This window comes from Gavia stellata, chromosome 24 (genome assembly GCF_030936135.1).
Source record: "Gavia stellata isolate bGavSte3 chromosome 24, bGavSte3.hap2, whole genome shotgun sequence".
Lineage (NCBI taxonomy): Eukaryota > Metazoa > Chordata > Aves > Gaviiformes > Gaviidae > Gavia > Gavia stellata.
Genome location: NC_082617.1, coordinates 10591308 through 10663184, shown reverse-complemented (window position 1 = coordinate 10663184; position 71877 = coordinate 10591308). Strand labels below are relative to the sequence as shown.

Genomic DNA, 71877 nt, shown 5'->3' with positions numbered 1-71877 from the left:
CTTTGGACCAGAACTGTTGTTGCTGCTTTCTCTACTGCTTTCTCCTTTGCTGCATGTCTTGGCTTTGAAACTGCCCAGAGTACTAGCCACTGGCCACACGCTTTAAATTTTGAAGCGTTGAAGGGACATTTTGCTAGCACAAAAATTGTAGGGTGATGAGAGATGAAGGCTTCCTAGGCTTTTAAGAGGAACACACAAAAAATCTATCTCAAATACAAAGAAATAAGCTTTGCTTTTCCAAACTGCAGGACTTCAGCTCTGCTTCATCCAACAATGCCTAGTACTACTGAAAAACTAGGCCCACCTTCCCTCTAAGGCAGCCATCTGGGCTATTTTGTTACACTGGTTATATAATGGAATGGAGGGAGAGGCAATTAATTATGTGGGATAAAGAAAAGTTCTTTTTAATGTCACCTGTAGCTTTGTGGCATCTCTGTATTGATTACACCAAAGGGAAAAATAGTAGATTACAAGCCAAGTCAGAAGGCACCGTCAATACATTTAATTGGAAATGAAAAGACAAGTTTACTAGTTAATTAAGAACCATATCAAAAGAAGGCTAAAATTACATGGAAAGGAAAACTTAAAATTTCTCTGGCCCCAGGGTGACCTCTACTCCTGCCTGCAGCTCGCTTTGTATTCGGTATAGCCAAATCTCTTTGTGTTCTTTGCCTGGAGAAATAGGAATGTAGCCAATAGTGCCAGTAAGCAAAGTAACTGTGTTCATTTTTTATGCCAACAGCTTATAACTCCTTAGCATGGAGAGGGTTTAAATAATCATTGTTCAATAATTTTATTTCCTTATGCAAGAATCAGTGGGTTATGTAAGAGGATTGCACTGCTGATACTGCTAGAATGAAGCAGCATCTTCAGACAGTTTCAGCATGGTAAAAGTTGGTGAGTGCTGAGCATTAGGGTTTTAATTATTGGACACACACAAATCGTTTATTAGACATTGATTTGTTTAAGAATGTTCTGGTAGTGTGAAAATAGCTGGTAATTAACCTATGATTAGATAGATTTACCTCCCTTAGCAAAGCAGGGGAATCTCTGAAGGCTTACATTCATCAACCATTTCACTGTTAATCCTAAAAACAAGTCAAAAGCTCATATGGCCTTGCTGGGGACACCAAATCGTTCATTTGGAAAGTCATAAAAAACTGTCAGAATTCTCACTGTCCAGAAGAACCAAGAATAAGCATTCCAGATTCATAAGATTTAGGATCATGCCTGTGATTATTAGATTCCTAAGCTGTATCCAAAGGAACAGACAGCTAATTGGATATTAGGTGTTCATTAGTTGTTCAGAAAAGCAGTATTGATAGAAAATAGCTGAATCCTAGGAACAGCAGGAGTGTTGGTTTGATAGGGTTTGCATAATTATCACAACATCAGGCTCTAAATTCTCCAGCAGTCCCGAGCCCAGCAGCTGCTGGTATTCAGCATTTCTGTGGAAAATGCAATTTATCAAATGTGTGAGCTCAGGGAGAGAAGAAAAGACATAGTAAACATCAAGCAGTACCTTTATTCATCCAAAAATGGAATGCTTTTTCCATTAGATGGTTACTACTGGTACCCATTTCAGCTACAGTTTTCCCTGTGGTAAAGCCCAGTGTTCTCTAAGAGAGTGTTTCATTGTTCTGGATGGGAGTATCTGGGGGGAAATCTGAGTGGAGTGACAACAGTGCCGTCTGTGAGTTCACTCTCTGAAGTTGGAGGTGTGAGGTGGCAGCCTCTAAATTTGTGCATTCAAATCATCCCAGAAGAATTATTATTTCCATTTCCCTAACAGCTTTCAGCCAAGGATTTCAAATCACCTACTAGCCACAGATGAATTAAACTTCCACCTGGCAGGTACAGAAATATTATTATCCATCACTTTAGAAAAGGGAGGTTTTGAGGCAGTGCACAGCTAGGAGACAGAACCCACACTTTCCAGCTCTCTGTCCTCTGCTTCATTCCCAAGATCACCCTTCTGGGGAGCAGGTTCAAAATTAGGCATTTTGGGTAAAATCCCAGGGTCACTGAAAACAAGGGCCAGACATCTGCTGGCTCCTGTGGGGTCAGGGTTTCACCCAAAGGCTTGAAAACTTGTCAGCTGATAAGTTATTATATTTACTGCACTTTTACAATGGAGCTCTTAAAGAGACTTTCCTCTGAAAAACAAACAAGAAGGAACGGAAATAAACCGCTTCATAACCAGACAAGTCAGTGCAGCAAAGGAGACTGGCTGGCTCGAATTTCTCGTTCGGATGCTATTCAATACCACTGTTATTTCTGAGCACGATGGTGCAGCCAAGTCTGGAAATGGAGGGATTTGAAAAACAACAGGAAGAAATTCCATATCCCCTACCTGTCCTCTGAAATGTTACAAGAGACCCGGGATAATTATTACAGGGCTGTACCAATTGCAATCTGGGTCTGCACCAGGTGACAAAGGGTTAAGCCTGAGTTATTCTGAACAATAGATTTCACTTTATTTTCCTGTGTTTCCTACTTTGCAGACTTACATTTGAGGCTTTACTAAATCCCCACTGTAGTAATAAAATTTTTTAATCCTGTGTTTAAAATATGAGATTTACTTGTCAAAATCTGGATATACAGCAGGAATTATAATCGCTGTTCAGCAAAAGCAATTCCCCTCAAGTTCAGGCTGGTGTTTGGAAGAGTTTGTCAGGTGCTTTGTGTTAGCGCTGGAGATATGCAGGTTGCAGAGGTCAGAAGCTGTCCCTTGGCACTGGGGACACAATAAGTTCACAAGCATTTCAGAGGTACCAGCTCAGGTTGCCCATTTTTCTCTTTTTTTTTTTAATCCATCCATTCTTTCTGTGGTGTTAACAGTAACATCGGCTATCGCAGCCAGCACCTGCCAGGCAGTTAGAGCCTGGCAACTACTGGGTAAAGTCTTTGGCCAGAACTGAAACACAGAGCAGGTTTGCCATGTCAGCATCTCACAGCCACAGCTGGGCAGCACTTAGCTAAGGCCTTTTGCACAGGACTTTAGTCAGGGATTTTTAAGTAGCGGCATGAAGTGGGACCTGGAGAGATCCCAGGAGAGCGCTGCAAGCCTTAGCAGGGATCGCTGACCTGCACTGAACACACTAAGCAGACACAGGATGACCAGATCTCCTCAGCATGGGTGCTGCTTCAATGGGTCAAGGCTAAACTTTAATTCAGGAGAAGTATACATGCTGATAAGGAACAGATGTGGGATCAAATACAGATTAACATCCAATTGACAGTACTGCCCTTCTGGGAGGGCAAATTCCAGGCTGGAGGATAGACATGACCTGGCCACTTTAATAGTAAACTTGAAATATATTCCTCACTTAACAGAATTTATTTTCTTCACCCAATATTTATTCAGAGCAGATTTGGAATGTGCCAGCCACACCTACCAATCTTTTGTTGTAGTAATATGACAGAAAAGATTGAACTCCTTTATGTTTATGTGTGGTAAAATTAATGCCAATATCCCTGAGCTGTTTAGTGAATTCTTAAACAGCTGTAAGTTCTCATACATGTATCTGTATCTTGTATACAGATATTGGCATAATTGTTTCCAACAAATGCACCTCCAGGAAAAAGGTTAAGTGCCAATTTATCAGCAGTTATATCTGATTTTCTTATGTTTGGTTGGTTTTGAGACCAATAAGCTGGGAATGTTGTATTTGTCACAATGTCACCTTACCCAATGTTGATCTTATCCCAGGGTCCTTGGGGTTGATCTTATCCCTGGGGTCTAATTCCCAGTTGAGGAAAAAAAAAGTCACTGCTTGGATTATTTTGTTTCCTTTAAACACAAAAACCTGCCACTTCAGTAACAGCACTATTTCCTTTGCATTTTTGCAGCTCATCTTGCCTATTGATTCAAAAATTTGACGCTTGGAAAGGAAAGTAACATACTACTGTGAGCTAACCTGCATTGTGGCAGGGGAGGCTAGTTATTCTCGGGTTAGTTGTTGCAGAATAGCTGGTTATTTCTGCATTGCTTTGAGATTATTTCTAAACGAGCCACTATTTCAACAGAACAGCCCTTTGTCTTGTTCAATGGCAAGAACATTTTTCCTTTCTGGCTAAAAGAAGGTTTAAATTGAGATGAGGAAGAAAAAGCTAGGAATAGTGATTATTTTTTCTTAATGGAAAAATAGAAGCAACTATCAACTAAATCATCCTTCATGCTAGACATGACATACTTCAGCACTTTGAAATGATTTGTTTTTAAACAATATTATGATTCCATGGTTGAAACAGTAATACTTTTTGCTTCACCAAACCCTGCATATCAACCCATTCCTTATCCAGTGGAAACACCATTAAGTATCAATTGGGGACACTTATCACTAGCAATGGAGATAAAATTACGTGGTTTTATTAGTATAACGCCCATGTGCTTGCCAGGCCAGGCCACGTGTACCACACTGGGCTGGCTTTACCCAGCAGACAGTTCTGCCCTGCCTTTTTCTTCTCCCCTGCCCCAAACTGGTGGCATCTCTCTGGTCAGGCAGTGGGGCACAGCTGCTGGCTGTCCCACCCACATCACATCTGCATCCAGCCCCAGCTTTCTCCCTGCTGGTTAAGCTTCATCCAGGCAAAAAAGCTCCAAGGAACACATCAAAAGCCTTTAAAATGCAATTAGCCCTCAGCTGAAAATCATCTCACTCTGTTATCCTGCCTTGAAAACTTGTGCCTCAGAATCAGCTGTGGGTTCCAGCTCCAGTAACTTGATAAAAATGAAGATATTCTCCCTGCCTCATTGGACCCAGCACAAACTCGCTTCCCGGCACATCCAGATGCATCTTTGTCCAAATACTGTGACCTAAACTGCAACAAACATAGCCAACCTTTCCATCAAGAAAGGCTTAATTTATTGTGAGCAAAGAACAACAAATCATAGGCTTTCAGATTTATAGCCCCCAGGATCTGAATCGACCATACAGCAAAGCAGCCTTCCCAGCACTCTATTCATTGCTTTAATAAAGTTGAAAATGTAAAATATGCATGCATGCAGAGCCACCCGATCTGAATTTTATGTAAAGTGCACAATAAGTTTATGGATGGTAGTAACATATGACTCCTTGTAATTTCATTATGTAAAAAGACACAGTTGGGATCTCTTAGGCCCCTATTTAAACATTTATGAATTAAATAATAGAATGTATGCGAGACTGGGATTGGAGAACAACATTTTCCAGCAGGCAGAATTGATGGGGAAGGGGGTTCAGTGTTTTAAGAGGCTGTAACAATCTCTTTGGTGCCCAATTAGGAGAGAGAATCTGACAGGGTGTGAGGAAAAAAACAAAGGAAAGTAGAAATCTGTCAAGATAGGGAGAAAGCAAAACTTAGTGCAAATTTAGGACCCTGGAACAAACCCACCCAGTTCTAGGGTCAGATCTGGGTGCAAACTTTAAGACTTGCATCTGTCACCCTAACAGCAGCAGAACAGGTTCCTGCTTTCGCTGGACTCTGTTATTAGCATGGCACCAAAGCCTCAGGGCAGGCACCAGACCCCTGTCTGAGCGCTAATAAAAGAGGCATCACCAGAGAGCTGAAAACCAATGAAGAGTCCGCCAATGAAGTGCAAGGACTTACTTGGTGGGCCATGCTTAGACAGCACACAGCAGTGAACACAGCACGAACAGAGGAGTGCAGAGAAGGCAGTGCGAATCAGCCTTCCTAAACTGTAGTGGTAAAACCTCCCCATCCTTTGGCTCTCCCTCTGATCCCCCTCCCTCAATCTACACACAAGCAGATGATACAAATTCATCATCCTGGAAAGTCGCTGTGTAAGCTCTTCCATGGCCCTTTCCAGAGGAAGTTTAAGGATACCATCAGGCACATCCAGCTATCTCCACTCAAACTGCAACCTGTGTACAGGATCCCCCGGGACTGGTCGTGGTACCCAATAGCCACAGATGGACCCTTGTGGTTCCAGTCTGTGACTTCAGCACCCCTAATACTACAGCAGCTGTATATGTGTACTATGGATAAGCCTTTGCTATCTCCTGTCAGACTGAAAAAAATTGTGTTCATGCCCTGGGTCTGTTCCTCCCCTCACCCCCACTGCCCCCTCAAAGTTCTTGTGTTTAATTTCATGAAGCACCTGTCACAAGTTCCTTTGTAAAAATACTTTGGTCACAGTAGAACCAAGGAAGGAAAAAGGATTAAGTAAATTTTGGTTTTATGATGGTATGCATGGGACATTTCATGCCCCAAGTTAAGTAAACTCTAACCTGTTTGGGCAATACCTTTTGGTCAATAGAAATGCCATTATTTAGACTATCACAATCAATAAATTGGATTTTGCTTTTGCAAGTGAAAGGGCTGTTATTTTTCATACAGTTTGTCAATAGGCTCTAGGTTATGAGATATATGAAAGATATTCTACACAGGCCAGAGAGTTATGAGCTCTCAGGCAGATGAATTATTTAAGTTCTTGTCACTTCTGTAAAAAAAATAAATACAGAGATGGCCAAAAGAGATGCCATAAATTGTGTTTTTGATGTAGGATTTCCATCTTTTCCTGTCTGTTCTCAAAAGCCTGGGTTCTTTGTACTGAAAATCCTTTTACTGTTTGCATCCATGCAGGGAAAGACATTATTATGCACTGAAATAGTGTCCCACGAACTGGACTTGCAGGTGAAGACTTACTACACATGAGAACTGAGAAGGAAAAGTGTGCAGTTCCAGCTGGAAGCTGGATGGAAAGATGTAGTCTTCCCAGGTTGAAACCTTTTCTCATCCAGTAAGGGTGGCTTGCAAACCAACGTGGGTTAGCTGCTCTCTACAGAGAAGCTAAAAGCACCATCTCGTAACAAAGAGCTCTGGCAGCCACCCTCCAGGACATCGCACTGGAGGATCAGGAGCGATGCTGCTTCCCAGGACACTTCTGGCACCTGATGTGTAGCCCAAGGAAGGGCTCCAGCTCACCAGCACCAGCCTGGCCTAAGCTGTTGGGTCATCCAGGGAACTGCAGCAGCTGAGGACATTTCATTCCCTCCCCCTTGCTCTCTCCAGACTCACAGCTCCAGTCCCCAGTGTATCACAGGCAAGGAGAAGGCAAAAGGGCAGAGTTTACCTTCCATTTTCTCCTGACAGCTCCCCCCTGTCATTCCTGCCTCTCTGCCAGAGTCTGGAGATTACCTGTCCCCATGAGCTATTGTAAAGAAACCTCAGCAAAGGAAACTAATTCATTGCAAATAGAAATGAGTTATTTGAGAATACAATAAAACCTGTGTAATCTGGACAGAGAGCTCTTATGTTCCCATGGTTTGAAATCTGTCTTCCAGCCTGCCCCTTCTCTTTGGCTTCAGTAATTCTCTCTAGCCCTCACACACTGGTTCAGCAGAGTTTTCTGCCCTACAACTCCACTCTGACATGATCCATTATTTAATCTTAATGTGCTCCATATACCTCATCAGCACGTTCAATATATTTTTTTTCATTTACAAGTGTGCTCAGAAGAGCCAGGGCAGAGAACGGGGCCTCTTTGTTGCCAGATGCTGCAGGGATGTTTAAGCAAAAGGGGAGTTCTTACGTCCAATCTCATGTATTAGGATATTGCTTCCTTCTCCCCACCAGCATGCACTCAAAGCACTCTAAGACAGCCTGCTCTGCCCTTGCCATTTCCTTACCCAATCCACTCTAGTTAAATACCTTTTCATAAGGAGTTTTAAATTATAAGTCTAAATGAGGCCAATAAATTATACTTCATAAAATCCCATGCACATCATTTTCTCACAGAAAAGGCTCCAAAGAAATATTTTCCATGCCACCACCTATGTTCCCATCCCTTTGCAATATAACATTTATTCTAATATTAAAATGGCAGCTGCTCTATAAATTGTGAATCATTAGCACTCTTCATTGATTTTTTCCTTGCAGCCTGCAACCCTGGGCAGCAACCGCGTGTGAATATCAGTCTATTGGATTGAGATTCATATCCTATTTGAGGGTCAAAGACCGAGACCTCATGAGCTTGAACTTCTATCAGCCTAAAGCTGATCAATACTTGGAGATATATTTGATCCTGGCTGCTAGCACAGATTAAGTGGCCATAAATACAATCAAAAACGTGAGGCTGCTGGGGTAAGTGGCTGGGGAATGGGAGCACAACCACGCACATGCCAGCTCCAGTGGGCTTTCTGGGAGCAGGGACGAGCCTGCAAGTGCTTCCTCAGCCCAGGGCTGGGTCCTGCCCTTTTGGGGAGGGGGCTGGAGGCTCAGCCCAGCACGCAGCACCGCTGGTGGAGGAAGAAAGGAGAATTTGTGACTTCAAGGACCTCAGAGACAGGATGACACATTGTTTTCCAAGATTGGTGTTCAGGCTTGGACATGGGACCCCGTCAAGGTCCCATGCAGTCCGCACCCAGGATATGCCAGGGGGCGAGCAGGACTGCTCCTGGCGTGTACCACTGCCAGCTGCACAACCACCACTGCACACAGCTTGGCTTAGGCACCATGGGTGGGCACACTGTGAGGATTAGTTGGAAAACATCAAACAGATAAAATAAATTCCTCTTTTTCTGTTTCCCTTCTCGCCCTCCTCCTCCATCTCCAAGTGAAACTTTAAATATATGATTAAAACAGCCTATTAAAGAGGAGAGACTCATTCCATTTGAGTATATTAATGGTGATTCTGTGCTGGCTGAGGAAGAAAAAGAATCCATAATCATAAGCCTTATTAAAGAACAATATCCTTCGAGGGCTTTTTGTTTTCCCCTTTAGATAATGTGAAGCCTTGAAAAATAGACATAGAAACAGAAAGAAATAGAGACATCATGTTGCACTGCTACAGAGACCACGGCACTCAGGGAGATTACTTTCCTATTTTTAGGCATGTTGTAAACATGCCTATCTGCAGTATTACCTTTGATCCTAAACTCCAATTTAAATGATTCTTTAAAATGCTTGGGAGATCCAGAATGGAAATAATTAGAAGTGGCATGAAGTCAGTGAGACTCTGAAAAAGCAAGGGACTAACTCTCTGCATAAAGTGGTTGTAAGAGGGGATGTAGGACATAACGTGTCTAGACAAGCAGCAAAGGGCATAAGCCATCCCTCGCCATGTGTGGGGAGGGACCCACTGCACCATTGGGGCATCTGCAGGATGCAGCCTCCTACACCAGCATCTCTCCAGCAGACTTCAGGGGAGAAGCCGCTGTCTATCTACAGTCAAATGGAAGCTGGTGTTTAAGTTTACATGGCTTCATGTCCTTGTGGTGTCCTTGTGAGAAGAAACTTCATTATCATAAAGAATATGTTTTTATTCCACTACATAAGTACTACTTATTATAGTCTCATATATTTTCTGACACAACCAAGGGGTCTTTATTGTTGTACATCAAGGTCACTGACAAGTAATATATTCAATCTATTAAGTTATTAGGGAGATAAATAATTTGGATGCAAGCTGAACTCTGAACTTTTACCTTTTCCCCTGACAGACGGGTAGTTTCTTGGCGTTCATACTAATCTCGCCTGTGCTTGAATAGTAATTCCATTAGGGTTATGACTGCAGCTGTACATATGCAATGACCTCAAATACAATTTCTTTATGGAGATGGGCAATAGGAATATTAAAATTTTAAGCCAAAGAGGATGTAATGTAACTTTACATTATTTATTGTAGACACAAATCCTTTATAATATTAAAGGATAAAGAATTAATAAAAGAAAGATCCCATAAACAATCCATAAAGTCAATGTAGATCTTGATTTAATGCAATTGCTTTTTAGTGTCTTCTGGTTACAGACTTGCACCTCATTAAAAAAAATCTAGTCAAGACTCAAGAGCATCCTGACTAACTCAATGGTCCCTGGGTGTTTTTGAAAGTAGCTTTTCAACCCTCTGGTTCTGCTCCTCCCCAGAGATATCCGCTCCTCAGCATGTTTGTGACTAATCTTAATCCAGAGGTTATTACAGTTAATTAGTCCCTGAAACTGGTACCTCTGCACCTGCTAAGCAAGGTACCGCTCTCTGCAGGACCTCAGAGCAGGTCCATGCAAGTCAGGTCTTTGCCCCGTCAGGAGACCTTGAGGTAGGCTTTAACCTGGCAGTTTCCCACACCCCCCCCGGCAATATTCTACCGAACAGTTTTCATTCCTGATAAACTTAGCTGCAGAAACTGCGTGCCTTTAAAATTGTAATATGAGAATATCATGTGCTGAATTCTGGGAAAGAAAGTGTTTGGAGCATCATCCCTGAACACTGTAGGAAGGAGGCTGCTTCCACATCCGCACAAAACCCCTTCTCCAGGATGCAAAAGGAGAAACCAGTCACCCTTCCAATACACCCCAACTCAACCATGGGCATTGCAAAAGACAGATGAGAACACATAGTGCCAGATGCCCTTTCCTAGAAAAAACACACAGCCAAAATTGCCACCACAAAGTAAACCCATGCCAGGCTGAGTCCACCACGGTGCTGAGCTGCTGGGATGGGGCTGGTGAGGACGCGTGCAGGCAGCTGGTGCCAGGGGAGCACAGAGCACGGCTGTGCAGCCCGGGGGGAGCTGAGGGGTGCAGGAGCTGCAGGGCACACAGCTGCAGCAGGAGAAGTCGCCCTGCCCCGGCTCAGTCCCCGCCGTTCTCCTGCATGCCTTGGTCTGAAACAGGGGGGCCCTGCCAGCTGCCTGGCCAGGCTGTGGGCACCAGTTGCACTCTACAGTTTTAAACTGGGATTTCAGTCTCTCTAGGGTACAAGCACTCTCATGACTCTAAGATCTTTCTCTGGGCTGATGTCGTATTGCATGAGATTGCGATCCTGGTATCAAGAATGTTCACTATGCCAAAATCACATCATATATTTAATAGGTGTTGACAACCAATGTGTTAAAGCTGTTTTCATGTCAATTCTCTTTCTAATTTAGACTTATGATGCCAAGAGAATGTTTTCAGCAAGGTTTACATCGGTAGTCTAAATAATTAACTAAACTTTGGAACGAGCTTTTCTCTAATGAGAACAGAATGAAAGTGGGGAAAAAAGCAGTAAGACTTTCCTACCATGACTATCAATTTTCCTATTGCAAATACCAGTGTATTCAAATACCTCCTTATTTTAACTAACAGAATACTTAGTTTAATGAAGAAAGGAATTTGAATAATGAAAGTTACCTCATTAAATTCTAAACCCCCAGATGCTGTCAGCAACTGTCACCTTTTTCTGGAAGTCCCCAAAATCCTATTACAAAAATAATTAAATAAAAATTTTCCATCCATGTTTAAGAAAGCAAGCTTGCCACTCCTTACATTCCTACAGCAGTTTTCATCTGCCTCACTCGCTTTTTGGGGGAGAAAGCAGAAACCTTTACCTGCCTGAAAGGTGCAGAACAACCCAACTGGCAAACAGTAGCATTACAATTTTATCCCCAGATGTTCCTCAGGCCCCAGTCTACTCAGTGCCAAAGCACACGTGTATCTGAGCCACAGGCTGCAGGACCACGAGGCAGGTAAAAACTCTGCAATCTCTCCCTCGTGTCCCCAAGATGCTCATGGGAACATGGGTCAGCATAGCAATCAAGCTGGTCAGTTTTACCCCTTCCAAAACGCCCTCCTCCATCAGGGAATTGGGGAATGGGGTAAAGCATCTTGAGTACTGTTCAGAGGGAGCTTTGGGTGCAGCTGAGAGGTCAGGTGGACCACTGGTGAGGAAGAAGCCCTTCCAACCATGAGCAGGGACAGTAAAACACACACTCTTCTTTCAGGATACTTTCACAGCACTTCAACCTGGCTGCAAAAGGAAATTTCCAGGCATAAGAACAGCAGACGGTTTTACTTGGACCCTAACACCTCTGTGGGACTTCCAGCAAGGGGAAATCCTGGGAAAAGGAGCAGTTTCCTTTTTTTAATGTGGGGAATCACACCCTGGGCATGGCCCAGCTGGCAGACACCAGATGGTGGTGACTGGGGGTGGCTCTGTCACCCCACACCAGAGCAGAGCCTTCCCCAGCCTGGGCACACAGGCACAAACCAGCAAAAGCCACAAATCTGAGAGACTCCAGAGCCAGCGAGGATCCCAGCTGCAGTCTCATTCATGTAATCCTTAGCATCATTACTAGATAGTCGCATGCTGAGAGGATTCATGTACTTGGTGCTGTAACATGTGACAAGAAAATAGCTATGATTATTACTTTTTATTCTGCACTTTGGTATTAGAGTTTCGTATTTACATATGAGAAAGGCTGTTCTAATTACCTCCCGGGCATTTTAGAACTATCATTGTTAACTCACCTGTTTTATTTTTCTCTCCCGAGAACTAGCAGTACTGATCCTGCCTTTAATTGTGAAGGGTGATGTTTTATTCCTGCTGCTGAATACAGAAGTCAAACCCATCTGTGGCGTAATGCTACTGCAGTCAGAGTTCAAGCACTTCTTTTCACATTCTCCATTCTTGCTTCTTTTTTTCCTCCTCCCTCATTTATCATCCCCTGCCCACACCCTTTCACCGCTCCTCAGTGTCTTCTTCTGACTAGGGAATTGCTCAGGGGCTCAGAGCAAGTTGCTCCCCGGGCGCCTGCACCCCCCAGCCCGGCTGTCCCTGGGGAGCCTGGGTGTGAAACGGCCCCCCCAGTGCCCGGCTCATACAGACTTGCACAAAGGCCTCCCTCAGCCCCAGGGAAGTGTGGCCCATAGACAATGCTTGTGAAAGTTTTCAGACTACTATGGGCCAATAATTAGCTTGATTCAGATTTGAGGTTTTTCCTGAGTTCTTCTTTTTCTGGCAGTGCCTGTTGGGCATTTGGGCTGGTCCAGCTCTGCTGCTCCGTTACAAACGGTAGCTTTTGTATTGCAATAAATGATGAGCAAAATTCACTTAACATTACCACTTTCAAATCAAATGTCCCACATGCACTATTAATTTAGATTTAATCAGAACTATTGCTGATGAAGTAATTATCCATTGATTATAAGGGACATTTATTGAAGGTGAATCATACCTGGTGCATTACATGGCTTTTAATCCTCCTCTGGCATGCCTTAAATAGTTAATTGGTGATTATGAACTTGCAAAAGGAGTCATTAAGTAGTTAGACTGCAGTGAAGCTGTTCTGTTCAGTATTGCTCAGAAAGCTGCTGGGCCCATTCTTGAGAGTGGGCACAAAGTCAAGCAGAGCAAAGAGCTTTGGGACTCTCCCCCAGCAGCTGGTCCCTAACCCAAGTCTGCTGTTCAATAAAGCCACATCCCATCGTTGATGGATGGGTCTGTCAGGTGGACACAAGCTCTAAATAACACCACTGAATTCTGTGGACTAGCTGTTTGGATACTCCTCATGTCATCAGGACAGTCTTAGGTCCTTTTAAATGAGCAGTCCTGCCCAAGGAATGGGTCTCCTCCAGCCAAGGGGGGCTGGGTTATTGCTGCAGCACGCTGGGGAGAGCAAACCCTCATTCTGTTAAGGAGGGAGGGACACATGAGGGTTTAGCTTTGCTGTTGCAAATCAAAAGAATGACACGGATTTGTGGCCTATCATCTTTGACAGCCTCCTTTAAACTGCTTATTTTAAAACAGGATAAACAGGGGATTAATAACCTTGCAGAACACAGCGAGCCTGGTTCCTCCCAGGGCAAAGGGAAGAGGGAAGCCTCTGCAGCATCCCTCCCTGCCAGTGGGTGAGGATCTCACCACCTCCTGCCCCTGCCCTGCAGCTAGAAACTGTGTCCCCAGAAGAAGTGAGTGTGTGTGTCCCTCAGTCCGCATAAAAATTATTCTGCAGGCTCAGAATATGCCCCTGATTCAGTTATAGAAATAAGGTAATACTGAAACTTGACTTTCCTCTGCACTGCTTGAATTAGAGGGGGAGAGGTCTGTGTGGTAAATCTGAATATTTTCTTAATCATCAAAATAAAATAATTTCAAGGTCAAGTCATGTTTTCAACACTGAGGAATAGAGTCTTTCTTCCTCCCACCCCCCATTCAAGTTGGATAGAAATGCTCATTCAGAACACACTTGCAAGTTAAAGCTGTTAAAAATACACAGTTTCCCCCACGAAACACAAACACACATGTGTTTACTAGTGAGTAGCTACGCTGGACAGCATAGGGGGGTTATTTCATCCCAGTCAGTCATGTCAGGGTAGATTTTCCATCCAGCACTGCTGGACAGCCCCACAGAGCCTGCGGGGTGGAAGGGTAAGTGAGTAGGGAAGAGCAAGAAGGTCCCTTTCACACTTCTGCAAGACCTTGCTGACTTGAAAATGCCACATTTTCAGCAAAGCAGCAACACATCTAATAAATCACATCTGTACACTGCTTTATTCAAAGGCACTGACAGTTTAGGATTGACGACACCCAGGGCAACCTAGTGTCAAGCACTCCTAATGAAAACTATCCCATTTTGCTCCAGTAGTAGCAGCTGCCAACAGACATAATCTACTGGCATATGGAGAAGGCCATGCTAATCCCTGCAAGGTCATTAACAAGAGGGTGAAAATTACATGCAAAGCACCAGCTGTGGCATCCCCTGCTCCCTCACACTTGATGTAGCAGGGGCAACAGAGGTGAAAAATGCAAGTACATCTCAGCAGGCCAAGCATTTCTATTAAGAGCACAGCTATTTTTTCCCCTTCCCCAAACCAAGGTTCAGTGCTGTTGAAATTCTTCCTGTGCAGAAAAGCAGAAAGCCTTTCAGAAGTGTCCCCTGTTTTCACAGTCAGAAATTACTTAAGGGGGGTTTAGCTTCAAGTCAGCATTGCTGCAGGACAGCTGGAGCAGACAAGCTAATGAGAAGGCCTTGGCCCATCTTGTTGCATGGGCTGTGCTCTGACACTGCAAGAGGCAGGTAGCCACGTCCAGTCTTCCCTGACAGCCTGTCATGGCTGGCACTATCGCCCTTTGTGCAACAAATGTGGGGCTTTCCCTCATCAGATGCAAAGAGCATCTTTACACCCTTCTCTCCAAGCAGTTCTTATTTAAACCACACAGACAAGCCTGAACCTTAATTTTTAACACCCAATCCTTATTTCCAAGGTCCCTGCTGGCCCACCCTCCTCAGATCAGGGACCTCATCTTCTGTGTCCATGCAGCGTTCTGCACTTGCATTGATGCTTGGCAGGTAATAGGTACCAGAAATCCACAACAAGTCATTCGCGTCCTACCTGACTGGGACACCAGACACATCTGAGCTCCAGCTTTGCACTGCCCCTTTGGACTGGGTCTTTGCTGAGTGCGTTAGCAAGTAGAGATTTTCTGCTGCGCTGCCAGGTTCACAGAGCACAAAGGGCCCTCGCAGCAGTGAGGAGCAGCACTATACGGGACTAAGGGGAAATTAAGTCTCCAACCTATCTTCCCTCCAACCCTTAATATGCAAATAAGGACCCTGTCCGTACAGGCTCACCTGAGATTTATATACTTTGGCATTTATATGCACACACAAGCCCTGCTTCCATAACCCCAAACTCAGTCCCAAAGAATATTCTATCCTCATATTTGCATGGGAACTCAGAACCTGGTTTTGTCTTTTCATTAAATCATGCAAACATTTTTATAAGCAATAAATCAAAAAGTCTGTTAAAACCGCCCAGCAACAGCTACCTAAAACAAATCTTTTCCAATTTAAATCCCAGCCTGCCTAATGATCAATCCCATAAACCCCATGATTGTTAACATTACTTTGGGTAATGTTTAAAAACATTAATTTCAAAAAATGTAATAGGAAAAAGGCTTTTTAAATTGGCAAAAAGATAAATGGTCTCCAGCAGCATGACCTTTTTCCATACCACAGTGACATTGAATCATTTTAAAGTTATTTACATTTTCATTCTTCCTTGGAAAAATGTTGACAAGGCTTTCACAGGCCGTAATGGATACTCAGCAACATCTATGGAAAGTGTAACTGCATCAAGAGCCCTTCCTCAATTCCTCTTCACTGCTTCACACCAAACAGCTTTAATTAATGGAGGAGAGGTGACTTCAGAGCGAGCCTTCTCATTAGCGCGACTGGCTGATCTGCGGGAAGTGACACAGCTCCCCAAAACACAGCTAATGCAACCTGCGGGGTTAGGGGCTTTTTTTTTTTAACCACAAGTGTCTTTCTGCCTCGAGCATATGTGCCTTCAATTCCACTTTTCAAAGACGAATTTGACCTCCAGGCTTGTAATTGCCATCAGGCCGCAGGTTGGTCTGTGACAGCTGAGAAATACCAGAGATAAGTCTTGGCTTTACTTTTCCATCTGTAACAGGAGCATCCACCCACTGCCAGCTCACTGGTGAGAGGCAGTGTCGTAGCGTACACACAACACATGGTGCCCAAGGCACATAGCGTACATGTTACATATAACGCACTTGTAGGCACATACAGAGCTATATCTATGCAGCTGATAGAGCTATCAGTAGAGAAATCTTTCAAAGACACTTGCACACAAGTGTGATGGGGCACACCTCACACCCAACACACGCACGGAGTCTGGAGAGTACGTGATAACTGTGGCGCTGCCCTAAGGAGTGCTGGTGCAGAGAGACCTGTTACTTTATGAAGTCACTCCCTGGGGTAGGCTAAGGTTTGACACTTTCCCTGCCCTAACTCACAGCAGGAGCAGGCATGGCCTTAAAAAAAATAGAGGACTCTGGTTTCCCCTTCCTCCATACTCTGCTGAGGATTTGGGTCTTTATGCCGAGACTAGCAGAAAGTAAAACATCTGCCACGCTGGAAGCAGGAGGGGACTCCCGAGTGACTCCTGTCCCCACAGACACAGCAGCCAGGGTGATGGGGCCGGAGTCAGTCCTGGCTCACAATTCTTCAACAGACTTCCATTATATTCCTTATCCCAGCTCCACCCCAGGTAGCCCAGCCCTCTCCCCCCAGCCTGTTGGGCACGGCAGGGAACGCACAACTCTATCAAGGCTCCATGCACTGCAACTCGATCTCTGCTTGGCTTGATATAATATTAATGACAAGTAATGTGTCAACTCACAGAGCCACAAAAGCGATCATATTCCAGCTGTGCTACACCTGAAGGAGAAACACAGGCTCACCTTGACTCCAGGGCCCAAAAACCCAAAGAGGCACCTTGCACCGCTGCCCCCCTGCCCCTGCAGCACCAAGCATGCTGGTGCTGTAAGGAGAGGCACAGACAGCTCGGGTGGTGCAGGGGGACCTCACCCAGCCACCCCCAAGCACTGAGGAGCTTCCTACCCTCAGGGCAGGCTTTGGGGCACAAGGACGTGTCTAATGGCTGCACACCACAGCCAGGCCTGACACCAGACACCAGCCTGCAAAAATCTGAGCCGAGTGCTCAGTTATCGCAGTGACAGCTTCTGTGAATGCTGCTCGCTGTGGGGTTGCTCAGGAGCCCACTGCATCATGCTGCGCTTGGTCTGAACGTTTAAACTTGCACGTAGGACATAACCCCCTGCCCTTTATATTGAAATGGGAAAGAAATATCCCATCTGATCAAAGCATGTCCAATTAGTGTTCTTCTAAATTAATGAGATGCTTCAACTAACACAAGGGAATTTATTTCTGAAAATGATGATTTTCCTGTTGGCAAACCTAGTGACAAAAACCTGCACAAATTTGTATTTCAATGGATTTGGGCTACAGCTATCTCTCCAGACTGACTCGGTGTGGTTCTGCTGCCCCTGTTGCTGCAGCATGGCCAATATCGGCATCCCACAATTAGCATGCAGCATATTAATCCGTGTGAATAAATGAGCCTGGTCCTCTAGTCCAGAAAAACACTTGGGGGACCAATTCTTTATTTCTGAGTGTATGATTAGTACAAATTAAAACCAGAATAAGTTTTAATTTTGCCACATCAGGCAGGTTCATCAAAACACCCTTATCCCCCAGAGCCAAGTCCCAATAAGAGCATAACAAGGGGATGTTTCAACTAGAATGATTAGGATAGTCCAGGAAAATTAATTTTGAAGTTCATGGCAGCCTCCTGTCAGAAACAGGCCACAGCGAGGAGGATATGTTCAGAAAATTAAAATGAAAAGGCTGTGTTAAGTACTGCTGGTGGCAAGGAACAGAAGCAGGATCTGGCTCTGCTCCTTTTCAATCGCTCTCATAAAAGCCCCATTTAATATGAAGCCAATTCAGCATGATAAACTCAGCAACTGGAGCCCAGTTCCCAGACAGGCAGGTCTGCTGTCCAAATCCTCCCTCATTTAGCTAAAGGCTCCCTGCGGCTCTGGGTTAGGGCTGCTCAGAGCCATCAGAGCAGTTGCTGCTAGAAGAGGGGGGCTGCGTGCTGACTGGCACAAGCAGGGTACTGAGGACCATGCTGGATATTTAACTGAACTTTCCAAAGAGCATAGTTACAACAAATATCTTTTTAACACACACACCCCCCTCTTCTGCCACCTTCGTCTGCTCAGCGCACACAGCCTTGCTTTGCTCCATCATCCTCAGTCAAGTCCATCAGGCACCGTCTGGGCTGTAGGACCTCCATCCCACTGCACCTGAGAAATCAATGGTTCTGGTGCCACGATACACAGCGTTTAGCCCTTCCTTAGCCAGAAGGTAATCACTATCCCTCCTCTTCTGCACACACGGACACAGCTTGGTTCATCCCTCATTTGCCAGGACCTCCCATCCCCAGCACACAGAGACCCCCCAGAGCCAGGGCAGCAGCAGACCCAGGGCAGGATTGCCTCCAGGAGCAGGCAAGCAGGAATTTCAGCATCCAGCCTCCAGAAATTTTTCTGCCTTTCAAAGTGTGATTCACATTTGAGAAAACAGAGCAAATCCCAATAAATCCTAGTCCAACTTGCAGCATGCAGAAGGAAGAGCAGCCACAGCTCAGCATGGCATGGCCTCACAAAAAGGAACCAGCAAACTTCAACCCCTCAAACCCAGGCTGTGTTAAAAGTAAAGGCTTGTTGCACATGAAGCTGAGATCGTCTGAGGTTTGTTTTGGAGTTTTTTAGTTGAGAGAAGAATCACACTTTGGGAACCAACTTCCCTATGGATATAAAGAAACACACGCTGCTTAGTCCATGGCCCACACAAATGCCAGGCCGGATCCTGGGGAAACACCAAGCACCATGTTCTGGTTCCAGCCCCACAGCCCATGAATTTGCAACACTCCCCCAAAACCAGCCCCACAGCCCACACAACTGACCTTCAGCACAGAGGGGAGGCTCAATCCCAGGTCTCAAATGGTCAATGCAGGGTGACCCCATGGTGCGTGAGGGAGGCCAGGAATCAGCAAGGACACAGCCCTAGAAAAGGGGCAGCCAGGAGCCATTAAATAACTTCCCTCTGGCCTCACCTGCAGAGCCCAGGGGGAGCTTGTTGAGGCTGATCCCTCTTTACAGGCAGGTTTGAGTAAAACAGCTGTTTCAAGTGGAAATAAACCTTCCACCCCAAATCCTGCCCAGCCCCGTGCGGGGTGTCTGTGCAGGGACACAGCCCTGGGGCCCCTGTTTCACTCTGCTGCTTTGCACTTCTGTTAAATGCCCCCTGATTTACACCAGTATAAGAGAGGGGAGCCTGGTGTCGCACCCCCCATGCCTGCCGTTAATAAGTATTCTCCTGATGTGCTATTTCCATAGATTGAGAACAACATCCTCCCTCGGAAAAACAGAAGTGATTCCTGAATTAATTTAGATTTCCCGCTGCCTTGTTAGACCAGCTGGATATGGCACGCTTCATCTTCTCTGCAAACAGTGCCACGGTCCCTCTGGGACACTCAGCACTTTATAAACCTGTCAAGCCCTTAAAGCCAGTGACCATGAGGCTTCACAACAAAACGCATTGAGGTTTATGGCCACACACACACCAGCCAGCCCTGGAGAGGGGAACCAGCATAGATGGTTTTGGAAGTGAGGAGATGTTGTTTTGTGCTACGGTTTCATTTAAAAGCAAGAAAAAAAATGCACTGCATGATTTATTTTAAAACATCCAAGCTGCTGCAAACTGCAATGCTTTGAGAGCATATGTATGTACATGGGAAACAGGAGATTGTCTCCAACATCATTTGCATTTGTCCCCTCCCTCCCTCCCTCATGCAGTGAGTGTTTTTAAAAGGACTTATCCTGGAGACGGCTGGAATACCTGCAACTTCTGTGGAAATCGGAGACTTCTGGGTGCAGAGCACTCAATCAAGCCAGTTTTCAGTTACAAAACGTATTTTTCTGCCAGTTCCCCCCCCCCGCCCAGCACCTCCAACGCTGATTTATTTTCTCTACTCTCCCGACAAGCTTCAGAAGATTTCTTTTTTACACAAAAAACATTGATTCAACATCTCTGTGACCTGCCTCAGGACAAGGGCTCACCGCGACCCTCGACGTGCAGCTCCTGGCAGAGCGGCACGGGCAATGCGTGACCAACGTGCCCTCGCACCCCTTGGGCTGCTCCTTCTGTTTAGACCGATGCCCATCCCCAGAGCACAAGGCCACATGGTTTTGGGCTCAGAGCCGCAGGTTGGTCCCTGCGAGCCGCGCTCAGCTGGCCGACGCTGGCTGTCTCCCAGCTGGAGGGGGCGGCCGGCTCCCGGCCGCTCCGCTTTCCTCCCACATGGCAGTTTGCTCAGCCTAACAACTCAGCATCTGATGAAGTCTCTGCCGTTTGGGTCCCTCAGGGATTATAATGTGACTGCAGCAGGTCCCAGCTATTCTCTGCAGCCCAGCATGTTGTTGCTTCATTAAACGCCAAATTGTTACATTAATTCTAACTGCCCTGTAGAGATGTAGCTGTCAGGAATGATTTACTCGCCTCCAGCTGACTCGGAGACTTTTTACAGGCTCCTGCATAGGAGCTGGAAGAGGCCAGTGCCCGAGTGGGAGCGGGACACAGGACGTGTGTCCAGCCAGACTCTGGCAGCAAGTGGCTCTGCCCTCCCTGGAGAGACAGGGATGCTCTTCAGACCACAGTGGTAAAATAACCAGGGAGCTAAAAAAAGGTGTGGAGTTTGCTTTTATCTGAACTGGAGGCTGCTGGTGACCAAAGTTGCCTGTTGAAATGCAGCATCTTTGCTGGAATATTTACTGAGTCCAAATCTCTAGGATCTCTCCTTCACCCTAGCAGGCAGCTCTGCCGCCACTGCGGGAGGAAGGTCCGGGTCATATCTAAGAGTCAAAAAACATCTCTGTTGAGTCAGGACTGAGCCATTTGTGAGCTTTCCTCTGTGTTTTCCCTGGGTTCAGAGCAAGAATCTCAGCACTTCACACACAGCAAATCGGTCAGAAGAAGGGGAAGGGACCGAGGTTCCCTCCATTCGGATACTCCTCCCTTGGGAGCACCGCTGTTCCCAGAGCCCCAAAACAGCAGCGAGGGTGCGTTGGCCGGTGCCGGTCCCGGCAGCACCACTGCCGGCTGCCTGGCCCCAGACCCCCCGGGACTGCACCAGGTCTCCTTTATTTGTTTGTTAGAAATTCCCCAAGTCTTCATTCAAAATGGAAAGAAGACAATACGTCTTGATAGCCAATATGCAGTTTCTGCATATAAGCCAGAAAAAAACATTTAAATAACATCTCCTGTCAGAGGATCACTGTCTGTGTTTTCTGTAGGCAGGACACATACCTTCCTGACACTCTGCTCACACACACACACACATATATATGTGTATCCTGCAAGAGAAATAACGTGCAGAAACTGACTGTCTTCTAACATGGAAAAGTTCATTTAAATCCAGAAGCCTTGCATATTTGGCTATTAAATTATTTTTCATCCCCAGATTGCAAAATGCTGAGCACAAAAGCAGTGCTTTCTGCATCCTAAATCAATGTTTTCCCCAGGCTCTGTTGCCTATCCACTATACCCGTGTGCCAACAAACACGCCTGCACGTGTGGTTTAGTGCAAAATGCACTCCCACCTAGACACATAATAAAGATGTCGGAAAGTTAAAAACCCCCTAATTTAAACACCTTTGCTTTTTTCTCAGCATATTTTTGCTCGCTTGGTTTTCTTGGCAGGTTTTAACGAAGTCATTTGCTGCTTTTGAATGTTATTTCAGTGTATAAATCACGCGGTCTTTGCTTTCCTGCCTTGTTCCCACAGACCCTGGTGCTTGCAGGGAGAGGCAAGGCGGGATGCGCGGGGCGGTGAGAACACCGTTGCTTGGATGCTCTGACACACCTGGGAGAAGCCACCGGAGGGGACCCCAAGGATGACCCGGCCCCAGCCACCTTCCCTGCTCCCCGTGGGTGAGGGGATTCACCCGGGCCGTGTCCCCAGAGGGGCACTAATGTCCCCAAAGGGGCACTAAGATCCCCAAGCCCTGTGCCCCGGGGAAGCAGGCTGTCCCCAGGACCCCAGGAGGGGACACCCCCCTTTCGCCACCTCCTTCCCCTGGATCAGGCTGGACAAAATCCGTACGCCCTGGCCCTGCTTGGCTCGGCTTGCACCGGCTCCTCAAGCTGTAGCTCCCGCAGAAGCTGTGCGAGCAGAGCCGGGCGGATTAGCCGTCCTCCTGGCACATGATTCCCGCTGGCCTCGCTGCTCCCAGCCGGGTTCACGGGCGTTGGGTTACTGCCCGCTGCAAGTGCCGGAAGCCTCAGCCGCTGCAATAAACAGTTTCCCTTGCAGAGCTGACACCCCCGCAGAAATTGCAGAGAATATTTAGCAGTAAGGTGGTGTCTCCCCCTCCTAGCGTCAGGGGTTTGCTTTCATTGGCCTCACACAGGAAATCAGAATGAGAGAAAAATAAGTTACTTCTACTGTTTGACACAAAATCTAACCATTTCCTGCGTCTGTAGGGAATTCAAGTTTAGGCACAACTGCTTCTAAAAGATGAATATGCTGTTGGGAAAAAAAAGATGCATACGTTAGATTTTCCTTGCTGAGAGCACAAAAAATTTCCTGCCTCCCATGTCATGCGTTCACGCAAATCAGCGGAGGCTGTAAAGCTCACCTGCAGGCTGAGCAATGCAAAACCCCTCTTCCTAATTCTGTTTGGGTTTTACAAGCTGTCAGTCAGTTGGATAGTGTTAGTTTTATTTGCTTCTTTCAAATTGGTTTTCTTTTTAACGGGAAGAAAGCATTTATATTAATGGAATCCCTGAGCCTCAGCCCTGAAAGGAGAGGCTGAAATGCAATCCCTGAATTTTATATCAGGACGTTCGGGGAGTTCTTCTACATGTTCAGACAAGCACAAGCACCGGCAACTTTCAGCCCGTTCTGCCTTTCAGAGCAAAGCACAAAGGCGGAGGGGGAAATTTGCATTTCTTCCTTTCTTAAATTCAGCCGTCCGCTGGGAATTTGCAGAGTGAGAGGAACAGCAGCGCCCGTTATTTGCTGGGAGGGGAAACGATGAAAAAAAGATCTAGAAAATACAGGTTTAATTACTACAGTTTCTAGACAGTGGTTTTATAACAGCAGCATTATCCTAAAATCAACCACATTTCTGTCTTCCTGTTCCTATTTCTTTCTTTTTTTAGGAAATAAGAGCCTTTTAGAGTCTTTTTTAGTCTTTTATAGAAAACTATTATTTATACCTGAACTGCCAAAATGTTTTGATACAAAACACTTAGCCAGATTTGGTGCGGGCATTCCTAGATCACAGGGCAAGAGAGCAGAAAACACAGAATTCTTGAAAAACTCAAACTCTTGTTTTCTCTTTGGGTGAAGTTCCATAATCTGCTTTTTAAAAATCCCATAATTTTCTAATTACTCCATACATTTCAATAAGAAATGTCCTTGCAATGTACCTGCGGGCTAGCAGCAACAGTTGTTTCTTTATTACTCAGTTCTGGAGAAGGAAGAAAAAGCAGCTCCAGACTCCTGCTGCCGAGCCCAGCCCTGGGCTCAGACCCGAGAGCTCAGACCCGAATGAGGGAAATTTCTGCCTTGGCTGCAGGAGACACAGCTTCACCCATCTGCAAAATCCCCCAGGAGCAGAGACCCGAGCAAATTTGCACGTATCAACCCCAGGTCGAAGCTGGTGTGGCGTTTTTACACCAAAAGCCCCATGGTGTCACGCAGTGGGGCTTCTCCCTTCCCTGCCATAGCCCTTGGACTGGGTCTCCTGAAAAAAAGAGTGAGTTTCTCTGTTGAGTGAACATTGCAGCACTAAAGCAGCTTGCATGTACCCATTTTGCTCTGGGCAGGCTTCTGATAGCTCCCTGAGAGCAGAAACTGGACATGGTTCTTCTCCTCAGGTGCAATGCATGTGTCACAGGAGGGGGAAAAGCTGTAAAGATGCTTACACAGTGCTGGTGGTTAACAAGTATTTTGCAAATCTAAACCTTTCTGCCAATATGGTCAATACCTGCTCGCTTCCGGAGACGTCGGTGTCCCACCCTCGCCGCGCAAAGGCCCAGGAAGCAAGGAGCGACGGCCGTGTGTTATGGCAAGCACACATGCCCCCGCAGCCGCAAAACAACGAGGGCGATTATAGCAAGAGACCAGAGACAACGACACGTCACCCTGTTGCAGCAGTGGCAACGTGTCCTTTAAAAAAGGTAAGGAACAAAAGCCGGCACTTTCCAGGTGTCACCGCCTGACATCTGGTGAGTCCCCGGGGCAAGGCGCCCCGTGCCAGGGTGCTGGCAGCCCCCGGGGACAGAACAGCTCTTCCCTGAGGTCCCCTGCGAAGCACAGGACAGCATGTGCCAGAGCATCGCCCGCCGGGCCAGGTCCAGAGGCAGCTGCACCCCGACCCTGCCGAAGCGTGCTGCTGCTCTCGAACTCACACCCTCTCAAAGATGTTTGATACACTGCCGGCCCCGGTACCAATATTCCCCAACTTCCCAGGGGAGCGAGAGGCTCAAAGCCCATGTGCTTTAAATAGTGTTTCCCATCCAACTCCTAAATCAAAGACTTCAGCAGAGCGCTTCACTCCACTTTGGGGAGCGTGACCACAGACTTTTGTATATGAAGTACACACATGCATGCTGCCTATGTTCAGTCAAGCTTAATTCCTTCGGGTTTTATTTTCCTTTCTTTCTGATTTCTCTTTGAAATATTCCAATATCTGACTTCTAGTGTTTCATGTGCACAACTTTCTGTCCACAGACAGGCAGTATTAGACTCTGTTATTTTCTATTGCTTCATCAGCACAGATTTCTGCTTCACCTAATTCCATCTTTGCAATGAATGGTGAAAAATAACCATGACTCGTTAAAAACAGCTTGACCGCGATCAAAGCCTGTGCATGCATAGAGCAATATCGCTTGGATCTCCCCAGGATTGCCAGCCTCCAAAACTGTCATTTTTTGTTTCAGCTTATCAAAGCACTTTTGCCTCGGTGGGGTTGCTCCGGTATTTAAAGGGAAGAGCGTACTTCAACACTTTGTTGAATCATGGCATTGAGTTCTGGGGGCTTTTTCTTTTAGTTTCAGGTATTGTATTTACCCATATCGATGCTTTTGACATGAATTTAGCAAAAGACTACTTAAAGTTTAGCTGACAAATTTATTTGTAATCTTGAAGTATTTGATCATCAGAGAGAAAGCGAGAATATAAATAAAAGACACTGGACATTCACATAATCTACAGTTAATTCCGTAATTTTTTACAGATAACAATATACATATTGTCTTGCCTTTCCTCACAATCAGCTCGCACTATATCTGCAGAAATACACAAATGCCTGGAACAGAGAAGGGTCACCCGGAAAGCGTGTGCTCGCTCCAACACGCTCCCAGCGGCGCCTGGAGAACGGCTTGAACTAAAGCAGCCGAACCCCCTGCTGAGAGCCCCCCCCCCGAAGGTATTTGGCAACAAGACGTCGGGGTGATTTTGGAGATACTTTGCAGTAAAACTGTTGCAAAGGGGTTTGAAAGAAAAGCAAAAGATTCACAACCCAGAGCCACTAGTGTTCCTGGGTCAAGAAAAATCACCTCTTGACCTCATGATAAAAGTGTAGTTATTTGGTAATAAATACATCTATTCACGGTTTAATGCTTGTATGGAAGAATAAAACTAGCAATCTACAAATTAAAAAGATGAGAAGCAGAATTAACAATGATTTTCATTTTACAAAGGAAAAGGGTCGTTGATAAATGATTGGCATATTAAAGAGCATTTCATTTTAGAAAAGTTAATGAAAATTCAAAATAAAACAAAACATACCGCATCGGTGCGCTTTTTAAAAAATCTGCTGGAAGAACAGAGAAGTTTTCTACCATGGATTTCTGAAGTGATTCACTATTAACATTTCTCCTATAGAAATATAGACATTGTCACACCTTTTACCGTGGATGAGGACTTTATTTTCTCTTAAAAAGGTGTTGGTGTGGATGGGTGATGAAGCAAGTCCTTGCTTTGGAGAATGCACTGACAACAGAAAACGAAATACCTTATATCAAATCTGTAAAGCACAAGTCTTGGTGTTTAGTAAAGACACGATAATGAGTTTCGTTTGGACGCTGCGGTGCGGCTGCCTTTGCCCACAGTCCTCTGCCAACCCGCCGCTGCGTTGCCCTCCAAAAGCACGTCCGCTCTCTCCATGTCGTCACACTTTCCTGCCCCGCTCAGCAACCGCAGCTTGTCCCTCCTTTATTTCCAAGAGTAGGTGACATTTAACAGCACCGAGTCCTCTCCCTTCCCACTGCACGGTGGTGGACCCTGTATCAAAATTGAGCGTGGTCGACTTCATCCAGCCAAGAGGCCGGGCTGGCAGGGAAATCCGGGTATCCCCCGCTGCTGCCGGTGGAGAGGTCGGAGCTGGGTCCGTTCCCGGCCAGGACCCTCATGGACTGGGGCACCCCTTGTCCGCTTTGTCCCATGATGCCCAAGCCGTTGTCTGGGTAAACCAAGCTGGAGATTAAAGGCTGGTGGCCGGGCAGTGCTTGCAAGGAAGCTGGTGACTGGGGTATCCCGTAGGGGCTGTTGGATCGCAGGTCGTGGTACTGGTCCTGAGCTGGGATGCCGCTGTGGTCCAGAGCAAAGCTCCCGTTGGTCCCAGCCTGTCTCCCCAGAGCAGGGGACGCTTCATTGAGATTGCTGTAAATCCCATTGGAATGGCTCATTTCGGACATAGAGGGCTCATCTGAAAGGGAAATGGACTGGTTTTACTGGGAGAGCAATGGTCACGGCCGGCAGCGGTCGCACTCCTGCAGGCTCTGGGGATAAACAGATTAGATGGATGGGAGCTGAGCAGCCATGCACTTGCCACTCGTAATTCCTTATTATTCCCGACCTTGTTGATAGGTCTTCATAGAAGGCCACGGGAGATTATTTTTTCTGAGTACAAACATGTAATACATTTAGGATTTTAAAAATATGCATGAAGAGTACATATTAAAATATAAGACCATGATTTTAAAATAATCCTTTGAAGGGGAATGCGAGTTCAGTGTCTTTCCACCTTTTGTTCTGCATTTCTAGTTGGCTTTGAGGTTTATTTTGAATTTTGACATTGTTTTTAGGAGCAAGCTGAACACTCACTGATGCAAGAAAAACTCTCCATTACTCAGAAAAAAAGATATTAAAGCTCAGCAGTATTTGTCTGCTCAGGAACAGGCTAATGAAATGTATTTGTACGACTTAAAAAATATTGCTCATTTTTCAGAAGTGTTTTTAAGTTGCCAGCAAAAATTGTTTGCATTCGTTAGGGGCTTTATGGACAGTGAGAGCTGCTCGGTTGCCTAGGATACAAACCTGTTTGTGGCATCAAGCTATCAATAATTGTTCAACATTTTTTAGTTATTATTTATAGTATATTCATATTTAATGATGCTGATGCACAGCGTATATAAACAGACTTGAAAATCAAATCGTTTTTAGGAACACGGGAGAGAAGCTGAGATGCAAAGCTGTGTGTGTATAAACATACGTGCCTTATAGACATACGGCTGTGCAAATATGTACACAGCGTTTTGCATTCCAGTGTCTCTCCTGGATTCCTAAAAACGATACGCACACGCAGAAGCACATTTGGACACGGCGGCAGCACGGACCAGGCAACGTCGATGGAGACCACTTGGCCCTGGGGCAGCTCTGGGCCGGGGTTGGGGCCGTGCAGAATGCAGCCCCACGCAGTGCTGCAGGCACCAATGCCCCCCAGCCCCACACCGGGCCGTATCCTGCTCCTGCAGCCGGTGCCCTGGGTCTGGAGAGTGCGGGATGAGGCTATGCAGGACAAGAGCTAGTGTAGGTATGTCCCTGGGTTTGTCGGCTCCAAAAAAGGGACCCTCAGATGCAGAAACCTCGTAACACGCAGAAATCTCCCTTTACAGCACAGGGGAGAGGTAACAGCTCCCACAGGGCTGGGAAGGGAGTCCTAACTAGTAACTACACAAATAAAATCACCCCTAAATGGATGGAAAAAAAAAAATTCTACATACTTTTCCCCATAGAAACGTTCAGTGATTCCGGACTTTTGTATTTCCAAGAGTCCCCCGGAAAGGCTGCGTACGAGCAGCGGCTCTAACAGCCGCAGCGCCTGCCCGGGGAGCTCTCCCTGCTCTCCCTGCACCTTTTTGGAGCTGACACAGCCGCCCCCGGAGCGAGAGCGGAGTTTCCCCCGCAGTTCTCAGCCCCGGCTGCCCCTCGCTGCCGCGGCTCCGGCTTCCCCCCCCGCGCCAGGACCGGGCAGCCGCGGCCGCACCGCGGTGAATTCCGCAGCTCTGCACCTCGCCCTCCTTGAGCACTTGTTTTCACTCATTATATTACGGCTGAAAATTATTAACGTGGCAGCGAGGGGGTGAAAGGAGCCTGGGCACGGGCAGCAGCTGTGCAGGGAGGGCACAGACCGCACTCGGCAAAGCCCCGGCGGGGAACGGGGGCTCCGGGACCGACCTGTGAAGGAGACCTCGGCGTCGCTGTCGGGCCCCTCCTCCTGGATGCTGTCCTTGTCGGACTTGGAGGTCCCCCGGGACCGCTTCATGTTCCTGAAGTACTGACCCCACCGCTGCCTCCCCGCGTCCTTCTTCAGCCTTTTCTCCTTGGCCCGGCGGTTCTGGAACCAGACCTGCAAGCAGGGCACGCCGGGGAGCTCCCTCTCTGCGGGGCCGGCTCCTTCCCCGCCGCCTCCCGCCCCGCGGCCCGGGCGGCCCCGCGGGGGGCGAGGGCCGCCCCGGCTCACCTGCACCACCCGCATGTCCAGCCCCGTCTCCGAGGAGAGCTGCTCCCGGACGTGCCGCGCCGGCTTGGGCGAGTTGTTGTAAGCGTTTTTGAGGGTCTCCAGCTGCTTGGCCGTGATGGTGGTGCGGGGCCTCTTGGCCGTGGACTCAGCCTCTGCCGACACGGTGCGAGTTAGAGGCGAAGTTACCACGGGGTGTCCCCGGGGACGTGGGACCCCCGTCCTCCCTCCAGCCACCCCCCGACGGCAGATGCTCCCGGCACCCCTCCCGCCCGCTGCATGAGCGTGTCCCGGAGGGCAGGAGGGCCCCGGGCCGTCTCCCCTTTGCCCTCGGGGGGTGGGAGGGACGGGGCAAGGGGTACCTCTCTGCTTGGCCGTCTCGTAGTCTGCCTTGCAGACCAGCCTGCTGTCCTCCATGAGGTAGAACTCGTCGCCGGTGGCCAGCTGCCGTTTGCAGACGATGCAGGCGAAGCAATGCAGGTGGTAAACGAAGTCCTGGGCCCGGCGCACCACCTGGGTCGGGGGGATGCCTTGCTGGCAGGCGGCACACTTCGTCCCGAAGCGCCTGAGCGGGGGGGGACAAGCGGCGGCCGCTGAGCGCGGCGGCGGGGGGGGCTGCCCGGCCCGGCCCGCCGCTGTCCGCGGTGCTGAACCCGCCCGCCGCGCCGCTGTCCGCGGTGCTGAACCCCGCCCGCCGCGCCGCTGCCCGCGGTGCTGACACCCCCCCCCGGGCTGTCGCTCCCCCGGCTTCTCCCGGTCCCCCGTCCCGTCCCCACGCACTTGAAGAAGTCCTCCTTGCAGTAGACGCCGTCCCCGCGGCTGAAGCACTTCTCGGCCAGCTGCGTCTGGCAGTCGGAGCATTTCAGGCACTTGCTGTGCCAGTGCCGGTCCAGGACCTTGAGGATGAACCTGTCCACGATGTGCTGGTTGCAGCCGGCGCACAGCGGGATCTCTGCGGGGAGGCAGCCCCCGTCAGCCGCCGCCCCGACGGCCCCGCTGCCTCCCGCCGCCGCCCCAGATCGGCCCGGCCCGGCCCGGCGCCCCCGGGGTTGCTGTCGCCCGACGGCGGCCCTGGGGTTGGCCCGGGGAACGGCCCGAAAAAAAAGAGTATTCGTTCAAATTCGTTGGCGCGGCGCCCTGTGAGCCTCTCCCCGCGCCGCGGAGAGCAACGAACCCCCGGGCCGCGCACGGCGGGGGAAGCGCCCGGGGACACAGAGGAAAAGGAGAAGGGAAGTGATGAGAACGGAATTAACCCCCGGGCCGAGCCGCCGGCAAAGTTGCCGCGCAGTTTTTCCGGGCTCTTTTTCCTTTTCCTACACTTCCAAAATTCACCTGCAAATAACGGCGGGGTAGCCCGAGCGGGGTGGGGAACGAAACTGCCAAAATTACGAGAATTGTACTGAAAATAAAAAGGCGGTAGGCTTGTCCCGTCGCCCTGCAGATACCGACAGAGGCGATATAGAAAGAGATTATATCAGGGTACAGATGTAGAGAAATAGAGATATAAAAAGAAACAGATACAGTAGCTAGAGAACGAAAATGTACAGATAAATAGACATAAATATATAGGTACCGGTATATAGTTATAGATACAGATAGGTAAAACTGCGGATATAGAGGTATATAAATATAGATATATCGGTATAGATACAGACAGAGAGATATATAGGCACGGCTGTACAGATATAGATAGATGCAGGCATAAGAGTACCTCTACGTAAAGATAACGATATATAGATATATGGAGATGTATAGCTGTTCGTAGGGGTAGAGGTGGAGAGGATATCGTTATAGGTGTTAATCGTCTCCTCAACAATTCACCGCGTCCAAACAAATAACCCCAATAAAGGCAGCGCTAAAGACAGCGGCCCCGGTCCCGGGCTGCCCGGGGGGGACTGGGCTCCGGCACCGGCACCGGCACGGTACCACGGCAGACGGCCCAGCCCCGGGCACGGTACCACGGCACAGCCCCGCAAGGTCCCGGTACAGCCCGGCCCGGCCCGGCCCTGTCCCGGCCCGCGGTTCTTACGCTGCATGGCGACTCCGCGGGCCGCGGCAGCTTCGCTCCCTCAGGCGGGCCGCGGGCACTGGCGCATCTTCCGCGGGGCGCGGGCGCAGCCCCCGCCGCCCCCAGCCCCGCGCCCGCCGCCGCAAGCGCCCCCCGCCCCGTCGCTGCCGAGGCCGGGCCGGGGTGCGGAACGGCCGCGCTCCCCCGCCGGCCCTCCCCGGCCCCCCCAAATCACGGCGGCAGTTCCCCCCGCCCCGGCCGCTGCCACCCCCGCGGCGCCGGGGATTTAATTCGCTAAAGCGGGTTATTTTTAGCCGCCGGCCCTCCCCGCCGGTGCCGGTCTGAAGCGCCGGACAGGGCATCGCGGCGCGCTGTATTTAATCCCCCCCGGGGCCGGCGGCACATCCCCTCCCGCCGCCCCTTCCCGGCCGGGCACGGCGGGAGCGCGACGGCTCCGGGGCGCCCAGAAACGAAACCCGGCGGGGCCGCCCCCCGACGGGACCGGCGGCGGGCGGGGGGGGGCGAGCCGGCGGCGGGGGCCGCGCCGGGGGGGAGGCAGCGCCGGCCGCTGCCCCGAGCTGGTTGTGAGCCGCAAAGCCCGGGATCTGGCCCCGGCCCGGGCAAAGCACGGCGCGGCTCGACCCCGCCGACGGCACGAAACCCCCGCCGGCCCCGGTCCTGCCGCCGCCCTGCCCCGGCCCTCCGCCACGGTAAGCCCCGGCGAGCCCCGCTGCTCCCTCCCGCTGCCTCCCCGGGCCCCGACGGAGCCCGGCCGGGGACCGCGGCGCCATGAACGGGCGTCGCGTCCTGCGGGCAAACGGCGTTTTCGCGTCGCTCCTTCTACCGGGGGTTCGCCTTCGGCCGCGTCGCCTCCTCCCCCCGACAGCAGAAGCGTCTCCTGATTGCCGGGTCAAACGCGCAGTTACCGCGGCTGCGGTGACCGCACCGCGGAGAGCCGCCGGGCAGAGCCCCAGAGAGACAAACCGGGCGCCAAGCGCGGGGCAGGACCGGGGGCACCAACCCGACGGCGGGGGCTGCCGCGCTGCCCGGCTCCCGGTGACACCTCGGCCCCCGCTCACCGGCGGGGCCCCCGCCCCGGCTCCGCCTTGGTTTGGTTTGAAGCCCCCGTCGGCCGCCGTCGACGCTGGCACGAACCGGGACGGCCCCGCACCGGGACCGGCCCCGCTGCCCCGGCCCCGGCTCTGCCACCCCCGGTGAGACCCCCGGTGCCCCGGGCACGCCAGGGGAGCGCGGCCCGGTTCTCCCCGCCCCGGCAGCGCTGGCTCCGTTCGTTAAACGGAAGGGAAAAAACATTTAGGAGAGGAATTAAGGGGAGTTTTTCCGGAGGGGGGAAAAGCCGGGTGGGAGCCGGGCGGGGTGGCGCAGGGGGTGCCCGCCGTCGGGGGGGAACCGGCGGGCAGAAACTTCCCGTTTCGTCCCTGCCCTCGTTTTGCGCGCTGAGCGGCGGGAGCCCGGGGCAGAAGCCGCCTCTCCGCGGTGCGGGGCAGAGCTCCCGCCGGGGCTGGGGCCGGGGGGCAGCCCGGGGCTGCGGCCGCCTTTCCCCCCTGGCAGCGGGCGGGGAGCCCCGGTCCACACCCGACGGGACCCAAGCGGGCGCCTGGAGCGGGCGCGGGGCCGGAGCCGCCGGCGTGCGGGGGGCAGCGGGTGGTCTCTGATGTCGGGGACGAGGCAGAAGAGAGCGAGGGGGAGCGTGGGGCGGGCGGGACGGACCGGGATGGACCCCCCGGTGCCGTCGGGCCGCCCGCCCTCCCCTGCAGCCAGCCCCGACGGTGCCCCGGGGAGCGCGGAACGGCCGGGCCCGCTCCCGCCGGGGCTCCCCGAGCCGCTACCGGTGCCTCCGCGGGGGGACGCGGAGGTTTGCGCGCCCGCCCCTCACCTGGGCTCCGCGGGAAGGGGCAGAGCTCCGCTGCCTTCTCCGAGCCGGCGCGGACCCGCTCCAGCAACATCGCGGCCTCCGCGGGCGCGCCGGGCGCCGTCCGAGGTGCGCGGGTGGCTGCGGAGGAGTGGCGGAGCGGCGCGGAGGGGAGCGCAGGGAGCGGCGCGGGGGTTGGCCGCCGCCCGGGGCGGAGCGGGGCCGGCGCGGGGGGGCGGGCCGGGGGCGGCACCGCGCCGTCGGGCCGGGCCGCAGCTGGGCCGCGCTTCACCGCGGGGCTCTTTAGCATCACAAAAGCGGGAGGGGAGGGGGCACTGCCCCCCACGTCCCACGCGTGGCCGGGGCCGCCGCGCCCGACGCGTGGGCTCAGGCCGCAGCCGCCGCCCCCGGGCGCAAAGCGGCCCCGGGGCCCCCGCAGAGCCCCGACGGCGGCACCGCACCGCGCCGCGGCCCGGGACCGGGGGGGGACCCTCGGGGGGAGCCTCCCCCCGGGACCGCCCGCCCCCCGCCCGCCCCCGCGCCCGGATTTCGTTTGCCCCCGCGGCGCGGGCCTCCCCCGACGCCGCCCGTGGGGAGCGGGGGGGCTCGTCCCCCTCCACTAATTAGTTAATGAGCGCGGAGGGGTAACGGGTGAGGAGGACTCGCGTCTGACCGCGGGCAAGCAGCGCCCTGCGGCTGGCGGGGGTTAACTGCGCTAATACAGGACGGGGCGGACATGGACGTGTGTGCGTGCGTGTGTGCGTGCATGTGTGCGTGCATGTGTGCGTGCATGTGTGCATGCGTGTGTTTGCATGTGCATGTGGGTGGTGTGTGGGTGTGCGGCAGGGCTGGCCGTGCAGCTGTGTGCACGCGTGGGCCTGCGCTTGTCCGGAGGCAGTTTGTGTGCGTGTGCTGTGCGTGCAAGGGGGGGGTGCCAGCCTGGGTGCCCGTGGCGGTGTGCAGGTGGGGGTGTGCAGGTTTCGGGGGTCTGCGTCCACGCGGGTGTCTGTACCTGTGGGCTTGTGCTCTATTCCGTGGGCGCTTGCGTGTCTGCCTGTGCTGAGGTGTGTGTGTAGGGGGGTGCGGGCACGTGTCTGTGTGCTTGCGTGTGTCCGTGCCGGGGCGGACAGCCCCGCGCGTGTGTGCACCGTATGTGTATGCACCACGCGTGTGTGCACCACTTGCCCCAGGCAGCCGGAGCTGATAATTGTAGTTGTTACTCTGAGCCCGTTAATCCCCCGAATCCCTTTACCTCCTGCTCGCAGGGGATTACAAATTAATAAAAGCAGCTTAGGGGCGGGAGCCTCCAAACACACATATGTTCCTGCCGGACGGCAGCACAGGGACTTTCGCCCACCCGTGGGGGCAGCTGGGGAGCGGGCCCGGCACCAAGTCCCTGAGGGTCCCAGCCTCACGGCACCCGCGTTGGCCCCACACCGCTGTTGAGCACCCCTGGGTGCCAGGCTGCCTTCCCGCCTGCCTCGGGTCCTGCATGGTGCAGGGCTGCAGGGGCCGACGGCTGGGTCAGGACTGTCCCCTCAGGTGGTTCACTTGCCTGGGGAACGGGTCGCAGCCTGGGGGACAGCTCAGACCCGTAGGATTGGAAAATAACACAGGGAGACCTTTTGGGGACCAGGATTTGGGGTCCCCAACTAAAGTACCTAGAAATGCCAGGCTGGAGTACAGGTAGAGCACTGGTGGAGCATCACCAGTATCGTGCTGGAGTAATCCCAGGTACCGTGGCGAGTCCTGCCGGGTACTGCCAGCACCCGCTGCGCGGGGGCACCTCGACGCTCCCCAGGGCCATGAACAGCTTCGGGGCGGGGGGGCAGGTGATGACCCACACGGACTCTTTTAAGCTCAGTTTTATAAGTGGATTTTTAGTCTGATCCTCTAAGGAAGCAGTTTAAGAAAGTGCGTGTGTGTGTGTGGCCGTGGCTGTTCCCCAGGGCACGTGGCACAGTCGTGGCAGCTGTGGCTGTGCGGGATGGAGGGCAGTGGCCGATGTCCCGCTCAGGACCGTCAATGGCAGGTGCCAGCCCTGCCCAGCCTCGTGTTTTCAGCCCCGCGGGTCACTCGCACTGTGGCACCGTCTCTGCAGTTTTCCACAAAAGCCCTTTTGGATGATCTCCATGCTACGCATGCTCTCGTGCCCTCCTGCTCAGGTTGTAGCAGGCATCGGACCCTGCCCATAGTCTTCCTCACTGTGGTTCTGCCACCAAAAAAAACCCCAAACATCTATTTATTCTTGTTTTTCTCTCTCTTCCCTCAATTCAGAAGATCACTTGCCAGCCCCTGAGAAGTCTGGGCTTAAACATATTCTCCTCCCCATTCCCTTCTGTGGACAGACCCAAAGGCTGCACTGTCCTTCCTTCCACGGGACCTGTGCCAGCTCCTGGAGGACAGCCCTTGTGCCTGCCCCAACAACAGAGCAGCGGGTCAGGGAGTGAATTCCCAGGACCGCCCTTAGCACCTCTTTAAAACGAGGCAGCAGACTATAAACTTTGGGAGGTAAGGACAGGGGACTCCCACCCCTGCCCCGGCACGGACAGTGTTAGGCGATGAGCCCATGCATCAGGTTCCCCAGGGGAACATCGCTGTCTTCCAGGCAAGTCACAGGCCAGCGAGGAAACACACGTTTCCCTGGAGAGGTGGGCTGCAGTGCCAAACTTCAAAGAACCTTATCTACAGGTTTAGAAATCTTACTGATTTCTAAAAATATCTTGGAGTACTGCTGCAGGTCGATAATCAGTATTTTTAAGTCGTCTCCCGTCCCAGCTCCTCAGCGGCACTGCGGATGCCAGCAAAAGGATTCAGAAGCACCCAGTGGAGGTTGGCACCGTCCCGGCCAGAGACGAGACACTCAGGCTTAAGGGAAAGGAAGATTTGGGTATGTGTGTCTAAACGGAGATAATGTGCAAATAATTGCTCAGAAACCGACATTTTTTCCATTGCTCCTGCCAACATCCACTGACATGTTATAAAGTTATGGGGCAACAGTGAAAGAAATGGAGAAAGAGTTTACCTGTTCCTGGTACTTTTCAGAATTAAGTACCTACATAAAATGACCAGTATGGTTTGAAATGGACACGTACACAAGCTATCCTTGCAATACAGTTTAGCTAAAAAGAACTTGAAGATAGAGGTAAAAAGCCAAAACGCACCACTTTGCCCAAATCTTTGCAATTTATTTTAAACAAGCACATTAGTTTACAATTTAGTACAAAACAGTCACTCTTCCTTCCTAGAGAGGTATGAGACTGAGTAAAAAACCAAACCAACCAAAACAGAATAGACTTGAAAATGTCAAGTTATTGAATTAAAATAAATAAAACATTTAAATTACCGAAAAGGTATATTCACTATTTTTAACACCTCATACGCAACGCACAGACCTAGACAATACACCTCGGACCTTTTGTTAAGAGGGTAGCTCCCATCCAGTTCTGAGCAGGAATAGCGGGATGGAGACACTGCTGGAAACTAAAAATTGAGAGTTCTCAGGAATAACTTCATTCAGTTTCTTTAGCACTTGCAGCTTTTCCTTCTCTCCTGGCACATTCCACAGTACTCCTTTTATTTTGTAGGCAGGTTTAATATTTCCTCTTTAAAAACATCTGAAGAGCAAAGGCGGCTCCATGAATTACAACGGGCCAAGAAATCCTTCTCGGAAATGACTGCCAGCGGTATGGTACGATCCACAACTGAAAGCGGCATTGCAGAAACTTCCGTGGCACAACACAGTACGCAAATAAAACCTCCAGCCTGAGGAGATGGGGGTTTGAGGCAATTTTTAAAAAGGAAACACTTTCTTGGAACTCGCCCACCGATAACACACCACGGCAGAGCAGCATCACACATTCCCCAGCAGATGTAACACACCTTTACAGTCGGAGTACGTAAAAGGATATCATTTGTCATTGTAAAGGTAGAAAAGAAGAACAAGTAAACCAAGATTTACACAATTGAATTCAAAGTTAAGAAAACTTGCCCAGATGAGGTCACTACCAGCACTCAGGTGAAAGCCTTGGCCAGGTAGCTGGCAACAGAGTTAGAGCCCCAACACGGACAATCAACATCCTAATTTCATGCTTTTATACTCTTAAGAAACAAAAAGCACCACTGGAAACATGACGATGGGCTCATTTTGTCATGTTTCCAGCAGTCACAGCAACATGAAAGTGAATGGAATGTAGCAAAAAAAGAAAAAAGCCTTACTCCAAACCCACATTTGTTGCTGTTTTAATCGCAAAATCATCCCTACAAACCTTCAAAGCCTTTTGCTTTCGTCTGCAGATGAAAATATGCAGAATGAGTCAAAGCTAACAAACTCAGGTCTATATATTTGGTAGAGTTCTAAACAGCAGCAGTTATGACTGATTTTCAACTTCAAAATGCACAGCAGGGAATTCGACAGTCCCACAGAAACCAGATCTGGAAAATTGGGCCAATACTCGCTATGCTGTGGGTTTGGTTTTTTGGTGTTCAGGTTTTTTTTGTTTCAAAAGCTAAACGTCCATGCTTGTTGGCTGATATCAACATCTCCCCAGATTAGGTCACTTAAAAGTTTTCAAAACCTGATTTTCAAAACTAAATTTGGAAACTCTGGGCTTTCCTCTTAACAAGCCTCCTCCTGGGACCCCTCACTGGATTCCAGCACAAAGCAAGGGGCACCCACAAGCCAGCCTGGACTACCTTCCACCCCTGGTTCACTGTCTTTCTGGTTGCTTATGAGTTGTTTTAATATTCAAGCCCAGGTGCTATAAAGATAATTATAGGGACTCGTATAAATTCCTAAAGAGACAAGACCCATGATGGCTCCTTGTGCCAGAACTCTTGAATAGTGTCTTTAAAAAGCACAGGCTGACTTAATGTCGCAGACTTAACGTCAAAATCAAAGAGAGAAGTTTTCATGTAGAAGCAGGTTTTCAGGCAGAAGCAGTCGCCCGCAGGTGCCCCCAGCAGCTCTCAGCTCCGCGGAGGCGGCACATGGCAGAAGGCAGGAGCTGGCCTCCAGCTTCCCAGAGGGAGCACGGAGCCAAGTTTCCCATGTTAGAGCAAGAGCCCTTGGGTGCACACAATAAACAGCAAAGATGGCTTAACAAAACCACAGATAAAGTGCCTCTTTATGTACATTGGACTAACAGTGTCATTTTTTCTCTGACACAGGTTTACAGTAACCACAGAAGGTTATTACTTTATGTGTATGTTGTTTGGATAAACTGAAGGAACAAGGGCCAGTGAATCTTTGAAGCTCGATTTTGTTATTCCAATTGGAAGCTGCAGAAACGCTGTCAGAAATGTTCTGTTTTGTGAACAAAGAGTTGATTATGAAAAAATATCCCTGTTGAGTTTTTGTGCTTTTAGACCATTCTTGTTGCTAGGCTTTAAACTTTTTATGCTAAGGCTTATGATGGAAATAAGAGGAGGACGCACTAACAGTATAAATAGGATGAATTGGCCAGGGACTATTTATTCCTTCTCACTTAACAGAAGAGCTAGCGAACATTCAATTAAATTAAAAGTTGCAAATGTAGAATTGAAAGGAAAAGCCTTTTTATATAACATAATTAATCTGTAGAACTCACTGCCACAAGAAAACATTGAGGCCAAACCCTATTAGGATTAACTACAGATTAGGTAATGGATAACTAGAACATGCTCAATTACATTGGATAGGATTATAAACTTCACTATCCAGGACGTGAATTATCCCCCACAGCCAGGATCAGAAAGGAACTCCTATTCCAAATGGTAATTTTATAACTGTTTTCATGGCTTCTTCTAATTGCTGCCGGCCAGGACCCCAGACAGATCTGTAAAGGCAACGGCCATGTCCCCAACTGCTGCCACATCCCAGAACAGAGCAGCTCTCGGCCTTAACCATCAGTTAAACACTTGTTGACCCAAACAGAGGAGCTCTCCAGCAGAAGGGCAAGAGAAATGGGCTGTTCTTCTAAGTACTCTACAGACAACTTTACAACTAGCAGGTGATACTCTTTGTGAGCTCAGGACTGGAAATACCAAGCAAAGTGTTTACCCCACCTTACGGGAAGAAAAATTATTATAGTGTAACAGAGTTATCCAACATGAGAAACTTTGGATTTCCAGATCTGTAAATCTGCTCCGGCATGCTGATGCAAATCTCACTGTCCTTCACTAAAACCACCGTTTCCCTTCACTGGAATTCATCAGAATTAGCTTCCGTCTGGATAACACAATAATTACTCAGCTACTTTTCTGGCTCATTTATGAGTGAGGCGGGTTATCTAGCGTTCCATCAACACCTCCAACAGAGGAGCAAGTGAAGCACTGGGTCCGAGTCTGTCCTTGCTTACATCTAAACTCCATTAAAATCAATGACAGCATTAGCAATCACAATCAGGCTGCTTACTGAGATACAAACTGCCCCAAAACTCTCACCCCAGTGGAGACACACACATCCTTGGCTGGAACGCACAGGAGAATGGAAGACTTATTTGAACACGTAATGTTTTCTACTTTAAATACGCAGTGTAAATAATATTTGAGAAAGTCACATAGGTTTAGAATTGATTTAATCAGAATAGAACTCTTGTTTCCTGGAAAAAAAAAAAAATCAGAATTCTTGCTTCTCCAAACGAAGCAGCCAAGGTAACAGCATAACTGTTCAGTACTCTGGTAGGTAAAATCAGCTCTGGATAAATTAAAAAAAACCTGACTTGAAGTACACAAAACAATATCCAATTTCCTTCTAAACCCAGGCACAGCTGATTGCATAATGTAATGTTTACTCTGAAAATGAGTAAAGGATGTAGGTGGTAAGTCACGGAAAAATCTTAACTGAAAAATGCAATGCTTACTTCAGCAGACATTTTATGATAGCACTATGTGCCTCAGTTAAAGATTAGGGCTCTTACAGCAAGCTCCATATATTAAGCTAGAACGCTTGTGAAATGACTTGGGAAGAAAAGGGTTTTAAACAAGGAATACTGTATACAAAATCCCTGATCATAAATATTAAAGCTGTATCTGGTACTGAACAGCCACATACAATGAAAACTTTGTTTCCGATTCAAACTTCTATACAGATGAACGATAATACTTCACTTTCCATCGTTTAGATCTCATTCGGAAAAAAAAGTACATTATCATTAAAAATAAGGATGATGCTACATACAGTATGACACACAGACTCATGTCTATGTTTGAAAATCCAATCCCCAAGAAAGACACGGCCTGCTTCGTCTCTTTAAGGTTAGCTGATCCAGCTGCGTTTTTACCGCTATCTTTGACAGGTCCATGATTTGCTATTAGCTTATCTGACACCTTAGATTTGGAATCTAGTACATTTTCTTTATCCTGGATTTTATTTTCTCCGTTTCCATTTGGTTTCTTCAGTAGGTTTTTGTCTTTCACCTCCCTTGTATCTCCCTGTTCAGTTTCACTGGAGTCAGTCTGGCTTTCAGTGTACTTATACAGAATATTTTCACTATTATAGTGATACTTCATGAATTGTAGAACTTGGGCTTCATTCCAGCTGTGTAATCCTTTAATTTCTTCATGACATGCAGGACAAATGTCTGGAGTTGGCCACTGAACTTTGGGAAATCTTGGATCTTCAGTCAAATCACCTAATTGGGAGGAGAAAAAAAATAAAAATACCAGAAGCAAATGAACTAGGAAAGCTGAACCATCAGACACTTCACTGGAAACCACAGAGAGCATTTTCCACTTATAAATAGTGAGGCTGGCAAAAAAACCCCACAGCACAATAATGTTTGTATTAAACGGAAGACAATCACGAACAAATGTGGAAATTCATTAGTTTCCTTACAGATGCAACAATTATGTTCTGAAGTATTGCTTCCTCTTTCAAAATACAAACACTAAATCATAATTATTTTCCTTTTCTCTCAGTAAAAGCTGTAGCTTTCAAATTCTAACACAACAAGGTACTACAACTGCTATGCTTTTAGAAGGTGTGACACCAGCACCATCCGGGCCCTTCAGGGGTTAACTTGAATTATGCTTTAGAACAAACTGCTCTTTTGCACTCAATACTCCTTAATCCTGCAGCTTGGTTTGCAGCAAGCCGTTTCAAGGCCAAAGACTCACAGATATTTTCATGTTTCTATATTGTGAACCATTCTATCCTAAGCTCGCTTTTTCGTAGCTTGCATTATTACCATAGCAAACTCTTTTCAGAACTTTAAAAACCACTGTCATATTTAAGATGTATTTTTCAGCTTGCTTTTTAGCATTTAAACACATAACGCTGTCTTGAACTAGATCCAATTTAAACATTTCAGCTGCTCATAGCTCTGTCCACCTTTCTGTCTTGACAGCAAAGAGCCGAACACTGTAGCTAGTGTTGCACTTTGCTCTAATAAGATAACATTTTAAAATGTGGATGGAGATAATTTTTAGAAGAAAAATCTCTACCTGAAAAAAGCTAATTTAGTTATCTGATTGTTATTAGTACACTAACACTTAAAATATTTTAGAAATAAATATAGATTCTTATTTTATTATTATTTTTATCCTTTTTAAAGGCAGGAAACTTCCCCATGATTTTGAGCAAAATATTATTTAGGGATTCAAAAAATGCTTACAAATATTTGTCTCCTTGATGTTTACAAGTAAGGAGAGCAAGTTTGCATTTCGGGTATCTTTAAATAAAGATCACTCAGTAATCAATTTGTTTCAGTAGGGAAAGTAGAAACAAAACATCTTATGGTAAGATTACAAACAGCAAAGTTGCTGTACTTCATGTTTTCCTGCCAAAAAGACAAACACTATAAATTCTGTACATTCAAAAGCAACAGGAAAGAATTAAATAGGCAGAGCCAGAGACAACAATCTCATGACCCCCACCTGAAGGCTGTGCCAAGGTGATTATTTCTCATTGAAACCAATATATATTACCAGAAATACAGATGCAGCTTTTAGGAATTAAAATAAGTCACTGTCCCATTGAGACATTTTAGTAAACTTAAAAAGCATAATTTAATATTATTATTTATTCTGGTATGTTTATACTTCCTACTAAAAGGGCATTTTAGCTGGCTGTTGCATCATCTAAATCAATATCCATGCAAGTTTTCCAATAACTTAATGTTCTGAATAAGTATATTGCTTCTCTACTTAGCAACTACCAAGTTAACAAGAGGACTTTTTTTTCTGTGTTCAACCTGGCAAGAGTAACAAACACTAGGGGATGTTTTTATTTAATACCTCATCACTTACTTTTTTCTCCTTGGAGAAACAACAGTATTGCTCACAACAGTATTTAATACTTCATAAATCTTGGGAATTCAGCATAACCATAATATAAACACAATACAGCATATTTAAATTGTAACTAATGCTACAGTACGCAGATCCATAACAGCAGACAGGGATTAAGCGCAAAGAGAAACCAATTTTCTTTAGTGCTTTAGTTACTTGATATCCCCATAACAGAATGGATTAAATACAACCAGTATTTTAACGGTACTTTTAGTATAACTGAAAACATAGCAACCTAGCAGGGGAACAGATTTTCGTCATACAGTAATTTTATTTTATTCAGTTGCTGATCTGCTAATAGTTTAGGCTCTTTTATCCTGAGGAAGTGTCCTGTTCAATTATCACCATCTTCTACACAGCATCTCTCCAGAACAAAATGAAGATAGGTTTTAACATCTATTTAAACTGTTACAGAAGAAATATAATTACTTTTTATCCACTGATAAGTAGCTGAACTGTATTGCTCCTTTTTGAAAAGGCTTTGATTTGTCCTCCAGAAAGATCCTCTCCTCAAGCAACAGGTGAAATCTCAGAAAAAACAGTATCTTTGAGAATGATGATGTTTTTTCATTATACATCATAAGAGATAACTATGTTACTGGAGGATAGTGCATCTCAACCGTGTATTTTTCTCATGCAAAGGTTAGTGTTTTGGTCTTTAGACTTACGAGCTGATTGGAATGCTCTAGGTTTCGCTCTATACACAAGCACCCTTTCTTGTGCACTGATGTACATGTGGAATTAGTCTTTGGAAGTCAGCATTTAATAAAGGAATGTCAAGCTGGAACAACTGTTGCAGTTGTTTCTAAACTCATGCTACAGAGCCTAATTTGCACCTCTTCGTTCAAACACAAACCATGTTGTATAAAACGCCATAGCCTTGTCTTTCAGACACAGCTACCTTCGGTGGGTTTTCCTAAGGGAGGTCTTCCATACCTGCGAGTCTGTTATTCACTACATTGTGTTTCTCCCAGAGCCAGAGAACAGCCTTGTCTAAGGTTTTAACGGAATCCATGGACTCTTTAGCCATTTCTTCAAAATGCTGAGCACAAGCCTTGCATCCAAAAAAGTGCTGAATGTATCTCCGCATGATCTGAAGTACTATTTGGGGATTGTCTTCAAGACCTAGGAAGACAGATGATAGATGCATTTAGCACCATCTGGACAAACATAGCTTCAACATAGGCACTTTAACGTACATAAAAGTGAACTGTGAGAAAAGGAAAGGAAATGTTGCTACCTTCTTGTCCCATGCAAATTTACACCTCCACTTTAGAGATAAGAAACTAGCCACTTTCATAATTAAAGAGATGCATAGCCCATGTGCCATCACACAGAACCTATACCTCCATAAGTCACAAAGATATTGGAGGGATTAAAAGCTTCGCATAGTTCTTGGAAGAAATACTCCTCTCCAACAAAACACGTATTTAATATTGTAGTTGAGGCGAGACCTTTATTTATTCATTGCCAAATGATTTGGTTTCTCATGTAGAGTTTAAAGTGATCTCAAACAGTACATTTCAAAACATACCATTTTGAAAGGCTGTCTGGGATATCAGGCACAACTACAAGGGAATTATTTCAAACACACTAAGGTTCAAAAAATGCTGGGTGAGCAACAGTGTTATTAAAAATGCAAAGTAGCTATTTATACCAATACATACTAACACATTTAGTCTATACAACTGTGTTCAAAGTTACCCTGAACAGCACATTAAAATAAGAGTTAAAGGTCAAGTGTTCTTTACCGTGAAATTTCTCCTTTCAAAGAATATCTTGCAATTTGAGGGGGGAACAAACTTAGCTAAATGAAAATCAGCCATTAACATTTTTTCAGAAGCCCATTATGAGAGCACATTTTGAAACTGTTAAAACATGCAAAGTCCACACTGTCTATATTTCACACAATTCTTCTAGAAGCACAGACTTTCTCCAGTATCTTGCCCAATAACTAAATGAATATTTATGTTACGCATTCACCATTACACTTAGGCTCAGGCACTAAGCTATGGTGACGTTGCTACTGAAAAACCAAGAGTCAAAAACCTTCTAACAAGTATTTCACAAGGTGCCTGTGATACCTATTTGTTACTCCGTAACTCTGAGGTATTACAGAATACCAGAATCTCACTACAGTTATTAATGCCACGGCTTTTTTAGCAGGAACGAAAGCACACATGTAATAGCTACTTAGCAATGTCTGAACTTTGGCGAGTAACTCAGGAATTCCTCCTGAAATAAATACAAACACATTATTCCTTCTATAACATTCACACTTTTACACTAAAGATAATGAAAAAAAATCATTATTTTATTCAGAAGCAAGCTAAGGTCTTTAGAGATTGAGAACTTTGTCGTGGGCCTTTACTGTGACAGCAGGTAGTCCCTACATCTATAAGTGGCTTGAATACCTGATATAATTTATTAAAACCTTAATGGTTTCATCTCTGTCTCACACGTTTTCTGATTCATGCTTAATTGACCTAGTAAATTATGCCAAAATCTACTTACAAATGTACTATATGTTACCACAAACACACACTTGTCAAACGAAACACATTTTATGATGCAGATTGATCAAATTACCGACTCCTGCAGTTGAACACCTCTACCACCAGTAATTTACAATGCAGGTTTTGTAGGTTCTGTAGTAAAGGGTTACGGTGCTTTGCTCACTGTCCTGTTTCGGTAGTGAATAACGAAGAGTTTGGTAGCACATACGCCCTCTGTACATGCATTGTTTCTTGGAAAAAAAATCCTCAATGAAACCTGTTCAAAACTATCAGAGTACTTATCTTATATACACAAGAAATGCATGAAGACTGTCATAAACACCTTTATTTAGAACAGCAGCATTATATTCTTAAACACGGCAGCAAAAAAAAAAAATTCTTTAAAGCCAAAAAGAAATCATAAAAAGCAAACAATCTCTACTCAGACATTCAATATCTGTGATTGAATAGGCATGTATAAATAAAAGCTATGAGATTAAAGGAGATTAAATTACAGTATTAAAAGAAAGGCTGAAAAATAATTTTGGAAAGTTGAAACTAATTTCGGGCAAAACAGTTTTACCATGTATACTAAAATACGTATTCAGAAAAAAACACAAGAAACACACCAAAAGTAACTACTAGCAAACAACCTCTTTATGGAGGAAGAGAGATTCATAAACAAATTTAACTATATCTGTTCCCCTGTGTAATGCTACACTCTTGAAAATTCATTTTGTGGGGTGGTCTTCCAAATTCAGCAACAGATCAAAAAGAATCCAGATAATTTTTTTTTAAAAATCCACAAGCCTGTCTTATTCACACCGATAGATCCTATTACCTAAAACCACATTTCATATAATTAAGCATGCTCAGGACTAGATTTCTACAATGATTTTATACACCCTCGGACATGAGCAGCTCTGTTCAGAGTTCCTTTGGATTCCCTTATGCTGATCCTACTGCAGGTTCAAATTACACCGTTCAACATTAAAACATGTCAAATATAAACCAATAAAAGCATTATATCAAGAAAGCCAGAGCAAGTTCACACTGACTGCCAGACTCTGCAAGTGGAGGAAACTATCAAGAAAAATACAGCTGCTTTAGAAAGAAAACAAACAATTGCAAAATGGCCCATTTTGTTTGTTTTTCTTTTATCAGCCCAGAGATGAATCTTCTATTAACATCTGCCATGTATCATCGTGTAATCCTCCTTTTCTCTTTCCTCCCAAACTACTGCAATTCAGGGTAACCCTAATCTTTAAAGTGGACAAGAACCATAAAACCCTACCTGTGGTGGGAAGGATTAGGGAGTACATCATGCTTTTTAGTAGATGGGATTTAAACAAGCAATAAGGAGAGGAAAACCTCCCAAGACATAATCCGACAGTCTCAGACTGACCCAATTCTTCCACCATAAGAAGTGATCATCACATATCTGTCCCGATTTAAATCGATGGTTAAGTGTGCCAAAGAGTTTTCAGGTTCTACAATGTATTTTTAACTTCAGACTGACTAGAGCTCACACTTGAAACATGGGAACAATTTAAGATGCAATTTTCTATAGTCAAATATTAAGAACGTTTCCCCATTTAATTAGAACACTTTTAGCAACTGGGACAAAAGGGGAAATTTAACTTATGCATGATCCTGTTGAACAGCTAATATATCATCCAGTACAAACCCCCCCCCCCAAACTCAGCAGGCAGAGCACAGTACTACATTAAAGGGATTCAACCTACTGTCCCAGGAATAACAAACAAAACAAGACAAAACAAAGAGAGAAACAGAAATCAACAACAGGTTGATTAGCTATCAAAAAAAAAAAAATCCCTATTCTGCAGCAGATTCAATATTAAGAACTGAGAGATTTTCACCATGTTTGCAAGTAATGCTGGACAAATGTATGTATCCATAATTTGAAATAATCAAATACTTTTTTTTAACATACAATCAACAACTGACAAATTGCAAATTTCTCAGTTTTATGATCTAGTACCAGTCCATCTAGCATTCTCATATTCCTTGGAAAAGACATTAAAAAAAGGCTTTAAATGAAAACTAAATAGAACTATAAACCAAACAAAGCACTGTCCTGGCAAGAATAAAAACATATGAAGGCCAATATTTTAGCATTAGTAATTCTATTTCCATTGTGCTAGGAAAATGGATTATATATCCGTCACGTTTCTTAAATAGGAATCATCACCAGAATATTAACACTCTGCTTCACAAGATGCTGCAAGTCTAAAAATAAGCAATTTTACAGAGTGCTTGCAAAGTAGTATATCACTGCACAGATTAATGGACACTAGGTACACGCAGCTGAAAAAAAACCCCGTCATAACATTCCGTATTTAAGAAATAGAATTACAGGATTGGCTAATGGTTGTACAGCTTTTATAGCTACTGAACTGTACAGTTAAATCTCATTCTTCTCAAATTAACAGTGCAACCTCAGGTAACCTGAACAATCTTATCCCTTTTCAGGTACTTCTCTTCGTCTGAAATTCTCTCCTTTTTCTGCTTTATTGCTCACATCTTTAGGGCCGCATACATTATTGAACACATTTTTAAGCAAGGACACACTGACAGGCTTTCTCTCCAAGCCCTCCCGGTGCAGCGAAGCTACGCTCTGACCTCTGCTGGTACAAACCTGAAAGCTAAGCCTCAAAAGCCACTGTCCTCCAATGTATTACTTGAGTATTTACACACAAAAAAGTTCGCTCTAATCTGCTACAGCAGAACTGCTGCACATATTCGTCTCGTCCTTCAAGCATCTGACATAACTGCTGCTTACCTGTATTTATCAAAGCTTTTGGTCGCAGCGCAGCCTGAACAGTTAGAGTATGAAACAGCTTCCAAAGCGAACAAGTGTAACCTCTCAGCTCCGGTCTGCTGCCCTGACATCCGACCCACTGAACTTTCTTAGGGAGAAATATCCCGGAAATCTGAAAAAAAATAAGTATTTGAGACATACGCAGCTCTGGGACCTAAATTCACTGCTAAGCATAAGAGCAGTCACAGTTGATCCTACCTTGAAATTGAGGTGATCCAAGGATAAAGAATAGTAAATGACTCTCTCTGCACTTGTTGCTAATGAATTCATGCTTAAGGCAAACAAATTTTAAATGTGTAACAATCCTTAAGTCTGAGATACTCTGATGCATCATTATAAAACTCATCCCTCTTGCAAACATATTACATGATATACAACGTACAGTCGCTGATGTCAAACCTACTAAAATGCACATCACAAGTGTCTAATTAGTCTGACAGAATACATTAAGTAGCTTAACTTGTGAAGTTTTTTAAGCACAGTATGAACACAGCACACACACAAATACTACTGTGAACTCCGAGTGCTACAGTTTCCCTGGCACATTAAAAATTCCATATTACTCAGCAAGATCTACATGACTTACAGTGGCAAAGTCTTAACAGGCTAAGATGTAGAATTCATTATTATTTCTTCTTAAAACAAAACCACTACTTATTCATTACACCTAAAATCCAGTGCAAGATTTTAGCTTCTGAGACTTCTCTCTCTGCTTCCTAAAACACACAGGAGGTTTCCAAATTTCAGATAGCAATCCTGTTTCACAGGAAGAAAGACTCACGTTAACTTCTGTACAAAGATGTCCCTATCACAGAGCTTTGCGTCACCAAAGTGAGATGGGGTTCCTAGCAAGGCCTTTACTGTGCCAGGAAATTAAAAAGTATTTGGGGAAACTCCTCAGGAACAATGCCCATTTCAGTGGGTAAATTTCCCATCACTTAAACTCTGACCTTCAAGAGACTCCTGCTGATAGCAGGCACAGCAAGCAAAGGCAACTCAAAAATATCTGCTGGGAATCTTGCATCATTTGAAGCTGACGTTACGGAACGTGGATATGTTGGCGATTGCTTGTTCATTATAAAGCTGAGACAGGCTTGTGTATTTCAATTCTCTCATTTCAGTTCCTTCATGTGGATTTTTTTTCTGGTAATGATTTCACTTTATTTTCATTTTAACCTTCTTACAACTCCATTATGACTGAGGGACCATCAGTAAGTGACGTCTTAGATTTATATAGAATCTTATCCTTTACTAATGCTGTATTTTATGCTGGGAACTAGTAACAGCTTACCCGCATTTTGTTGTTGACCAGATCTAGGATAGCATCATAAGGGATTTTGTCTAATGGAAGGCTCACCAGCCACTCTTGCAAGGTCTCTAACAACTTTACCACAGGCTGACGGCCAGGAAAAAGCTGAGAAAAAAAAAAATGAAGAAAATACCCATATTTAAAAGCACAGATGTCATTAGCAGCAAGACACTTTTATCTTTATCTTTGAAATGTTTCAGATTTTCTTTTATTATGAGCAAATTACTTACTTGTTCTGCTTTCAATAAAAAGCCATCTCACACTAACTTTTGCTTACAAAATTTAACAAGTTGCATGCACAAAACGTTAGCCAGTAAAATGAAGCTACTCAACAGCAGGAAGAAATACTACAGAACAACTTTTGGCAGATTACGGAGACTTTCACATTAAGGTAATTCAGTTCAGTGTATAGCTCAGAAAGGAGCATAAGACCGAAGTGAATCAGAGAGGCTCAAATCCTTCTCACTCTTAGAAGATTAATCACAAAAATTAGTTCTTATAAAATATTTGTTCAGATTTCTGTAAATGTAGATGATTTTGGTTATCTGGAAGAGCATTTTCTTTTCATATGTGTAACAGTGATTTCCACAGTCATTTGGAAATAGTGACTTCCTTAACTTGCCACTTAAAGAAGTCAGAGTCTGGTAGATGAGTGTGAGGAACTGTAAATCAGAGGTAATGCCATTATTTTACACTAGAAATGGTATCTTGCTTTAGTTATGGTTGTAATTACTATGGAATTAAGTAAAGTATGCATACCATCCTTTAAGTACCCTTCCAGAGGGAGCAGTATTTCAACAGATGGGAAAATAAAGTCCCTGTATCTGCTACGTTAAATACATAAAGCAATTTATGACAGAACATGCTATACATATGCTAGTCATTCTACAGCCGTTGTGCAACTATCAATAATATCTCTAATTCATAGACTGCTTACTTGGCACCATGCAAATCTAATGGGCAAGAACTCCCTTTTGCTAATTCTCAGTATTGTATCTAACACAAGGGGCTGTGTGCATTGTTTGGGTTCAAAGACAACTCTTAAATAGTCTGTAAAAAAACAGCAGACCTCTGAACTACTGACTGCATACTATAATTACATTTACTCCTGTGGGAGCCCCAGAATATCATGCATTACTATCTAAAAGACAGTAGTATCTCAGGTAGGTATCAGCCTCATCGAGGATTCAAAAAACAATGGACTTCTGCACGGATTGACAAAAAACCTAATTCTACAATAATGAAAATTCCCCAAGTAGGGAACCAGACCTCTGTCACTTAGGATTTATCAGCACTATAAATGCTGTTACACAGGAAACTTCTTATACTATCCTCCTAATGGAAACATCTGAGAATCATGAATGAGAACTACGAGGAAAGTGTTACACAACAAGAGAATGCAAATAAAGGACGTCAGTCCCCACTGGTACAATGGCAGTCTGGAGATGAGCATGCAACTAAAAGAGAGCATTCCCCATTTATGCACTAATAGCCAGGGAAGCAAATGACATCAGCTGGCTAGGAGCCATCAGGAAGAACAGAGGATGTTTTAGGGATAATATGATGGAAAGATTACCACTACACTTTCTTAAAGAAATGAGGCCAGCTAGAGATTTCTGACCTCTGATGGCTGTGGGGGTGCAAGAAACTGTCTGTCTGATTTTCAGCTAAATTTAGATATTTAGAAATAGTTCATATAGGCCTTAATATTCCCTTAAACAGATATTGATTCACTTTCTTTAAAATAAAACAAAGTGTTAGCTGCTCAGTAAGTAAATATAAAGAGACATTGGTCATTTCAGTAGGCTGACCTTATAAAGTTAAATTATTTCAATTTTTTTCCAGTCATATCACATTACATTACATATATTGACCCTTCACTCAAATGTAATATGTAAGCATCTTTATTTTTAAATACTCAATTATATTGAATACCTCAATTATTTTGAAATACTCAGTTAAATCCAATACCTCAGTCATATTCAAAATTGAGACAGAAGTTACTAATATCTCTAAATAGAACACCATTTGTCAAGTACGCACTAATGAAATTCAAAAGTCAAGAATGAAAAACAAAGGTTTTAATCCCACTCAGTCACAATAGCTACTTATCCTGAGAATCTGATAAATGGACTATATTTACAGTGTTTGTTCAATATGCTGCACACTACTTAAGCTTTATTTAATTTTGAGCCCTCTAAGATTAAATTAAAATGCATTTCAACCCTCTAAGTATGTCAGAACAGCATACAATAACTCAAAAATAACATTTAAAGAAACCCAGAAAACTCTTTTTTAAGCTAGTGAGGAAGCATATATTTAAACATTCTGAAAGACATTTTGAGAGACTTATGTCACATAATAAATTTTATGTTAGAGTCACTTTATTCTTACAAATAATCAAAGACTAGAAGTGTATACCTTGGCAGAGACAGTAACAAAATCCTTGAAAGTCTTTAGCTCAGCTCCCTGAAGTGTCTTGTGCGTAGCGAGCTCTACCCTGAGCAGGTAATGCAATCCCGATTCAAGGTCAGCCATGTACAGCTTAGATCTGAAACACACATATATAATGTTATAAAGTGGCAGGTTCCTTTCGCTCATTTTCTCACCAGTCATGAAGGTAAAATTGATATATAGTAGGTGTCATTAAAACCTCAACATTTGCCACTCCACAGTGATTGCAGTATATCCTACACCAGTATGGGAAGACAGAGCAGTGACTTCAGGTGCTCAGTACAGTGAGTGTCAAGTTCAATGTGTCTCTCTGTACTCTCTTGAAAGAGTAATTTTATGTCATTTTTTTCAGAGATTAGACAAATGAAGCATAACCACACACAAGAATTTCTTTTATATTTGACTAAACTTTTTGCCTCCTAGCCAGCTTTACCTTGTAATGAAATTATAACCCTGACATTGTCAGCAAGGAAATAGCTAGGGTAAAGAAATTATAGCTTCTCTTCAGGATTGACCACAAATAGAAAAATGACATGCTATGAAAAAAGGGAGACTTTTGTTGAACAAAAGTAGATTATACACAAAGCAGGAGTGCAAACAAGACTGAGAAAGGTCAGTGTTGGAAAGGACTGAATCTAGAAGTCCTCTCCCAAATGCAGTAGTTTTACTGTAGGTTCTTTGCATAAGAGTTTAACAGTCAATTTAATCACACCAGCTCTTAAGACAGAATTAGGCACCTTATGACAGATACAAGTAAAACATCTAAAGCAAATGAAAGATTTTAAGAGTTCCTTCTCAAACCAAGTATCTTCATAACAACAAAAAAAACACTTTACAAAGCACTAATGCATCAAGTAAAACACACTATCTTCCAATGGTTTCCGAGTACAAACTTCAGACAGTATAATACAGAACAATGTAACCAAACAAACAGAAGTTCACATAGTTAACAGAGTTAAAGACTTCTTGTATGAGTTCAGCAGCACTATTATTTCTAAAAACAAACAGAATTAAAAGAACAATAATTCAAGAAACTGGCTGGCCCCACCTCCTAAATAACATGCAGGAAATAACATATTAAAATACAGAATAATCTATATTCTTAACAACTCAAACTACAGACTTATTCTAAATTTATCTCCTTAATTAATAACGTACTCACTTAAATTTTAAAAAACAGCAAAATTCTGCTTCAAGTTTCTTAAATAAAGAGACATCCATATGAATGCATGAGGTTCTCCCAAAGAATCCTATTTAGAAGATACTTGGACTGGAGATTCGTATCAACAGGATTTTGTCTTGCTGGAAAGCAGCTCAATTTAACTAAGTTGTTTTGATAACAGAGCATTTCATAGAAAGTATTTTATAATAGCCATTGAAAGAAGATGACACTAATAGTGCCCATGAAAGGAAAATAAGTACAAAATGAAAGCACTCAGTCCTACATCTTTTCCATCTAAAGATGCTGAGAGATTATCTCTCTGCAAAGCCTTTGCATCCTTCTCTCAAACAGACAAAGAGGGAAAGAGGGTGAAGATAAACCTTAGCAGATTTTGTATGATGAACATCTTTTACACTGACTTTAGTATCTTCTACTATACTTGCATCTGACAAGCACTTTTCAGTGGGCACTGCTTCACTATTATACCCTCAGAGAATTCTCGTTTGCTACAGAAATGTTGGAGCTTGTTATTTTACTATTTATTTTTTCAGGGACACTGATTACTTGCTGAAGTTTTCCAACAATTCAAATCGGTGATCTATATACTTCAAGTAATGGGTGATGAGTCCTTGGTATTTTTAAGTCAATTAAGTATTTAGCAATACTTTTGGAGAAAAACATTCCTTCCATAGCAGTGCAGATACTTTCTGTGAAAAACCAAATACCGGCAGCCCTTGATAATTTCACCTCTGAATTGTGTGAAACACTGCTCACAATCGTAAAGAAGTTGTAACCTTGATGCTGGAATTGAACTAATTCACAAGTGTTACCTGAATATACTGAGAAATGGATGAAGTTAAAGCAACAGCTGAAAGCATTGCTTTCAGTTTTGATGCTATGATTTCTCCAGTATTAACCATGAATGCCTTTAATTTTACTCGGCAGAAGAACGCAGATCATTCAGTAGCGAACAACCTATTCAACTGAAGGTGCATCACCTGGGATGGAATGAAATAAAATTTTTAACTGCACTAGGATTTTATAATAAATTACAGCACAGCTTCCCACATGGCAAGAAAAAACTACAAGCAAATTTTAATAAACAAGCATTGATCTGAAAATCAAGGGTATCACTTACTTATCAAACTCTTTCCACGCCTTGATTTCTGTACTCTCCTCTTTGTTTTCTTGAACAGGCAGCTGAAGTGGCGAAAGAAGTTTTTTTCTTACACCTGGCAGTGACTTCAAATACGAAGAAAAGAAAGACCGCAGAGGCTTCAAACTGCATATAAATGGACAAAGTAAAGTTTATTTTTAATCTCAGACTAAGTGAATATCCAAAGCAAATTAGTGTATTTATAAAATAAGATATTCACTTTATGTTTTACTGTCCTAGTGCAAGACGTTATGTTTTGATACAAAGTGAAATGAGCCAATGTTAAATTTAGGAATAGTAATAACAATAATTTGGATTAATGGTTTGAATTTCCATTCAAAATAAGGACACATCATGTTCATCAAAACATCACTTCACCTTACAGACGCAATGTTCACATGGAACAAGTATTTTGACTTAAAAGCACATTTTAAGAACTTTGATGCTTCATTAATTTTTTTTCCACTTTTATTCCAAAGAGTTTTCTTTTCAGAAGTACCACAGTAATAGGTTAAACCTATAAACAGGCAAGCGGTAAGCAAAAGTAGTATTACGTGTCTTATGAAAAAAATAGAGGTAACAATATTAAATGGTTAATTAAGAACAACCAGCTCATTGCTCTCAGCATATCGAACACCATATAACAAACATTGGCTTAGAGCTTTTTTCCCAAGTTAGAAACACCACTTCAAATCATCTACTTAACAAGTGAGTTTTGTCAGCAGTATAAAACACCACAAGGGTTATAATTAGCAATCACACCATTTTGGCTAATCCTCCCTACTGTATGACGAAATCTAACTTCCACTGGCATAACCCATGCCTGTTTATTACAGCACTCACAAAGAGTAAACAAGACCGCTAGATTATTTAATAATTGCTAGAGAGCACTCAAGACAGGCAATTTTGAAACACAAAGAAATGGAACACTCAACTTCAGTCAGTACAATGTATTGATTACACGCCAGGACACAATGTCATTATACACATGCAAAAGAAGGTTATAGAATAACTTACTTTGTATGAAAGGAAGCTATGGAAACTGTTCTTATAGCTCAAGTGAACCTCCCCATATTCCTCAGACAGATAACTACTTACATGTTAATTAATCCATGGGACCCATTTGGATGCATCAGATAGCATGAAGGGACTGAGGTAATACCAAGTTTCTCAAGAAAAGGCTTATCAAAATTCAACGCTCTCTTTACAACGATGTTTTCATACTGGATCAAGTCTAAGATAACCTGGATAATGAAAAGATGACATGAATTATACATTGTTCAAGGAATATCCAATCTTGTAGGACAAGACATATAAACAGGTGAAGTGCATCATCCTTTAAGGGTATCATTAAGCTGTTCACCAAGGAAGTACATTTATGAGTATTCTGTGGACACTAACAATTTCAGTTAAAGAAGATTTACTCTTCTCTGTAAATTATTTACTCCTATCTTCCATTTTTTTTCTTGGTCTATACTGATCTTTTCCCTTTGAAGTCTAACATCTGAAGAAAACATGAGAATGAATGATAAAATGTCCTCATAAACCTCAAAATAGCCCCAGATGATATTCCAAAGGCACCAACAGGTTTATGTTTCATGTTATATATGTAAGAGTCTAAAGGCAAATTTTCAGGTAGTGAAGAAACATTTATTTGGTCCCACCACTTTAAGGCATTCTGAGTAAGTCCATGACTTAGAGAACAATTAAGGGCTTACAGGAGTTAAGGCTTTGCCTGGCAAGCCCTTCCAAATCAAGCTGTGGTGTCTGTGGTGTCAAGCGCACCCAGCTGCCTGTTCAGCTCTTTTTGTTTACCAGCCCCACAGCAGAGACTCCATACAGAAATAGGTGCCTATATCTCAAAAGTTCCAGTTCACGGTCCAGCATCTTAACTCAAATCTCCATCAGCTGTTTAAAGTTGATGCTGGGCTCTTGCACTAGAGCAGCTGAGAGTGGGCACAAATTTCTTTGCAAGGTGTAAATGTCAGCGAAGGGTGGAGGAGGCAGGAGAGGGTGGTAACATCAGGGTGCCTCAAAGATTTGCCAGGACTCAAGTATCAAAATTCTTTGCCAACTACAGCCAAAGTTGCACCTACAAATATGATGACTCAATTACAAGTAATGAAAATTTCCCCTTTAAAAAAAAGCTTAAATACTCATTTCTTCCCTTCTTAAATCCTTTAAGATCCCACTGCTAAAGGCATCCTCTTTGCCATTCTAATGGCCACGCTCCTCACATCCTTCTATTAGCCTACGCTCTTACACCACCATTTCAAATTTTCCATTCTTACCTTCTTTTACTTTTACCGCTCTCTGCCTCTTCTATTTCTTTTTCCTGTTGTTAGCTTCACAGTTTGCACTATTCTTATCCCTTTCAGGTGAATATCCTTGCTACATTTTCCCCTCACTTTCAAACTTGTAATTTTAGAGACCCTTCCTTCCTTTCGTCAGTGCTAAATGCATAGCCTTCCTTTCTTCAGCTGTTGTGACTTCTATTAGGTTTGTCCATATTGTCTTATACCGTAAACGTGAAAACAATGTTTTCTTCTATTTCACTAAACTCTTCTATAAAGCTAAAATACTACATAACAATAGCAAATATTTTTTCTTCTGAAAGCAGACTCCACCTTCTGTTAATCAGATGACACTCAGTCTTTCCCTATAACAGCAGGTAATAAAATTAAAGCGAGTGTGATAAAATGATGAAGAACTTCATAATCATCATATTTCTTCTTTTCAGTAATGCCCACTTGTATCAACACAGCAGCTTCCAGAAAACAAACGCCTGGAAGCAGCCTGCTTCTCAAAGTGATTCTCACTTTTGGCAGCACATCCTCCTCCACTTATGCAACTGGACCATCTCAGCATCAAATCTAATTAGAAGCATTTCACAGACATTGGATGTTTCTACACAGATTACGCCTAGATAATTATGCAATTTGTTTTCTTTACTTATCCTAGATCTTGGCAGAAAGAGAAAAGTAACAGTTGTCTAAGCTAACAGCGGGCTCATTAGGTGGTGAAATGATGCCAAACCGAATCTTTTACTGGGGGGGTGGGGGAAGCAAAAAACCAAAGACCTCCACTTCCTTCGTGCTTCAGAGCTGGGAAAATAAATTTATGCTATCATCTTAATTTAGAACGTAATTTCCTAAAACCTATACATGAAGAAAGAGAACCAGAGAATTTAGATTATTACAAACAGTTGAAATGACAAAAGCTGCCCAGAAGAATGAGTATTATGAACAGTTCTCTAGCAGTAACAAAACGATAACATGAACATAATCTGACAATATTTTTGTTGTGATCTTCCAAATCTTGAAAGACAAAAGAATTGTGCTAACAGTGAAACTGATAAATTAACCTTCCACTAAGACGTGAATGGAAGGAGTTAACATGACATCACATCCATTTGTAAGCAAGTTCCTCTGTGTGGTTAAATCCAACGGCCCTGTATAATTCCTTGCCTTTGTGATATCTTAAACATGCGTGACCTGCCCTTTATGACCCTTTAATTCAGTCCTATAACCAGAAATTTTGTTGCTTGGCTAAACAACATAAAATTCAGCTGTGTTATGATAACATTGATTCATACACATTATGTCATTCATAAGTCATACATTACCTCTCGTCCAACATAGGAGTTATTACTTTCAAACACAATGGCAGTATAATGATGGCTGTTCTTGTCAAAGAGAGAAGTAATATCACTGGACCTTTTAAGAAAAGAAAAGCTATTCAGCACAGGTCGAATGCAATACACCCACTGTTACTGATGGAATTTCCTTTTATGATCTCATAGCAGAACGGATAATAATAAGAAAAAAGCTTACTTCATCTTTAATAGGACCTTCTACATTTTATTTCATTAACATAGTAAGCATACACCAGCCATATTTTAAACAAGGAACTTACGAAACTGGATCCAATGGTGGGCATGCAGGCGGTCTCAATGCTTGGGAATGGTTTTGTAAGAAGTCAATCATCATCTGACGAACTGTTTGCAGCTCTCGATCTGCTCCTGCTGAGTACAGGTTACAAAAAAATACAACACTTCAGAAAACTGGGAAAAAATTACTCACATGCACGTTTTCATACATTCTCGTGCTTTTCTGTGTCAGGTTTTTGTTTTAAATTTGGACTTAAAAAACAGAATACTATTTGGCTGAAGAACAGTGACTAAGGATTAGTTGCAGGATTTCATTTTAATGTTGAGATGAGATCATATTTAAAAGCTGTCATCCCACCCCAAAATTAATAAAACCTCAAGACTTTTCCAAATCCAACCATCTGCCTGCCTTGCTGATTTTCTCTCCAAACAATGCTGCACTCCAAATCTGTGTTCATTTTCACAATAGTTGGCGTGGGCAACTTCACTGGCGTTTTTGCAATAAGGATATTCATCATGCATTAAAAACTGCAAAGATGTACCATTCTTACCAAACGAAGCCACGTATCAATATGCGGAAATAATTGAAGTGTGAGAATATTTTATTTGCTTTAAAAGAAATAAAGTAAAAAGCAGAAACTCTCACAAATGCCAAAAAGTAACAGGTACAGCTACAGTCTACTTCTACATGAAGGGTTAATGGTGCAGGTGGTCTCTCTTCTGACCTCTGGCCTTTTAAATGTTAATCCATTGAAAAAGACAACATTACTTTTGTCCCTAGACAAACCACCTCAAGCTGTGATCCTGTCAGACACACAGGATAAGCCTGTTTTCAGTTAGTCAACATCTGAATAGGGGTTCCCCCTGTTAGATTCAGGATGCCAGGAAAGTGGCTGACAGATCAGAAAGCACCAGAGTCAGGATTGAGCAAATTGGATCTCATGCTGATGTGGTGTGTGGTGGAAAAAAGGAATTTAAAAAAAATTATCTAGCCATTTGTGAAAATTAAGAACTACATTTAAAAAAAATGAGGAATGTGAGCCCTATGTTCTTGAACAAATGTTTTGCCTGTCTAAGATTCTGCCTGACATTCCATTTTCATACAGTACTTGTAATATCATATCTTAAAGAGCTATTTAGTGTCCATCCCACCTCTAGCTGTCTAAACTAATTGACAGGCAAAGGGATTTTGCTTATTGTGTGACACAGTCCTGGCTGATAGGGTAACTGCTTTGGGGATTTCTTACAGTAGGATATTCTTACCTTTGTAATTTTCTCCAGTAGTAAACTGCTTTGTAAATGCTTTGAAGTACTACGTGGAAGAAGAAAAAAGTATTATTGCTTTGAAAATAACTCAGTGTATCACATGAAAGCTGAGTTTAGAAACAAAAATGGCTTTCAAGAGTTTTTACTTTTTACAGCTCTAATTACAAAACATTTTTGTCTATCTGTTCAGAAGACAGTTTTCCCATTTAGTCCATGAGTTCCAAAGACCTGCTTCTCAACTCTATGAGGGTAGCTCATAGGTACCAGTTGAAACTCTGATATACAATAAAGCCAACTTTTAGAGGAAAAATACCATAATGCATAATTCAATACTGTATATCGATCCATTACTGCAAACATTAACCCAAACACAAATTAACTGATTACTAAATCAGTACTACCAACAGTGTATAGACTTAGAACACTATTCACATTTCCTCAACTCCCTCCAGTGGTTAAACAGGATATATAATGGAGCTTGACTGCCTTCTGCTATAAAAAATAAAATAGAAAAGATTCAGTGTCTAATACAGAGTGCATTCCAATTGACACCCAAAACTCCAAAGATGTAAAAAAAATAAAACTGTTCTTTCTATCAGGGTAGATCACATCACAAATTCTACAGTGAAACGTCTCCTGTTCCCTCTCCTGTCATAACACAGTTTGTTCAATCCTCTCCGTCCATCATATCCTGCTCACACAGTTAATAATGTGATTATACAGATTGACAAAGACAGAGAAGTTAAAGTGCACTTAGACCTGAAAATGAACAATTGTTGGTACTCTTGGTAAACACAACATCACTTTCAAAAGCCAGTTTCAGCAAATTATGAAATTAATTAGAATAACAGTGAAAGATCAATCAAGGGTAAATTTTTAATTGGAGCCCTGGTCACGAAACCAGCTGATTCCATAATGCAGTTTCAATCTATTACCTTTACTTTCATATACAAGAATTAAAACCACTATTAATATCATTAACATTTGAATTTGAAAAATATTTATACAAATTGTTCTTACCTAATGAATATATTACAATCAGGTGTTATATAAATGTAACAACATAGTACTTTCTAGAACGGCATCTTCTTTCACTAAGAATTCTTCAGATTCAGAACTGAGGACTGAATTACTGCTATAAATAACTGCATCAGCTATTGCAATCAGCAAGAAGAACTCAAATGAATCTATCAATTCTGCAGTTTTCTCAGCAAAAGCAAAGTCCAGCTAAAGAACATCTAGTTACATGTAACACTCTGCGCAAGCATTTTTAGTTTTAGTTACTATAAAGCATGCATCATTTACCTAAGGCAATATATTATGCCACTTACCCTAAAAGTTGGGTAATAGTGAATGCCATATTCTTTGCACGTCTCATAGTTCTCTTCTTCCCCACAATCCAGCACGCCAACTCTAATTGCAGATTCCCATTCTGAAAACAAAGATATCTTTCAATTTTCAGCAGAAGTGAGCACAGATCCCAGCTGATGGATTACGCTGCTTCCCATGGAAAACAGCAACAGAACTCCGATAGATTCCAATGGCATAAAAATCAAGCCCTCAGTCAATTCTCATTTGCTATTCATTTCTATCGTCAAGTGTAATACAATCTACTGATTTTTAAGATAACTAAAACCTCCCTGCTTTTCTTAGCAGCATCAGTATTTTCAATACACCTAAATAAAAAGAATCCCAACACACAATGTAGCAGTTCCAGGGCTGAAGACGTTTTATTGAATCCAGGGAGATGAAATAGGGACCAACCAACACTTGCAAAACATCGGACTGTCTTCCCTAGCTTCTCCCATTAGCTAAGCTCATAAAATAAAGCATGCATAATACATATAACTGAATAAAATGAATCCAACAGTTACTCATCCACATGGCTGTCAATTACAAAACCATGAATTTGATGCACCTTGTATTATAGCTGTTTTAACAGGGACTCACTATTTACTGAACTTGCAATTTTCTCAGAGGCGTCCAGAATTGCACACAACCCAAGGCTCACATATTGTCTACTGAAAGCTATCTTTATCTTTTAGTACTGCTCAGGAATACATTAGACATACCTCAAAAAATATCTGAGTTTTAACCAGAGTGCTAAATAGTTGAGTTTGAACATTGCTGTAAGTTTCCTGTATAAATGTTTCATAGCAATAATCACAAGAGTTCAAGTATTTCTATAAATATGCTTATATAACTTCAGTAAAAGCTTTCAACTCATTTATAGCTTTTTCCTCCTCATTTTGATAGGAACTTATCTTTTTAAGCCATGCTCTGCTGCAGCAATCACTTTAAGGAAGAACCACTCCAGAAGACTCCTTAGACAGTTACTTTTTAAAGCTAAGCTAAATCAAAACAGCTGTGGGCAGAATTTGAAGGTAAACCACAATTCCCAAGTATCAATAAAATTTAAAAAGCACTAAAATTAAACTTGCTTTTATAGCAAAGAGCATGAAAGCTTCATCAAGTTCAAGATCTGATTGACAGTTGTATGCCTAGCTGCTTTTGAAATTTAGCTTGACCTTTATTTGTCTTCGGAGGAGGACGGGGCAGCTGATGGAGAATTTCCGTTGTGCTGAACATGCCAACAGCTGAACAGGCACCAGGAGTAACTACAAGCATGCTAGAGCAGATGGGCATGTATTCACAGGGGCACAAAAGATACAACAGTCTATTTCATAAAATAAAATGCAAAATAAAAAAAAAAAGTTTGGCTTCTGGGTATCTATCTCATTCAACTTTCACCACTCCTCCTCCTTTTTCCACCTGTCTTGATCCTCCTCCAAACAATGAATAGAAGCACTATGAACCTAATGCAAATAGCCTGCCCGCAACAATGCAAACCCATCTCTAGCTAAATACTTGGGTTAAAGAGCACCAGCTGGGCTGCGTGCTGCTTAGCATTTGCTTCTGCTTAAAAAGGAGCTTCTCCTTTCTAAAGGATACGAAAAGTTGCTGGAGTGCACAGCCTAGACTGTGTAAGTTTACAATGGCAGTGTAGCCTGAATTGCTTTTTTTTAAATGCCGATGAATTTTAAATTAGCATTAGTATTTTTGAAACGCTAACTCACAAACTAATGTGAAAGGGGTAGGTGAGTGATATCATACTAACCAACGCTATTTCTGTTTACGCTAAACAAGTTCCAATGAATGACATGAATGTATTGGACAAACTGGAAATCCAGGAGGTTGGTCAAACCTCCCACTTCAGAAGTGCTACAGAATACCAACACACCAGTCACTGTGTATTATGAGGAAGACGTACTTTCTTCGCATAAACCGTGTGTTCCCTCCAGCAGGCAGATGCAATGCTGTGTGTTATTTTCCATTATGAAGCTTCAGTCAGGGAGATAAGAGATGCACCGCAAGGAACCTCTCCCTGCGTGCGACTTGAGAGTTACAGACCTAACGCATAGGCTGCTTCCTGAACAACGTCAAGGTTTCTGCAGTTCCCCACCAAATGTTTTTAAAGAACAATTTCTAGAAGGAAATCATTATTGCTAGATTTGGAACAACAATTGCTAGATTTTGAACAGCTGTTCCAAATCCAGAGGAGTGGATTGCTTCTGCATATAATTCAAGGGTTGCCGTAGATGAGATTTCCAAGGGTTTGTTACTTCCACACAGAAAATTGCTACACGTAATTCCAGCCCACAGGCATTTTGGTGGATAGATTCAATCATCTTTTAAGACAGAAAAAGTACAATTAACTATAATAGCCACTTTGGACACTACCATAATAAAACTAAATGTGTGATCAGGATGCAGCAGCAATGACTCTAAGCTTAAAGACTGTTCTGAGAGGAGAAGGAGTATCAAATTTGAAGTGTAAACTACACAAAAGCAAGCACCACTCCTATTTTTCAGAAGGATTACATTCTGCTATGAAGTTTGCAATGAGTATTGCCAAGTTTTAACAAATTAGAAATGAAATAAAAATTAAGTATATTAGCATAGGCCTTTTATGGACAAAGTAGTTGCACCAATTTAATTGGACAATACCAAATTAGCAAATACAACCGTAGTGATCCAGGAGTTCTCTAATGTAGATGAGTCTGCACCCTTGAAGACAGCTTAATAACCCTGCAGATAAGTAAATATTTTTGAAAAATCAATCAAACATTTTTTGGGTGTTTTTTGGATGAAGCTACCAAAGAAAAGTGTGACTGGTTTGAGTCTCCTACTAAAATCCATTCATTCCAACTTTAAAATGGAAACATTTTGCTGACAAACAACACCAGAAGCCAATTGCATTTGCTGGTAGTGCCAATGTCCACAAACATGAAAATCCACTTTTTAAATGAAAGTCTTCATAAAAACTCAATGGATTAAAGAGTAGATGGGCCTTTAACTGGTTATAGTAATACAAGTGCATAACATCATTTGCAGTTATCATGACTGCAGATGAGAAAGAAAATATATATTTGAAGAAGTCACCACAAGTTACAAAAAATACTGCCTCCAAAGGTATCATGCTGCTGTAGTAATATATAAACATGCCCCTGTCTCGTTTCGACAAAAGCTCTGGTCAGTTCAGGCTCTTCGTGATCTTCGCTGCAGCGTTCAACACCTTCTTGTTCTTACTTTTCTTCAAAAAAGAAGAAAATCTAATACTGCTTTGGCCAAAAGCAAATGAAATGAGAAGGTGAAAACGTTACACAAACTTATGCAAAGAAAACAGAAGGCGGCTACTGCTTTCATAAACAAAAAACCCATGCAAGTAATGAGCATTTGAAGTGCTCTGAAACTGCTACTGCTCCGTGTTTCTCAGTTTTTGAGTTTCTGCCCATCAGTCAGCAACACTCAGCACGTGACTAGTTCATCAGGACCTATTTTTCGGTAGGCCTCCATTTCCGTATATCTAAACGCACCTATACCTAATCTTGTGCCTACATTTCATGTTAATCATTAACACTTTTCACATACAAGTCTGCCAGAGAAAAGCCAGCGCTCTTCACTCCCGCTCAAACTGGAACCATATGAATGCATTAGAACTGCTGTCTCCACCCTGGACATGTCTCTTGGGTCAAATGCTAAATTAAGAGCAGTTTAAAAGCCTTTAACACCACTATATTAAGCATAACATTTCCTACAAAATTGATCTCTGGTCTTCTCCCCACCAGAGGTACTAAATTCAACCAATACCCGAGGAGCCTGTTTGTTTCCTTACCTTAGATCTACAAATAGAGTAAAACACTTCAGCATCCGCCAAAAAAATTGAGCAGACTAAGACACAGCAAGGCAGGTCTCCCTCAGTATAAGCTGCGGAGGCCACCATTTCTTTTTAAGTCACTACTTGATAAATCTGAAAATCTGACTCTCACTTACCTTGATTTTTGTATTATTTCCTGGCAGTCCTTTCCCCCCTCCTAGTCCATTCAGGCTATACTGAATTTGCAAGATATAAATCAAACATGGGCATTTATTTTTCATTTAACCTCTAAAACAGGCTAGTCTTTTTACAAAACATTCAGAAGATAAAGATCTGGCCTCCAAGAATTTAGTCTAAACATACCTCCTCTGCCTCAGCGCATCCACTCGCACACTGCAACGCACACAGAGACGCTCGCGTGCAAATCCGCAGCTGGCTCGCTCTGCGTGTGTGCGAGGTGGCGATGTTTTACCCCTGGATTCCTACGAAACCTTTAATTTGGAGACTTGCCACTATCGTCCACGCCTCGCCCTGCCCTGCCTGCCCTTCCAGCAGCGTGGCAAGGCCCGTGCCCGCCACCACAGAAGCGAGAAGAGGGACGACGCTCACCCGCCGCGGTGCCGCGGCTCACGGCCACGCGTGGCACGGTGCCGCCGAAGCCCACGGGTGACGCGGCGAGCCGAGGCCCCGCTGCCGCCCACCCGCGCCAAGGCCCCGCCGCAGCCGAGCGCCCCACGGGCGGCCACGTGCCCCGGCGCCCGACGAGGCACCGCTGCGGCCCACACGGGTGCCCCGGCGCCAGCAGCCACACCGGGGACTGACGGCCGCGGCCCGGACGGAGGCCGCGGAGGGCTGCGGGTCAGGCCGGCGGCAGCCTGGCCTCACGCCGGGCAGGGCTGTGGAGAGCGGGCGGCGGTGACCGCTCCCGGGGGCGGGGGCCCGGTCAGAGCCCGCCGCGGAGGGGGCGGCGGCGGCGGCGGCGCCTCACCTTTGACGTCCCCCGCCAGGGCCCGCCAGGTGGGGGCGAAGGCGATGCAGTGGCCGCAGGACGAGCTGTAGAACTGCACCACCCAGGCGGCCGAGGAGTTGAGCAGCGCCCGCCGCACCGAGCCAGCCGCCAGCACGGTCAGCGGGTCCTCCCCCGCCCGGTACAGCCGCGCCGCCACCGCCGCCGCCGCCAGCAGCAGGACCAGCAGCGCCAGCGGCCCGCCGCCGCCCGCCGCCGCCATGTTGGGACGCCAGCGGCGCGCGGCGAGGGGCGGGGCGGGGCGGGGCCGCGCCATGGCAACGCGCCGGCCCTGGCGACGCGGCCTACTGACCGGGCGGCCGCGCTGGGGCCGCGCCGCCGCTGTGAGCCGTCCCCCCGCCGGTTCCTTCCCGCCTCGGCGTCCCGGAGCTTTGGCGGCCTGAGGGGGAGGCCTGGCCCCTGGTTCCCGCTGAGGGGAGCGGGGGTCCCCCGTCCAAAGAGAGCGAGGCGGCGCCGCCCGCTGCCCCTCACGCCACACCGGCCGTGGGGGGCGACGTGGCCTTTCCCCGGGTGGGGACGCAGCTGTTGGCAGCCGCCCCCCACGACCCGCCGGCCGCCATGTCCTGACCCCGTAGCCCAGGAGGTGCGGGGCCAGGCGGGTGGTAGGGCCGCTCCCTCCCGCTCGGTGCCCGAGTCCCTTACCAGACCCTGGTGACGGGACACAGCACAAATAAACCCTTTTCCACGTATTTAGAGCCATGTTTCCCTCAGTGGGGCTGTCTGAGGAAAAAAGTAACGAGGTTAAAACAAGAGCGGTATCTTGGGGGCCGATCTTATGGGGCAATCTGCTACAGAAACAGAAGTTTCAACTTCACAAAGCTTCTCACCGAGAAGAGTTTAAAATAGCGCAGCCCTTGGGTCGAGAACTCTTTCACCCCAAGTACATCACTTGGCAGGAAAGAGCCATTTCTCCTCAGAACTGAAGGCGCGATAAAAGGCTGCACGTAGGATGCTGTGAGCTCTGAAGAGGGTGTTAGGAGCTCTGTCCTTTTAGTAAATACAGGTTGGTGGTGCACCAGTAATGGGTTTTGGCACCTTTTATAGCTGAAGCCACAGTATGAAAGTCTCCTTTCCTTTGTAAATACAGGCTGAAAATTTTTCATTATATTAACAGAGGCAGAAAACCAGCGGAGAGAATGTCCCCAGAGGACGACTTCAGAGGAGTTTAAATCTCAGACAATGAAAGACTGAGGTTCCCGAAAAGATGACTCTTGCTTCTGTTACTCACAAATGCTTCTTTTAATCCGTCAAGAACAAGTAGGAAACAAATGGCTCCAAATTCTTACTTCAGGCCCACTGGTGTAAATTCACAGGTTAGAATCTAGCCGATCATTGCTTCTGGCCAGAAGTACACAGGTGGGAATCTTACATACAGTAAAAATCCTCTCTGAGAGCTGAGTAACAGATTCTGTCCCCTTTTTCTTTTCTTGATCATTAGTATCTGCAGTGGTTCACTTGCATATCTTTTGCATCCTTATCCACAACTGTACGTTACACAGTTGCTTGTATCACGTCCCAGCCGAAGGGTTTTCTGTCTCTATTTTTCTGGAGTACTGTAAGCCACAAAATTAGACAGTTACAATAGCAGAGTCCAACCGCTTCAAAGAATTGAAAAACCTTGTGGCAGCTGCTAATTAGGACTTTAAAAATTCGCAGTGCTTAAGATCTTTGAGTGCATTTTATTCAGAAGAGTCCTTAGATGTATGAAGATGAAAGAGATGGATTACAGGAAAATTAAATGTAGGGTTTAACTGAGAAATAATCATTTTCTATGAAAGATAATGACTCCTCTTGAAGCTAGTATCAAGATTTATCGACCTAGGAGGTTAATATTGATCAAAACCAAGGCAAACAAAATATTAGACCTTGAAGGAGAGTAATCTTGATATTGAAGTCTTGCCACTGACTGAACAGGTCAATATATCTGGATGCCAGAATCTAAGGTTTTGAACACGGAATGGTGGGGGATATTAAATATGTCTGATATGTTCTGTCTATATACTTTTTATTCTCATCAGCAGTAGTTACTTTATAGCTATGTCCTTCTGTATATAGCGTCTTGCAAGGGTTCAGGCTTCCCTCACAAACCTAATTGCAAATATAATGGTTATCTTCCTCAAGTGTAACATACAGCATAACATAAGGCACCAGTCTGAAATAAAATGGAGTCCTTCAACTATTCATTCACATATAGAAGCAATATTTTTAATAGCTTTCATTCCAAACACAACAAAGATCCTGCTGCTGCTGCAAAACCATAGTGACAATAAACTGAAAAACTGTAGTGCTTCAATAGACAGATTTGTCATTGTATCCAACAATTTGTCTATAAGTCCAGGAGAAAAAAAAATTGGGTTAAATTCTACTATAAACTGACAGCAAGAAAACATTAATCTTAGAACAAATAATTTACCTGGATTAAGTAATCAATGAGGATAAAAGTCAGAGACTTAAGAAAATGTACCACTAGGGACATGAAAATAGTTTACAGGGTAAGATCAACAGTTAAGGCGCTTGGGGCGGAAGTTGCCTTTTTACTTCTGTTCATATGGCAACTTGCAGGACAGGGCTTTTTAACGGCCCCAGGAGCTATCTTCAAAACAACAAAACTACTCCCATTCGCTAATGAGAATAGCAGTGTATCCAATATAATCTAAAATCAATTAGAACTGCAGTAAAAGTAAATAAAAGTGAGATACATAGGGTTTATTTTGTTTATTCAGAAAACAAACAAAACAGTTAAGCCATCAGTATTTAAAAATAGAAACATAAAATGTATTTCTATTTTCCCCACAAAAAACAGACAGTAACTATTCTGATTTTAAATATAAGTTTACATATGGTTTATATTTAATTGTCCTGCTTTTCATTTTATTTGAAAGACACCCTGAATGAATGGGATTTGAATAAACCAGATGTACTTACATTTAATTATTCAATAACGAACAGTTTCTGAATTCCAGTAAAAAGTATTTGCATAGTACTTATTTAAAAAAACGTTAACAAATAAAAAGTTCTCATTGGTCTGCTCTTAATGCAAAATAGGTGGGACAACAGCAGTAAGTGAACAATTAGCATGCTCAGGGAATGTTTATATTTCCTTGTTAAAATCTTGATTTTTTCAATTTTGCCAATACAAAATAATAGGATTATTGATTTCCTCTGCTTTGCCAATTGAAGTACATCCTCAGCACCCTATGTTTAGATGTTGTAAGAATTCAAAGGGCTCACGTGAATTGCATGATAAATAACCTAATCACACGCACATACTTAATTTTCAGAAATTAGAGTCACTGTTAGAAAAGTATCCCATTTAAAGTGCATTACATCAGTATTTGTCTCATTTACATAAAGTTGGAGACATTAAAACTGAATGTCTGGCTCTAGATCCTGCCAGGGCAAGATCATTCCATGTGCCACATCTCTGAAGCCATCTCCAGCCCACTTTTAACCAGTTCCACAGTGTAGAAAAAAAAAAAGGTCCACAGTCACCTTTGTAGCTCTGCTGTACCCATCAGGAAAAGTTTTAGACTTGTTCCAATTAGAGGAGTTTATTCCAAACTACAGAGGCCCACACAATTCAGTTTCTGGGAGATTTAATTCCATCTGCACATTTACGTTCTTAAGACAGTCACCTACGATTTTCTGAACATTATTTTCAAAATATGATTCACCTGTCATGATTCACAACCTGAACATAACAAAGAATGAGATCGTTTACACATAAATTGGTTTTGAACCCTGTTTGTATAGACTCGCATACAATTTTAAAACATGTTGTGCTCTTAAAAATGCATAAGCAAATAAAATGCTATCTTGACCAAAAAAACAACAGACAAGAATAAAATTTCCACCCTTTAGATTCTGTGTGACATCAGTCTAAGAAGAACATTGACCTTAATGAGCATTCTCAAAGCACAAAACACAAGAATATTTTGTGTAATATTTTTCTATCTGCTTAAGTCTCTGCTTGCATCCTGTCATTGGAAACACGAACATATAAATTAGGCCAAGGCCACACTGCTATGAGGTACAAGTTCAGAATTAAAATTCTTAAATGGTGCATTTCTTGCCTAAAAAAAAAAAAATAAAAAATCAGACATTAAAATTCCTCCATTAGGGCCTTTTAGGGAAAACTTCTAATCACAAGCTTTTTTCAGATAAATCTTATTAAGAACTCCGATTGTATCAAGGATCAAGCTATCAAATATGTCTTCAGTCATTCTCATCTTCACAGTTAATTCATCATCATCATAGTAAGTCCACTGAGATTCTTCTTTGTGGAGCTCCTGAATCTAAAATATCACATGGATATGAATGTTTACTTTTGAATAAGAGCATGGTCAGTTCTGAAAGGTACTAAGACACTGTAAGACATTGTTAATTTAACTGATTTAATTTAAACCACTCACAAGAAGTGGAAATACTGGATTATTATTGCAAGTGTACTGAAAAGGAAGGCAATAACTTGAAGTTCTGAAGTTATTTTAAGTAAACGTGATTCTCACACAAGCATGAGAATTTCTAGTTTAAACCTAGAGAAAGTAAACAAATCTACATTTGGAAGTCTGCTTACCAGAATAAGGTCCACTCTGTCTCTCTTACAGTTTCCATACTTGGACATATTAAGGAATTTTCTTTTCATTTCTAAGTCATTCATTTCCAGGTTCATTATTTTAATAATTTCACCCTGAACAAACGTCTACAAAATAAAAAAGGCTGAAAAGAATTGTTCTCATAGGAATTCTGTTACTGTGAAGGCTGCAAATGAGTGACAGGTGCCAGCGTGAAGATCCAGCTTTAAATCTAGAAATGTCCCAAAGTTTAGGGAATCGATCTAGAAGTAGCTGATCAATACCGGCCAACCAACACACTTTAAACATAAGGTTACTTTAGAGGTTACACCCAAGATAGTCATAACCAGGGAGATTTAGAAGCCAAATTCCCATTCCTCTGCAGAACTCCATACACTTGGAATATTTAGACTAATCAGCTCAGACTCTATTTATTCAAGCATTTCAGAGCAATGCTATTTTCTTCTTTAATCACCTCAGTTACACTGCCATAATCCTCCCAAATTTCACATTTTTGTCTTTTTGCCATTGCAATATCTGCTCTCTTCACTGACTCTTGTTATTGTACACTTTACATTTCCAGAACGTACCTTGACATCGTTGACATCTGTCCTTTTGCAAAGACGCCTGGAACAGTGAGATCCCAAGTTTTCTTTCATCCATGGAAACGTATTTGGATTTGCAGTTACTTGATATTCTGCACAGAGCAACTCACGGGTCAAATCAAATATAATCTGTAACAACAAAGACGCAGTACCAATATAAACTGAACCTCTCACTGATGCCCTTTCTGAATCTCTCACTGATGCCCCTTCAAAAGCTTTCTTAGTGCTTCTGAAGGATGTTAGGCTGGCGACAGTAGAGGTTTGCGCCTCGGTGCAGAATTTCCTAACATCCCCTGCATCACTGATGTTCCTATAGCTGGTGTCATGATGACCGTTACCTAAAGAGTATATAAACTTGTGCAGCAGAAGATATTGGACAGCAATGTGTGAACACTCACTAAGTATGGATGGCTTATACAAGACGCCCTGGTGGGATCCTTTATAATCTTCTTGTGTAGACGGAGGACCACAAAAGTCAATAGTTTCAGGATGCTGAGGAACATGAAGATCTCGCCAAACTCAGCAGGACATCCAAGGCAGGAGACTTGGACTCTTTAGACTGCAGCTTTCCAAGAAGCTTGGCTTTTTCTTAACAGACCCAAAACAGACAAGGATGTCCAGGGTCTTACGACTGAAGAGCTCTAGCAAAAGGCTTGTATCACAGCAAGGACATCTATTCTAGTAAAATTGTTTTGCAGTAGATTACCAGATGCAATATTTTGCAATACCTCTTTCAACGTTTCCTTAGCTGTACTTAGTGTTAGTAGCTAGAATAGTATTAACTAGCTAATATGAGTCAGCCTACAGAACACCAGAAAAGTTTAACAACAGTTAGTGCTTAAAAATACCTGATTATACATCCTCTTGCTTTCTGTTTCCAAATAGTTCCCCGGAAGATCATTACATTCAAAGTACTTTGGCACGCTGATTCTCCTGAAATTTGAATATATGCTTTCTGGAGTCCATAATTCTTCTACAGCATATGCAGACAGTTTCTTAACATATGAACTGTAATGTGGTATCACAAGAGGAACTTCCACAGTTTTCTTCCAAGGAGCTGAGTGCCACTGATCTAATTTGTACAAGTATTGCTTTTGTCTTTGTCTCACCAGCATATGTTGGTCAGAATTAGGCTGATCAAAATCTTCAGAGCTTCCAAAAACACCAGCATCAAGGATTTTTATAAGGAACTTTAGTAGAGAGAAAAAGAAAAGACAGGTGACATAGTCCATATTTTTCCACAGTTTTTAGAGGTATTGAGATTATTAGCGACTGATTAAGGTTACACTTAAAACCATCTTCTTACTCATGGGCTCAAAGAAAGGCTTACTGATGTGTCATAAAAAAACCCCTATTTTAACTGTATTTGGCAGAATTCAAAATTAGAAAGAATTCCAAATTTGGAGTTCTATGAAAGTTTTTGACATTTTGAAACATTTTTGTTCTAAATTAGGACTACCCTCCCCACACCCCCAAAGCAAAACTTTTTTTTTTTTAACTCTCTGTGGTAGTACAACCTGATGGACTATTTAAGAAGTAAAAATTAGACACTGTGGGACTGAAAGCAGCAGGTGTCAAAAGCTTCCATTTCATTTGGGGTTCCAGTCTCCCAGGGGGCTGAACGAGAAGTGAGAGTCTGGCAGCTCTGAGAGTCTTGACTTTGCTAGAATCTGCCTGCAGAGCTGATACAGAATTAGAAAGCTGAAGGTCTCACAGCCAGGAGCTGCAAAGGAGTCAGGCAGATGAGCTGACAGGTGTCCAGGTTTGCTCTGAAATTAATCAAAATTTAAGTTTGTGCAGATTTATCAGTTTTGACTAACTGACAAATTCCAACAAAAAAGTTCCATTTGCTTTGTTTGGACTAGCTGTAGTCCTTA

At 44.4% G+C, this 71877-nt stretch overlaps 2 protein-coding genes across 2 annotated transcripts; both read right to left on the bottom strand.

Annotated features, from left to right (window-relative positions):
- Positions 1-26459: 26459 nt before the first annotated feature.
- Positions 26460-32887, bottom strand: LHX3 (LIM homeobox 3). Its single transcript, XM_059828921.1, has 6 exons — positions 32818-32887; positions 29693-29864; positions 29275-29477; positions 28916-29067; positions 28630-28801; positions 26460-26878 (listed from the first exon to the last, which is right to left on the bottom strand). Exons 1-6 carry the CDS (start codon positions 32885-32887, stop codon positions 26460-26462), a joined length of 1188 nt encoding a protein of 395 aa, XP_059684904.1.
- Positions 32888-39333: 6446 nt separating this feature from the next.
- Positions 39334-65023, bottom strand: QSOX2 (quiescin sulfhydryl oxidase 2). Its single transcript, XM_059829054.1, has 12 exons — positions 64783-65023; positions 59968-60068; positions 58634-58682; positions 57397-57502; positions 57107-57197; positions 54580-54725; positions 53464-53607; positions 51131-51260; positions 48692-48814; positions 47362-47512; positions 43000-43188; positions 39334-40406 (listed from the first exon to the last, which is right to left on the bottom strand). The coding sequence occupies exons 1-12, from the start codon at positions 65021-65023 to the stop codon at positions 39856-39858; spliced, it is 2022 nt and encodes a 673-aa protein (XP_059685037.1). The 3' UTR covers positions 39334-39855.
- Between the last annotated feature and the right edge of the window lie 6854 nt (positions 65024-71877).

What these genes read in the sequence shown, in the direction of transcription:
- QSOX2 (XM_059829054.1), bottom strand. Translation starts at nt 65,023, where the DNA reads ATGGCGGCGGCGGGCGGCGGCGGGCCGCTGGCGCTGCTGGTCCTGCTG. An exon ending in TCCCATGGATTAATTAACAT is followed by an intron (nt 53,608 to 54,579) that starts GTAAGTAGTTAT and finishes ATTTATATGCAG; the next exon opens with TTTGAAGCCTCTGCGGTCTT. An exon ending in GCGTGGAAAGAGTTTGATAA is followed by an intron (nt 51,261 to 53,463) that starts GTAAGTGATACC and finishes TGTGTGTTTCAG; the next exon opens with ATCTAAGCTGTACATGGCTG.
- LHX3 (XM_059828921.1), bottom strand. Translation starts at nt 32,887, where the DNA reads ATGTTGCTGGAGCGGGTCCGCGCCGGCTCGGAGAAGGCAGCGGAGCTC. An exon ending in TGCAAGGAGGACTTCTTCAA is followed by an intron (nt 29,478 to 29,692) that starts GTGCGTGGGGAC and finishes CCCCCCGCTCAG; the next exon opens with GCGCTTCGGGACGAAGTGTG. An exon ending in CGAGACGGCCAAGCAGAGAG is followed by an intron (nt 29,068 to 29,274) that starts GTACCCCTTGCC and finishes CCGTGTCGGCAG; the next exon opens with AGGCTGAGTCCACGGCCAAG.